The sequence below is a fragment of the Alosa pseudoharengus genome, unplaced genomic scaffold (assembly GCF_046254945.1).
Source record: "Alosa pseudoharengus isolate Yale_2024_CS ecotype anadromous, Long Island Sound unplaced genomic scaffold, YU_APseudo_1.1 YU_APseudo_1.1_scf_1, whole genome shotgun sequence".
Classification (NCBI taxonomy): domain Eukaryota; kingdom Metazoa; phylum Chordata; class Actinopteri; order Clupeiformes; family Clupeidae; genus Alosa; species Alosa pseudoharengus.
In genome coordinates, this window is record NW_027468564.1 from 23,471,493 (window position 1) to 23,543,581 (window position 72,089).

Consider the following 72,089-nt stretch of genomic DNA (forward strand, 5'->3'; position numbering starts at 1 on the left):
ATTTTGGAAGTGCAATCATCTTCATAATATTCACACGCCCTATTAAGGAAAGAGGGAGAAGTTTCCATTTGTCTATCATAGCTTTAAGTTTGTCTGTCAAATCATTATAGTTACATTTAAAGAGAAGTTTGGGGTTTTTGGTGATATTGATTCCCAAATATCTGAACTGATCAGTGGAAATTTGAAATGGTAGATCCTCAAGATATTTAGAGTCTAAGCCATCGGATAGAGGCATGAATAGACTTTTGTCCCAGTTAATAGTAAATCCAGAAAATTGACCAAATGTTCTTATCAAATCAAGTAAGGGGGGCAGGGATGTCCTAACATCTGACAGGGTCAGGATCACATCATCTGCATATAAGCCTATAGTACACTCAGATGTGCCACAAATTATCCCATGGATTTGGGGGCTGGCTCTAATAGCTATTGCCAGGGGCTCAAGAGCTAAGGCAAAAAGCATAGGGGAAAGGCAGCACCCCTGCCTGGTGCCACGGCCCAGCAGGAATGGGGTGGACCTGTCATAGTTAGTCAAAATGTAGGATTTTGGACATGCATATAGCATTCTTAACATTTTCATAAATCTACCACCAAAGCCAAATTTTTCAAGAGCGGCAAACATGTATCTCCATTCAACTTGGTCAAAGGCCTGCTGGGCATCTAACGATGGGCATGGGGTAAGTTATTAGAGTACATTGTACTTAACAGGCGGCGAGTGTTAGAGAAGGAGAATCTATCTGGAATAGGGTTAGGCACCGAAACACGGTTCTAATATGGCACCGGTGCCGACGCAAACGGTAGTAACTGCATCGAATAACAACGTGGATTTTGGTGCCTCATTTCAGTGCTTAAATAGCGTTTTTTTTTTGTGTATTTTTTTTATAAGAGGCATCACTGCATGTCATGCGCCGTCTCTACCGTCTTGCTCTGATAGCAACACATCCAGATACAATTAGCTAACATAAACACTGAATGTATAAACCAGAGGGGTGCACCACATGGGCGAGTGGACAGTGTTTGATAGCTTGCGTGAGCCCAAGTAGCTTACTTTAACACGATATTGCGAGCTCCTGTCAAAATCTAGCAGTGGGCCTGCCTAACTACACACAAGCAAAAGGCTATGAAACAACAGTAGCCTATATTACACAATATCCTTGCTAATGTGCTTGCTGAAAGCAGCACACTTATTGTTCTTCTTCAGTTTTCTTATTAAGTGTGCTTGCTGAAAGCAGCACACTTATTGTTCTTCTTAAGTTTTCTTATTCCTGTAAGCCCAATTTTTGGTCAGCTCCTGCTCCTACACCTTTTGAGATATCGCCACCGGTCCAACTCTGGAACGTCCGGCCGGAACCGGTGTAGTGTGGAAATTGAAAATGATGTCACTGACCCTTGTCATTCTTCCGCCAAATTAGATTGAATAGAAAGCGAAACTAAAGTTTCACAGGTCACAAATTTGGTCCGAACTTCACGAAACTTGACGTACATGATCCTTGGACCAAGCCTCACAAAAGTTACAGAAAGGATTTTTGATTTTCAGAAGCATTTGCCCGTCACAGCCAAACGAAATCGGCGGCGAAGCTCCGAAACAGGGAGTTGTCCATATCTCAGGAACACTGTCACATATCGATACCAAATTTTGTATATGAACTCGGGCCTCCAATGTGAGGGTGCATAAGCTAAAAAAAAGAGAAAAAACATTCCAAAAGTTTCCAGCATTTGGCAAACCACCCACCCGTATTTGGTAACTATCACTTTCCACATTTGTAGTTGTACATCTATCACAATGCCTTCCAAGTATGCACAATGTCTCTGGGCAGCCACAATGTCTCCGGGCAACCTTGCCCAATCATGAAATCCTTGCTCAGCCATGGGATAGTATGGACTTACGAACTGAAATGGTAAAGAGAACATTAGCTATTTATTGCTGACGTAGTACAGTTATTTTCACATTGACGGTATTCAAATTAAATTTTTCATTATTCTTAAATTACATTACATTACATTACATTTGGCTGACACATTTTTAGCCAAAGCGACTAACAACATGGTAAACAGTTTAAGTTTTAGAGCAATTCTCAACAATTTTAGGACAATTTAAAAAACATTAGAGTACAGTAAGAATAAGTGTATCAGTGAGTGCTGTTTTTAACAGTTACGTGTCAGTTTAAGACGGCTGGTGAGTGCTAGGATCAGCAAGACTTGTTGTAAGTGTTGCTATGAGAGGAGATGTTCTCTAAAGAGCTGGGTCTTCAGGAGTTTTTTGAAAATGGAGAGGGATGTCCCTGCCCTTGTAGGAACTGGCAGTGTGTTCCACCAACGAGGAACAACAGATGAGAAAAGTTTGGATTGGCCTGAGCGTCGTTCGTCTGAGGAGCGCAGCGGTCTGGAGGTAGCATATGTCTGTATGAGGGCATTCAAGTAGGTGGGAGCAGAACCGGAGACTACTTTGTAGGCAAGCGTTAGAGCCTTGAATTTGATGCGGGCCGCCATAGGTAGCTAGTGTAGCTGGATGAGCAGCGGGGTAACATGTGCCCTTTTGGGTTGCTTGTAGACCAGGCGCGCCGCCGCGTTCTGGATCATCTGAAGTGGTTTCACTGCGCAGGCTGGGAGACCTGTCAGGAGGGCGTTGCAGTAGTCGAGTCGTGAGATGACTATTGCCTGAACCAGAAGTTGGGTAGCATCTTGAGTCAAGTAAGTCCTGATTTTCCGTATGTTGTAGAGTGCGAAACGGCATGACCGGGCGACTGAGGCAACATGATCTCAGAAGTTTAGTTGGTTGTCAAGAACCACTCCTAGATTTCTTGCAGTCCTGGTAGGTGAAACAGACAGGGAGTCAAATTTGATGTTGATGTCGTGGTGTAGGGTAGGTTTAGCTGGGAGGACCAGCAGTTCAGTCTTTGAGAGGTTCAGCTGGAGGTGGTGTGCCTTCATCCATGTAGCCATGTCTGAGAGGCAATCCAAGATCCGTGCTGAAACCAAGGGGTCATCAGGTGGAAAGGACAGATAGAGCTGTGTGTCGTCTGCATAGCAGTGGTATGAGAAGCCATGCGAATGGATAATCTGTCCCAAGGAGGTGGTGTAGATAGCAAAGAGAATATCATGATGGGAGAGTATTATTAAAAATGTTACAAGTATGCAAATGCATATGTTTACGGGCATTTAGGCTTTACTGTGTTGTTTTGTTGTAAACACATGCAAGGCATTCTGGGCCATGCAATGAACAGTGGTCGGCAGCACTCCATACTATTAATATGAATAGGTGTTTCTGTAAACCTAGGGACAATAAACAGCTATCTCTGTTACAAAAACGAGCTGGTAATCGCTCATTGAGGGAACTATGATAAAAAGATTGTTTTCCTAAAAGCATGGAGTTGACGAAAGAATAAGCAGGAAATGTCACGTTAATGTTAAATAGCCTACATCTGAACGCTAGGTGGCAACGTTGTATTACATTTTTACTAAATACGTGTGAGCTTCACAAGTAAGGAAGGTGCAAATATTATGTAATTTATCATGGGAAATTATTGGAAATGTTATTTCTTGTTTATTCTAATTGCAAACCACACACATCGATTCGTAATCACACGTACACTTTTAATACCTTGAAAAGACTCTCATTTCGTTTATTTGATGTTGCCTAGCAACACAGCCTTCAGAGCAAAGATTCTAGAACAGAGCTTCAGAGAGACACGTTTTGAGTTCGTGGCCAAGTACCTAAAATATGGTTTCCATGTGTATGTGCTGGATGGTGTGCTTCCTTTATGAAAGTAAGTGTTTTATAGAGTTACAGACATAATGAGTCATGTTGTAGTGGTCAACATGTGCCCCTTCTGTTATTAGAATGCTAAGCGGAGAAGCATGCTAAGCAGAGATTTAGTATCATTAATTTCTTGTGTGGCTAGCTATATGGAGGAGATGTATGTTGCTAATTGGGATTTATGTTGTTTAGCGTAATGCCATGGTCATTTGATATGAGATGCTTGCACTCGTAACTTCGTCACTTGTAACTTTAGGACTGCTATTTTTTTACTAACAGTAATTCACGAAGCACTTTAGCCCTAAAAGTAGCACCTAAGTCTGTGACAGCTTAAAATAAGTGGCGAGGACTCCTAACTCCTAACGCGATGTTTTGAAATGTGTCTACTATTGTCTACTCTACAGGAGCTTCCAATCGCGAGGGAACTTGGCATTGTAGGCATAACTAAGGGATGCAATAACACCACCAACAACGAAAACTAGCCTACTCATTGTCAACATGTACATTAAATGTAACGTTTCATGTGAATCCAATTAAAATGTTTTCTTTGCAAACGTAGGCATAGGCATATGGTGACAGATTAATTTAATAATGCTGCTGTGTGAATCACGATAAGCGCGAATGACGTGGCCACTTCTTAATGGGACCCACTGTATGGAAGTGGGGTAAGTAAAATAGAGATGTTTCAAATAAGATAAGGTTAATCAGAATTCTACGATATGCCCGCTTGACAACGGCAGAGATAGAACTGGCCTTTGGCCATAGCAACCATCCATTTAGAATGATTGGCCTTCATAGCAACCGAAGATCTGAGCTGTGTTGCAATGTGAGGCAAAGTATGGAAAGGTGATGAAATATACAGAGACAGGTCAAGAAATATAGTGCAATGTAGACAGTAGTATACAGTTGATTTACAGACGGTGGTTTAGAGTAATATGAAGTATTCCTTTATTCTGAGATACATCTGAGATAGGCTACATCAATAGGCTCTCAAAACAACCCCAGGCTCACAAAACAATCCCAAACAGACATAAGGTCTTTATAGAGCAAATCCATATAGATTTTTTGTCAAATAAACCAGTAAAACATAATTTGTCGGATGGAATATATAAGATTCACACTCATAGCTCATATTTTTAAAAATAAATCAGTGAAAAAGTATCCTGACAAACAAGCAGCTTTTTAATGCCTTGGTCATATTTCAATTCCTCTGTAGGTTACCTGATAGCCCAGTTTGAGAGGCGCAAGACGTGTGACATTATTTATTTTTGCAGCCAATCACTGCTGTCATTTTATTTTATTGATTTGATCTCAGTCATAGAAGCTAAATTCGAAGGCAGGCCAAAGGTAAAATCCAATGAACTGCATTCAACCCGCAAGCCAATAGTTGAATAGCCCTCTCCTACAGCTTTTGAGATATTGCCACTGCTCCAACACTGAAAGGCACTGTTACAATGCCTGGATCAAGCCAGGTTCAGCATAGCGTATGCCACTGTCTGCTCACGTTGGTGACCGGACCAGGGCAAGCACACTTTCGCAGTTCCCGCCGGAATGCAGTCTAGTTTGAAATGTTATCAGCAAAGTTGTAAGGTGAAAACTTTATTTCACGGTGTGTTCTAAACAACATAATGGCATGATCTTAATCTTTCATGTGCATGAGGCCCATATAGCATCACAATGAATATGAAGATCATGTTAAACGTTCGCTGGCAAAAACATAAGGTTAGGCTACATACCTGATGTCACTGAGCTTTCAAAGAGGCTACAAAACCATCTCCGTACGTTATCGCTAATTAAACTCAGCTGACTGGTGTTAGCGCATAGCCATAGGTGCTGTTAAAATGCCTACTTGGCTAGCGCTGGGAATCTAAACACTTCAACACCGACATGTAGCCTAACATGTTCAAAACTATTGCGTGTTATGGGTTAAGACATGAAATTTCTTGAAGCATTTGACAACACACTGAATTAACTGTTAATCCCTGTGTTAGATTAGTTTGCTTGCAAATGCTGTTGTCCGTGACCTGTTCTATGGCAAGCGGTTTTAACATACCTTATGGCAAACCGCCTACAGGTAAACTTGAAAGCAGAGCTTACTATTGTGTGTGCATGCATGGTGTAGCGTTGTGAGGGTTTTTCTGAGTTCTGAGGCCGTGTTGGCAATATTAGGACAAGAACAAACTGGAGTTAACAAAAGATTGGAGCTTTTATTTTCCTACAATTCACTCTTTAGAGTAACTCAAAAAGTCAAACAAGGTACTCAACCAAAACTTTAACAGCTCCGTCATTTAAGTCCTCCAGATAAGTCCAAACTCAAAAGTCCAAGGTCCAAAATTCAAGTTCCAGCTTTCCAGCTTTTCAGTCCAAACGTATCTTCCTTGGAGCAGTGTTCCCCAGGCTTCCTCCGCGTCTCTCTTTGTCTTCCACCAAGCACACCTTTTGTTGGCCTCCCTTCTGCCTTGATGATTAATCCCAAACACCTGCACTCCTCCCATTGCATTATGGGAGATGTAGTTTCTACGAAGGCAGCCATCTTGGGACTTCCATGACCTCCTTCTACGGGAACGTACCGTCCGTCCACGACATGTCCCCTCGGGATGCCACAATGGGAAGCTGTTTTAACATCTAAATGTATTATTCGTAGGAGCAATGAGATATTGATAGTAAATTGAATAGTTGAACAGTTCAATTTCATGTTCAAATTTGTCTTATCAATAAAAAAAAGCAATTCATGCTTTAGACCATTTTAATTTAAAACATTTTAAAAACAAAGTACCGGTTCAGGCACCGTTTCGGCACCGGCACTGTTTTAAAAGTATCGATTTAGCACCGGTATCGGATAAAACCCAAACGATCCCTAACCCTAATCTGGAATGAAACCCGTTTGGTCCGGGTGGATTAGGGCACTGATATGTTTACTTAATCAGTTCGTAAGAACTTTTGCAATAATTTTTTGGTCGCTATTTAGCAAACTTTGAGGACGGTATGATGTGATATCAGTGTCATCCCTGTCTTTTTTCAGGAGAAGACACACATGAGCTTCATAAAGAGTGCTGGGAAAAATCCCCGCCTTCATAGAGCAGTTTATCATACGCAGAAGGAGTGGAGCAATGGTTTCTATATGTGCCTTGTAAAATTCTATGCCAAATCCATCAGGACCACAAGCCTTACCACTAGGAAAGGAGCGAATAGCTGTTTTGATTTCATCCAGTGTGATGTCAGAATCCAGCTCCTGTCTTATTACATCATCTACAACTGGAATGTCCAGTGTGTTGAGAAAGTCTGAGATCTCAACATCAGTGGCCCTTGACTTTGATTCATAAAGTTGACAGTAAAAGTAAAAAAACCTATCATTAATTTGTTTAGGATCAGTCAGCAACTGTCCAGTAGAAGATGAGACCTTATGGATCGCCCTATCTGCCTGCACCCCTTTTAACTGCCTAGCCAGCAGCCTGCCTGCTTTCTCACCCAGCTCAAAGTGCTTTTGTTTCAATTTACAAATATAATGCCTGACCTTCTCACCAAGAATATGGTTGTACTCATATTTTATCTTCAAGATGTTATTAAGAATATCGTCAGATTTTGACTCTCGGTAGGAATCCTCCAGCGCAATAAGTTCAGTTTCAATTTCAGAGAGACGCTTCTGTCTAACTTTTTTACTAGCTGACTGATAGGAGATAATGTGGCCTCTCATAACAACTTTAAAGGACTCCCAGAGGGTTGAATCAGAGACAGCACCATTGTCATTAATAAGTACAAAGTCTGACATCCTATTAGAAATGTATTCTTGAAAACAATTATCTGAGTTCAGTGTTGAGTTAAACTTCCAGTTGTACTGACGTGCATGGAGATTAAAATGAATCTTCATGGACAGAGGAGCATGGTCTGAAACTAAGGTATTATGATATGTGGAGCTGATGACTCTAGATATTAGTCTGGCATCAACTAAAAAATAATCGATTCTGGAAAAGCTACCATGTACAGAAGAAAAAAAAAAGAGTATTCTCGTCTTAAAGGGTGCTGATGTCTCCATATGTCAACTGTGTCACTTCAATTGTGGGGCTGCTTTAGAAGAAGAGCGGTCTGCCTGAGGATCTAAAAAGCAGTTGAAATCTCCTCCAATAATTATATTGTGAGTATTATGTTCCACAGCAAGATTGAAAACTTTGCTAAAAAAGTCAGGGCAGTCGAAGTTGGGGGCATAAATATTCAAAAGGACTAATGGAACAGAGTTAACTGTACCTGTGACAAGAAGATATCTCCCACCTGGGTCAGTAATCATGGATTTGAATATAAATGTAATTGTTTTACGAATAAGAATGGCGACCCCCCTAGCTTTAGAAGAGAAGGTGGATTGGTAAACTTGAGACAGCCATACAGCTCTCAGTCTCCTCTGTTCAGTTGGGCGAATGTGGGTAACGCAAATATCGGTCACACATAACGCAAGTGTAATAACATTGATTATGTAAGACACACAGACGGCTAATCTGCCTCTTTGTCAGTTATAATAGAGTTGGCAAACCGTTCTGCAGCTGCTGGTGAGTTAAAGATGTTCACAGTTTTGTTGTAGGTCACTTGAAGTTTAGCTGGATAGCGCATGGTGCACTTGGCTCCAGCATCAGCCAGCCTGTTCCGGACACTATTGAAGGATTGACGTTGCGCTACCACATCTGCACTGTAGTCGGGAAATATCGATACTTTCTTTTCCTTGTAACTGAGCGGTGCACGTTGTCGGCTTAGTCGTAGAATATTTCTCACGTCTCTGTCGTTATGAAGTTTGGCGATGATGACCCTTGGCGGCTCCTCTCCAGTTGGCTCTGGCTTTAGGCTGCGATGTGCTCTGTCTATTTTGACCGGTTTGCTGAAGTATCTCTGAAATCAGCTGAGACACAAACTCAGTTGGGCGACCATTTTCTTCTCCCTCTTTGATACCAACAATCCTAATGTTGAGCCTTCGGGAGCGCCCTTCTAGGTCATTTAGCTTGGCACTAAGACGACCGTTGGCTACTTGAAGCTCCTTACATGTAGTCTATAGTGCTGTGATGCAGTGGTTGGCATCTGTAAGAGCCTCATCCATGCTATCTATGCGACGTTCCACTTTGTGATGTTTGTTCTGAAGTGTGGCCAAGTTTGCATCAATTGAATCAAGACGTCCCTCTATTGACTTTTTCAGATCATCAACTAGCTTTGAAACATTAGTTAGTTGCTCTTCTCCTTGCTTAGTGATAGCAGCTAGTATTGCTTCGTTTTTCTGGTTTTGAGCTTTGTTCCTTTGCATTTTTGACGCAAAACTGAGCCCACTAGATTAAAGTACAACTTAAATGATAGACTATGACATAAAAAACGATGGATGCAGTATATTTTCAATAAAATAAGAGGAAATTGCACAGAGCTCCACAAAAGCGTGACCTACTCCATTACTGCACACTAGCGCCCCCCGTCTTACACCATATCTTTAAGCAAATACGGACCATAAGCCTCTATGCTTATAAATGACCTCACTAATGAGCTCCATTACCTTTGACATCAGATCCTGCTTATGTTTGCTGCCCATCATCAGCTGGATAAGTTTAGAGACATTGGACATAGCCTATGTCAGATAATTTTTCGGTGATCGAATTTAAAAGGAAAATTGATTTTAGAAAACAAATCAATTTTATTCAATTTTTTAATTTAGGGGCCGTATCATGACCGTCTAAAGCGCATCGTCACTCGTCAACAGCTTATTCAAATTTAGTAGGATGTCCAGTCCACAATGGGAGTGTTTTCATTATCAAACGTCGAACGCATGGCGCAACAAGGTGTTCCTAGGTTTTTTTTATCAGTCATGGGTGTGTTTGGGGCGTAACATCATTTAAATCAATGAGAATGACATCTGTCATTCCCTTTGACAGCGCAAAGCGCGATGTCAAATAAATGCATCAGTATTTTGACATTTAACAGCGCATTTGAAGGAAGCTGCTTGCGAGACCGTATGGAATTCCACTAAACCATGCTTTACTAAAACCTAGCATAGCCTTCACACATTTGCACTCCTCTATTATTTGAACTCATTGGCAAAGTGAAACTAACTTCACCACGGTGTCAGTCAACGACAAGACAGTCTGGAAAAAGCAACTCTTACCCTAATATTGCTCAAATGACTGAATAAAAAAACATTTATCCTGCAGAGGAGTTGCTTATATCTCGTGACAGTGCGTCTTCAGCTGTGCTCCATACATGTCTCTCGCCTCTCCCCTAATCACTTTTAACCGTCATTACCAATTTGCAAATGATGGTGAATAACTACTCATTATGAGATGTACAGTATTTCGTAATATCTTTATTCTAATTATGTTTCCCATTGTAATCGTGCAAGTTGCATGGACGTGCGCTGGTGTGCGTTCATGAATGATAGAAGGATGGTGTGTGCACCCGCCAATATGACTGTTGACAATGCGTTCTTAAAATAACATATAAGCAATTCACCATAGACTTCTGACCAGGTGTACAATAGCGATTTTTAGACAATGCGCTAAGCCACTCCCTAAGTTGTTAATTGCCACACCCCTGGGCGCATTGTTGAAAAAATAAACGTGCAAAATAAGGAATTATAGTTTGCGCCGGGTGGGAAACGAGTTTTACGCCATGCGCCAGGGTGCAAAATACAACCCTAAATCTATTTTTTGCCCAGCCCTATGTTGTCCTTGTATTTTTCTGTCTTACACACCATTGTCACCCTCTGGCATAAATTACTGACTATCCGTGGGTCAATATTTTTAAGTATGAGCTTAATAACCTCATCTTTATGGATGGAGGGCATTTACATAAGGAGTGAAACCTGTACACCAAATGTGAAATGAATCTGATGAAACTTCTAGCAATGGTAAGACCAGTGAAATAGCCATTATATCTGTATGCCAGGCATGCATTTTAGGCATGGCAATATCACTATTACCATAATAATCAATTACGAAGTTTTAGACAAATCAGCCAAGCATGCAGGTTTGAAGCATGAGAGGCAGTGCATGGCGAATTTGTGACACATTTCCTGTTTATGTGGCGAGGTATGCAAATTCATCATAACACCATTTCAGCATATTACAACATATAAAACAAAATCAGATCAATCGTCTAGAAGAAATGGCAACCACGAGACTAAGTGACATAAGGGAGCGCATAGTCCATAGGCCACACCGGGATACAAGCCTTTGTCCATGACCGCTTTATTGGACACCTGTTGTGTGTGCCAAATTTTATGAGTTTTTGCCCATGGAAGCCACCAGGGCTGGACTGGGACCAAAAAATGGCCCTGGCATTTTTGGCCATGGCGGCCCACCATGATTATTTGTACGATATGCTGAGGCACACGACATACCAGAGGAGATATATATATATATATATATATATATATATATATATATATATATATACATATACATTGTTTCAAAAAGTAAAAATAAAGCACAGTAGCCTACATGGAAGAGCTGTTAAGAGTTTAACATGTTTTTCCACAAAAATAAGTCACGCTGAAAGGCATATATGATTCTAACTGTCTCACTGAATTGCATTATATGCACACTCAATTCGCACTGGTATCTGCTAGACAACAAGTACCAAAACATGATTAGTTCATAGATTTCACATGTAAAATACATTTTATACAACCCCACCCCCATCTTGCCTGTTCATAATTCTGAGAAATTCTTGAATTGTGTGCATGTGTGCATGTACATGTTTATGTTATGTGTGTGAGTGTGTGTGTGTGTGTGTGTGTGTGTGTGTGTGTGTGTGTGTGTATATGCGTGCTTGTGTGTGTGCCTGCGTATGTGCCTGTGCATGCAAGCGTACATATGTCTACTGTGTGAGTATGTGTCATACGTATGATTACTGTGAATGTATATGTGTGTGTGTATCTGCACATGTGTGCACATGAAATGGATTAACATGACCCCTGGAGGCAAACATATGGAAAAAAATGGTCATCCTAGTCCCTACAGTTCTCAAGATATTCACAGAGAACTGTGTCTGCCCTACCCTCCTTTCGGGGGGTCCAGTCCAGCGGGGGGGCTACAGATCAAAACGAAAAACGACGGTTCCATGCTATCCATGTGGGGTTACATGCCCACCAAGTTTTGTGTACCCCGGTCTTTCAGTGTCCCGGGAATCCTTGTTGGTGTACGTCACTAAATGTACACATACATTATTTTATTGTAAGGCCCCCCATGAACGAAAGTACACAAAACTTGGCATGCATTCGGAGGGTGTCATAATGATCCTACACTTCCAATTTCGTGCAGTTTTGACTATGTTAGGTCACAGATACCTGGGATTACAACACCTTATTTTTACTTTTTTGTGTTTAACTAGGTGGCGCTATACATGAAATGAGTGGTTATGGAATGGGTTGACATGCCCCTTGAGATCAACATACAAAAAAAAATGGTCCTCCTAAACACTACGGTTCTCGAGATATTCACAGAAAACTGTGTCTGCCCTACCCTCCTTTCGGGGGGTCCAGTCCAGCGGGGGGGCTACAGATCAAAACGAAAAATGATGGTTCCATGCTAGCCATGTGGGGTTACATGCCCACCAAGATTCGTGTACCCCGGTCTTTCAGTGTCCCGGGAATCCTTGACGGAAATTTGGGCATGCGAAAAAGAAAAAAAAAAAGAAAAAAAAAAATCTGACTAAACCTATATGACCGCCGCTTCGCTGCGCCCTGTCGGGACTTATTTTCCCAATAATGACCTGCGTTCTATTCCTTATCCTTTACACACTGTATTTTGTCTATTTGTATTGTCATTGTATGTAACAATATTCTTCCCTCATTTTAAACTCATGTTGAAACACTTTTGATTGGTTGGGCCACCTGTCAACCTGGCTGGCACTGGCCCACCCAGGCCCTTATGTACATGGAGGTCAGTGTGTTCCCTATTATCTATTCTGCAGCGGCACAGCATTGCTCCTAGGATTGAAAAAAAAATAAAAAATTGCCTAATTAAAAAAAAACACGCAAGTGAGCTTCAGGAACAGCTGCCGTTAGTTCCTCTCCAAGTTTGATGTCAACAATTAAGACTAACGTTGAAGGCGCAGTCAGGGATTTCACAGGAAATCACGTTTGTGTTTATGTTTATTAGCAGAAGCAATTTTGTACAAAAAACGTAGCCTACATTATATTTTAACCAAGGAACCACATTAAACACGCCAGCGAGGTAGCTCGCCCCTACCTTCAGTATTTCTTATCTCCTATAATCCAAGATAGATTTTCTTAGCTTCCTACGACTAACAGCTCCGCTGCTGGAAAAATTTCTAGGAGAAACACTGGAGGTATTATATATAACAAGGGAGAGGGACCCGCCCCCATTCATTTCAATGGCCCATACTAAGCTAGCTACTTCAGCTAAAATTGTTTGAAATTGACCGGAGCTCATTTCCGGTACGGTGTCGTTGATGCTGATTGTATATTCTCTCAGAGGAAAATAAGTTGTTCGGGAACGCGCTTCACCTACCCTCGTAATAGGTGCAAATGCATTTCATTGGTTGGGATAACATTTTAGGGATGGTGGTGTAGACGTTTCGCACTTGTCTTGAAATTATATAATGTGATGTTCATATGTGATAATATAATAAAAATGGCGAATCAATATTGAGTAAGGATTCACTTTAGGCTACACATGATGATAATCCCTAAATGCTTTGCACTGGCTGTATTAGGCTATTAAGTGCACAATATGTAGGCTATCCGATGAAAATGACTATAATTAAGTAGACATGGGACGTAAGAAACGTGTGCATAGGATTTTTGCTGCACCCAGTGTGAAAACCTACATTATCAGGCAGACGAAGATAAGTATAATTGCAGATAGAAGCACACACCCCTAGGCATATTGTGGTTCGAGCATCCAGGCATTTCAAGAGTCTGCAACTGCTGTCACTATCAGAAACTTTCCTTTGCTATCTAGGCTAAAGGGGACAGACAGGGTTGTTGGATATTTGGCTTCTGCCTGGACTTGCACCCTGAGCAATTTAATCAATAAATAACCTAATCATATCAATATTGCAGGAAAGCAAACTAATAAAAATGTATTTTGTTTTAAAACATGGGAATAGGTTATGTCTACATGATCCCAAAGCTATGTTGTCATTGACTACAGGTAGGCTACAAGCGTTTTCAAATAGTGACACAGTGAGTAGGCTATAATTGGATTTAGGTCATTGCTACACATCTGATCAAATGTATTGTCACAGTCAGTTACCTTGCCAACCCACAAATAACGCAAATAGTAGGCCTAATAATGGTAAGATTTCCTCCATCACTTCAGGTGTGCCCCAGAGCTCTGTCCTGGGGCCCCTACTCTTCATCATCTACCTCCTTCCCCTCGGCAATATCTTTTGCAAATTCAACATTAATTTCCACTGTTATGCAGATGACACCCAGCTCTACCTCTCCAGCAAACCTTCGTCCACTCTCCCACCCACCTCCCTTACTGATTGCATCTCTGAAATAAAAACCTGGTTCACCCAAAACTTCCTTAAACTAAAAAGTAACAAAACCGAGGTCCTCCTCATTGGTACTAAGTCCACTCTATCCAAAACCGACAGCTTTTCTCTTTCTATTGATAACTCCACTGTTTCACCCTCCCCTCAGGTTAAGAGTCTGGGTGTCATCCTTGACGGCACACTATCCTTTCAATCCCACATCAATAATATCACTCGGTCTGCTTACTTCCACCTACGTAATATCAATCGCCTCCGCCCCTCCCTAACCCCCCACACTGCTGCCATTCTTGTCCACAGTCTCGTCACTTCCCGTCTTTATTACTGCAACTCTCTCCTTTTCGGCCTCCCCCACAAATCCCTCCATAAACTTCAACTAGTCCAACTTCAACTAGTTCAGCTGCCCGCATCATAACTCGAACCCCCTCCATTCACCACATCACTCCCGTCCTCCATCAGCTCCACTGGCTCCCGGTTCAGTTCCGCATCCAATTTAAAGTCCTCCTGTTTACTTTCAAGACCATTCACAACCTCGCCTCTCCATATTTGTCTGATCTCCTCCATATTCCCACTCCCTCCCGCTCTCTAAGATCCTCTTCCTCCATACACCTGTCTGTCCCCACTGCCCGTCTTACCACCATGGGGAGCAGAGCATTCAGCCGCTCTGCTCCCCGTCTCTGGAATTCACTACCACCCCAACTCAGAAACATTGATTCATTCCCCCATTTCAAATCACAACTCAAAACACATCTTTTTAAAATTGCTTATTCCATATTATGTTATTTTGTTTGTTTGTTTTGTTTCTGTTTTTGTCTTTTCTTGCTTGTTTTTTTTAAATATTTTATATTTGTATGTACGGTGTCCTTGAGTGCCAAGAAAGGCGCCTTTAAATAAAATGTATTATTATTATTATTATTCAAATGTACCTTTCTCTTTTATTTACCACAAAGCCTAAATCATGCAGGAAGTAAGCCAAGAATCTGTATCTCAATCCAAGAAGCCAGTCATTTTATTTGTCGTCTGCCAGAAATGCTTTACAAACATGGACACGTAAGGACACCCGTGCCTAAACACTAAACTCGTGCATGAGCTGTCATCTATCAATCAGCATGTAAAAACTGGTGCTGGAAGTTGCAACCATGGAACGCCATGTTTTTAAAAATGTCAGTGGCCAAATGCCATGCTAATTGGCTGAAGCCAACCCGTCAAATCCTGACCCTCTGCTTATGTAACCTCAGCACTGGTTTAAACTCTCACTCACTCACTTGGGTTCAGAGGGTGGTGATTTCCTGCTATTCTTTCCTCATTTTAAAGTCATGTTAAAACACTTGTGATGGGCTGGGCCACTTGTCAATCTGGCTGGCATTGGCCCACCCATGCCCTTCTGTAGCCTCGCCACTGGTTTACACACACACACTCTCACTCACTTGGGTTCAGAATGTGGGGGTTCACTGCTGAAGTTGGCAAGACCACTCAGGGATTCCTCACTCTGCATAGACGCACAGCTGACCACTGGAGATGGAGGTCTGTGTATCTTCAATCTGGTAATGGAAGATAGAAAACAAAATCATTACAACCCAGTGTTTCCTCTAGATTCTAAATGTTGAAAAAAGTTCATGTTTAAATAGGCTACATCCATTCAATATATAATATGTGAAGTGAAACTGGATGGGCCATAATAACCTCTGACTAGTTTTAGGCTACTTATTGTTAAATTGCAATGTGAGCGGCAGCCAGCAGGGGAGGTTACGTCAGCAGGATTATTTAAAAAGCAACTGCAACTACATTGTGCGTCTGCCCTGATTCTGATACCGTGGCGGTATTAATTTAAACCGTGGCGGGCCGCCATGCTAAAATAAACATAGAGGAAACACTGCAACCTTTCATTATTTCCTCAGCATGAATGAAACAAATCATTCTAACTCAGCTCAATCCCTCATCAAGTTCCCTCCAGAATTGATTATTTTCTCTCATCAAGGGAGGTTTTAAACAGAGCAGAGGATTGTACAATTGGCATTCAGTCTTTGTCTGACCACTCCCCTGTAGCCATAACCATCTCTCCACCTTATAGGGACCCCTCATGTCGACACTGGCGATTGTCTCCAGTGCTGCTTAACAGCCAGCGTTTTGTCGACTTTATTACCATACAATGTGATTTTTTTTTTTGCTGAAAATACTACTCCTGACATAAATCCCTCTATCTTGTGGGAATCTGCTAAAGCCTACATACGTGGTGCCATTATATCTTACACTTCAGCACAGAAAAAGGAGGCTTTAAAGAGACAGTAATTGAACTTGAGACTCAATTCCAGATTTTTATCAAACTTTCAGCAAAATTCTAGTGGGCCCCCTAACAAATATGTACTTAGACTGCTTTGATAAGGGTTGTCTCCCTCCTACCTTAAACCTTGCACACATCTCTGTTATTCTGAAGAAAGGCAAGCCCCCTGATGTTTGCGGATCTTACAGGCCAATCAGTCGGATATCTGTTGATATATATAACGCCTTGACAACCTGCTTCCAATTCTTATAAACCCAGACCAAACAGGATTTATTCATGGACGCTACTCTTCCAGCAATGTTAGGAGGCTTTTGAATATTGTACAATCTACATTACAGTACAAACTGAAAGCTCTAACTGTCTCCCTTGATGCTGAAAAGGCCTTCGACAGAGTCGAATGGCTCTATTTGTTTGACATTATGGAGAGATTTGGGCTGGGGGGAGACTTCTTAAAATGGACGCAAACTACGTAGTGCTTCGACTTGGCCAGCTTCCCTCGCGGTCCGCGCGCGGTATCACACGACTTTAATTTGTATTTTTCCAGTGACGCTGCAACGACACTGCAACAACCCAAACAACCGGCAGATGTCTCAAGTGAGCAGGGTGTCTCGTAAAAAGAAATGGCGCCTGGAAAACCCTACACAGACTTCACTACAGACTTTAACAGACTGGTTTAGAAATAATTTAATAGCCAGAAATATGCCTGCCCTGCCCTAATAAAGAAATATTTGGTTAACTGCGAGTGAATCCCGTTTGCAGCCGTAGAAGAAACGCAGGACAAATTAAACATTCTGGTTTTCTCCGAGTGCAACGATGATAGACAGACATCATTTGGACAAAATATAGAGCATATTAAGCTCCGTTGCTCAGCCAAATGCCTTCCTGTTACGTCCTGTTATCACGGAGTTACAGGCGATAAACGATTTTTGATGGTCAGAAGTTTACTTCATTAGCGTTTATTTTTTTGATTATTAAAGTGTGTTTTTCATTTAAAAGCTTGACTTTGTGCTTATTCAGTAGAGCATTTAGTGCTCTCCCCAATCCCAGACGTTCACATTGCATGTTTGTTTGTAATGGATGCATGATACGCTTGTCATAGGCGGCGATACCGTGGGTGCTCCGACGCTCGAGCACCCACGGAAAACATCAAGCACCCACGTGTGCCAGCTTACAGTCCCGGCTAAATTTACATTAATTTAAAATCAAACATCGCAGTTAATGTTAAATTCAGCATCTCTCATAATGTGATTGGCTATGTTGCTGTCAATCCCCTACTCCATATACTAACCACCAATGAGAGCGTCTCTCGTATGAAAATTCCTGACACTTCCCACCTGAAGAATTTACGCAAGGCTTTGTCGGGTCTTCAGCCCTGAATATCATTTATAACATCAAAAGTAGTCTGATAAAGCTTATTGTTTTGTGACACAGCTAAACACTGGTACCTCATAGAACGTCTATAACATAGCCTAGGTGGTCGCAACTCACAAAGGTAAAGCAGATAGAAAGAACTCACGCAAATCTAGCCTACAACACGCAGACAGCTTCATGCGCAGGGGAGAGAGAGCGCGCACACAGGTGCTTTATGATTGTTGGCTTCTGATGGTATCTTGCTAATTCACTGAACTGCATTAGGTGACACAAATGGTATTGCCTTTATCTTATAACTCCTTGTCTGAGCGACAACCAGGCCTATGGTTTTAAAAAGTCATGTTCCCTGACAAAGACATTCGAAAATTAAGAATGTTTATTGACTTGAAAAATACGCTAATTTTTGCAAACTCCCTTCATTCAGCCCTTGAAGATATCGTGGTCTGGTGCGCTATGTAGATCGTTTCCCAGCTAACACATGACGTTGCAGCAACGTCGCCATAAAGTTGTCATTTGGTCACAGCGACATTACCTTCTGGCTACGTTGTTGCAACGTCACCGCTACTTTGCAAGACAATGTTGTCACTTGGTACCATTAGTGACATTGCAGCGACGTTGTGACCTGGTCAGCTGATGATGTTGCAATTTGGTACCGTTAAGAACGGTGCCACAACATTGTGATTAGGTCAGCTGGTGACATTGCCATTTGGTGCCGTGGGAAACGTTTCCGCGACGTCTGCCAATGACGTTGCCATGTAGTATTGTGAGTGATGTTGCCACAACATCATGATCAGGTCAGCTGATGACGTTGCCATTTAGTATCAGGAAATGTCCCCGCGACGTCAGCCAATGACGTTGACATGTAGTATTTGGAGTGATGTTGCCACAACGTTGTAAACGGGTCAGCTGATGATGTTGACATTTGGTGCCGTGGGATACGTCCCCGCGACGTCAGCCGATGATGTTGCCATGTAGTATTGTGAGTGATGTTGCCACAACATCATGATCAGGTCAGCTGATGACGTTGCCATTTAGTATCAGGAAATGTCCCCGCGACGTCAGCCAATGATGTTGACATGTAGTATTTGGAGTGATGTTGCCACAACGTTGTAAACGGGTCAGCTGATGATGTTGACATTTGGTGCCGTGGGATACGTCCCCGCGACGTCAGCCGATGATGTTGCCATGTAGTATTTGGAGTGATGTTGCCACAACATCGTGATTAGGTCAGCCGATGACGTTGCCATTTGGTGCTGTGGGAAATGTACCGGTGACGTCAGCCGATGATGTTGCCATGTAGTATTTGGAGTGATGTTGCCACAACATTGTGATTAGGTCAGCCGATGACGTTGCCATTTGGTGCTGTGGGAAATGTACCGGCGACGTCAGCCGATGATGTTGCCATGTAGTATTTGGATTGATGTTACCACAACATCGTGATTAGGTCAGCCGATGACGTTGCCATTTGGTGCTGTGGGAAATGTACCGGCAACGTCAGCCGATGATGTTGCCATGTAGTATTTGGATTGATGTTACCACAACATCGTGATTAGGTCAGCCGATGACGTTGCCATTTGGTGCTGTGGGAAATGTACCGGCGACGTCAGCCGATGATGTTGCCATGTAGTATTTGGAGTGATGTTGCCACAACATCGTGATTAGGTCAGCCGATGACGTTGCCATTTGGTGCTGTGGGAAATGTACCGGTGACGTCAGCCGATGATGTTGCCATGTAGTATTTGGAGTGATGTTGCCACAACATCGTGATTAGGTCAGCCGATGACGTTGCCATTTGGTGCTGTGGGAAATGTACCGGCGACGTCAGCCGATGATGTTGCCATGTAGTATTTGGAGTGATGTTGCCACAATGTTGTAAACGGGTCAACTGATGACGTTGCCATTTGGTGCCATGGGAACCGTCCCCGCGACGTCAGCCGATGACATTGCCATAGTATTGTGAGTGATGTTGCCACAACATTGTGAACTGGTCAGCTGATGATGTTGCCATTTGCTACCATGAAGAATGGTGCCACATCATGATCAGGTCAGCATTTTACCTATTGGTCGGGGATCGAACCAGCAACCCTTCGGTTTCAAGTCCTGACCAGTAGGCCATGACTGCCCCAAATTAGTTAGAAATATCCACCATAATGTATTCAGATGTATATGGGGAAATGTATTGGTAATATTTGTAAAGATATATGTATATGCACAATATATGTACATATATGAGACCATGCACATACAATGTATGCACAATACATATGTGGTGATACAATACAGTATATGTACAGTACATGTAACATCTAAAATATATGAGTACTTACAGTTTTTCTCAGTTGCTAAAACACTAAAACCCATTGGCTGAAGAAAGTTCTCAGTTGCTTGAACTCATTAAGCTAATTATTCAGTCTGTTGTCAATACCTTAAACCATTTCACATGGTAAAACACAATTTTTAGAAAAACTTTAAACACTCATTCTCAAAACACATTCTGCACTAATGCTTATGTACTGTATCCATACTGGTAAACACAAGTGGCAAAAATGAAATACAAATAGACATACACATGTCATCGATTAAACACAAGCACTGAAAATTGATTTCACTTGTTTCAAATGATGTGACAAAACCAATATACGCCAGTTCAGAGAGCAAACAGGTTGTTGAAGGTGGGAATGAAAATGGATAGAAGAAACTATGTAAGAAGACGAGTGCATATGCAAAGTGGGGGATGAGGAGGAAGGGGAGGATGGCAAGAAAGAGGATTTTTATTGGACACTGTACTACAGTGCATTGTAGGCTGTATACTGTACAATACTGTAAACAATTCGTATGGCCCTGAACATTGTGCTATCCATTTGTTTACAGTACTGACTGCTCAATAGATTTTGACTGGTGCAAGTTCATATCAACAAAGAACAAGAATCAAAGGACAAGTTTGTGAGATGCAGGATACTGTAAAAATAGAGGTACAAGGAGGAGGAAGAACAAAAAAAATGCAAAGAGCAAAGCAAAGTAGTAATTTCTACTTGATGTTTCCTGTTTTGAGGCGAAAGTTTGATTTTGCAAGAGGAGTCAGAGGTTTTGTAAATAGTGCTTGTAAATAGGGTTTTGTGTTTAATGCTTTAAGAAAATGGAGCAAGGTTTCAGAAATTGTGTTTTAGCAATTCAAAAAAACTGTAATTGTTGTCACTTGTGTTTACCAGTATGGATGACATGTGCATTAGAGTTCAGAATGTGTTTTGAGAATGCGAATGTGTTTAGAGTTTTGCTGAAAAGTGTAAGTGGGATCTGCAAATTGTGTTTTACCATGTGAAATGGTTTAAGGTATTGACAACAGACTGAACAATTAGCTAAATGAGTTCAGGCAACTGAGAACTTTCTTCAGCCAATGGGTTTTAGTGTTTTAGCAACTGAGAAGAACGGTGAAAAACTGTAAAAAGTATTTCATAATGAGGGGGGAACTAATGTAGCCTAAGGTGTCTCTTATTTCATGTTGAGGTTTGCTTCCCAGCATGCATTGCAAGTAAGTTGCCTCGTTTATAGGCTATTATTGTTATTGATTTTGAAACAATATGGTTGAAACAGTTTAGCTTAGGCTCAACTCTAACTGATGTTTTGAACAATAAATTGAATAGTTTATTTAAAAAAAAAGAAACCGTGGACGTGAAACTACTAGTTCTAACCCAGTATAAAAGTCCAGCTGACAAATCCATCATGTATCTTGTTGGAGGACATAAGCCTGAATGGTTGAAAATCAGCTACACACATAAGGTAAGTTCATACATAGACTGTATGTAATTAATAGCAAAATGGATAACCATGAAGATGTGATCTGATGTTACATAGGTTGTCTCTCTCCCACAGTAACAGTAATATCACCTGGATCAAAGCATTCGCTGTGCCTACAGGTATTAATTGGCCTATGTACAAGTGCTGTAAGAAGGGTAGTTGTCATGTAAGGCACATACTATAATTTTATTATTGTTGCGGTTACGGATTGGCAAGTTACGTTGCGGTTACGTAATGAAACCTTCCACTTGCGACGTTGCCGCAATGTTGCCTGAAGTTGTTGTTAAGGACTGGCGACGTCGGTAACTTACGTTACGGTTACGAAACGGCACCTTTCAATTCCATGTTGCTACAACGTAACCTGATGTTGCAGATACGGATTGGCAACGTTGGGGAGTTACGTTGCGGTTACGAATTGTCACCTTTCACTTTGCATGTTGTGGCAACGTTGCTAAACAGGACTGGTGGCGTCGGTAACTTACGTTACGGTTACGGAACGGCAACTTTCAACTCCACGTTGCTGCAACGTCACCTGATGTTGCGGTTACGGAGTGGCGACGTTGGGGAGTTACGTTGCGGTTACGAATTGTCACCTTTCACTTTGCATGTTGTGGCAACGTTGCTAAACAGGACTGGTGGCGTCGGTAACTTACGTTACGGTTACGGAACGGCAACTTTCAACTCCACGTTGCTGCAACGTCACCTGATGTTGCGGTTACGGAATGGCGACGTTGGGGAGTTACGTTGCGGTTACAAATTGTCACCTTTCACTTTGCATGTTGTGGCAACGTTGCTGAACAGGACTGGTGGCGTCAGTAACTTACGTTACGGTTACGAAACGGCACCTTTCAATTCCACGTTGCTGCAACGTAACTTAATGTTGCAGTTACGGATTGGCAACGTTGGGGAGTGACGTTGCGGTTACGAATTCTCACCTTTCACTTTGCATGTTGTGGCAACGTTGGATACGACGTTGTGTCAATGTATTTTGGGTCATTCAGTTACATTGCAGCAACGTACTGGCAACGTAACTGTGCTAGCTGGGTTCTCGTACCATTTAATTTCTCAGAATTTAGGTCTACTAGGCCTACAATAACATCATCACCAAATACATCTTTTATTTTTAGTTGATCAACCACAAAGAGTAGCATAGGCCTACTGTGCACAGTGCACTGACGACTGTAGCAGCCCAAGATAACCAGTTGTTGTAGATGAAGGGCAACCACTTGTTTCAGATAGCCTGGACAACATGTTACCTGGGTGTTGCCTATGTTATTAATTGATGGTAGCCTACAATAGTTAATTGTATCGTGTAACATATTAGTTGGCTCAAAGAGTAGGGAATCAGGCTGGAGAGAGTCACGCGTGTGTTGCTTTTGCGGGATCGAATCCAGTTTAATGCTAGTTTTCAAAACATATATTTTTTTACATGTCTTTTGTCCGAGTGGCTGTAATGTAGCCGAGCGCTCATGGCGTATGAAAAGCGACTTCAAACCGCCTAAAACAACTTGTTTGTGAATGTCTGACAACTGCTGCGGCGCATGCACGCGCAAGGAAACCAGTAGGTGGAGAAACCAGAAGGCACATAACACCGGAACGATTTTAAGGCTATTTCGCATAGGCTACTCAATGGTGCTATTTCACACACATTATAGCGACCCCCACTCACCGGGGTTCGGTGGAAGGTGTTAATAGACGATTGGCGTAGCCTACAGTGGACTAGGGCTGTCAAAATTGCTCAAAAATGACGTTCGAAAATCCCCTCTAAAATAAACACATGTATTCAAATATATTGGAATATCTAGGCTATATTATTTTCGCATTATGTCAGTGACGCGCATCATGTCATCCGTTTTTAACTTTTTGTATGGTTATTGCTTGACAGGGGGGATCCCAAGCAGCTTTCAGCCATAAGGCTACTTTGAGAACATTTCCTAATTCACCTGACACTGATATTCAAAATGTCGGCATAGCCTATAAGCAGTTTAATTAAATGTAATGTTAGTTGTAAACAAATAGGCTACTTGGTGAGGCTTGGCCTCATAGATGCGCTCGTGCCTTAAATGGCAATAAAAATCTTCACGATATAGGCCTATTAACTGACACGTTGGCTGGGGGGCAGGGGGGGCCATCAGACAGGGCCGGTTCTCCCTATACGCACACTACGCAAGTTGCGTAGGGCCCCGCAAGTTAATGAAGGCCCCCTCCCCCGTCTCCTCTTGAGTCAAGCTAGTGACAGGCAAGTTAGTAGGCCCTATACAGTTATAGCGACAGTGCCTCATACATTAAGAAGATGAACATGAAACCGAATTACCATTCAGGGCATGAAAAACGGAAGAAATGCCATGAGAATGACAGCGGGAACAGCAGTCGGGTAAACTTGCGTTCGTTCTATGGTTTGATGTCAACATGCGTCTCTCCAGCGCGTGTTGCTGGTCTAGCATAGGCCTACCTAACAGGGAAGTGAATCCCCTGATTTGTCTGCGGCTTGCTTGCCAGCCTTTCCCAGTCACAGTACTTCGCAAAGTTGTGAAATATAATCGCATATTCCGTTTGTTTGAATGCGGGCGACTGGCTACATTTAAAAAAAAAAAAGACCGCATCTTTAAATGCGTTCATAACGTGCAGGTCGGGATGAAACTAGCAGTTTTTTCAGCAGAAACATGCGATGATCCGTCGTAACTAATAGTTGATTTCACTCTTCCCATACATTTTTAAAATAACTAATTGTTTTACAATGTTTCAGGCAAGCTTTATAGCCTACAACTGAACGTATGCAAAATGGAAAGTAGGCCTAGCCTAATGTATTAACTTTGATTCGCTGTGCTGCATGGACAATAGATGCACATCGTAAATTAGGCCTATATGAAGTATTAAAATGATTGTTTAAAATAGTCTACGTTTGAAAAAAATATTGAAATAATAAGAGAATCAGGGGAGCCAGTTCATAGCCTATGTCTTTGGCAAGTAGCCTACTACAGACACACAGGTGAAGAACAGTCAGCCAGTAGGCTACTAGCACAACCAGACCCTTACAAAAAAAACCTGCATTACTTCAAGTGGCAAACAGCAGATTTCTGAGTATGAAAACCGCAGTTTTGGAGAAAATATTTGCTGTTCTTATGCAGGGAATGCAGTATTTAGACACAAAAAACTGCATTGTACTGCATAGTACTGTACTTTACTACAGAAATGCAGTATTTTGGACATGAAAATACTATACTGCACTGTAGCCTACTGTGGTATAACTGAACTGTACTTGAAAAAACTGCAGTTATTTTTTGCAAGGGGATATGTACAGCAAGCATCAAAAGCAAACAGCCCAGACACTGAAACTGGGCATTTATTGATGTGTGAAGGTGATTCACACACAATTATGTTTCTTTCTCCTAGTCCTTTATAGGGAAAAACACTATATTTGGTAACTTCCATAGACGTCCAAAATGGGGTGGGATGATTGTATTGGGAGCACTGAGGTGTCAGACGATACTGTAAAAAAATGGTTACATTTTCACGCTCAGAGTTCAGGTAGGAGGGCCCCTTAGCAGGATTTTGCTTAGGGCCCCATGGAGGTCTGAACCGGCACTGCCATCAGACATTTGTTCCCAAGGGTCTATGAATTGTTAATCCGGCCCTGCCCCCAACGAATGCAACTTTCCATCTCTGAAACAGCTTAAAAGAAGTCGAGAGGACTCCTAACTCACTAAGACCTACTTACTGTAGGCTGCGCAAACCACAGGACTTTTTTTTGGGCAAGCCTGCATTCAAGCCAGGCCTTCTGTTGAAGAATTTTATATAAATCCTACGCTAACAGTAATCATCCTACCCCCGCTACCACAGCTGTGGATAGTGTGGCATGCTCACGCTTTATGTCTCCTTCTTGCAAACTATATAGCCCAACCATTTACGTCTTCAAAAAATAACAAATTGCCAGATATGCCTTCATATCTTTGGGCTTCATTCAGCATTTTGTTCTTCCACTGGAAATTACTCTTCTACATTTGCTGCCTGCTGCATCCTTTCTGTTTGTATTGTTTAGAAAACGTTTGACGTCTTGAGTTAATGCATTAAACATTGTTTGCTGGTAACCAGCCACAAATAGCCTACAGAACAAGGCAAAAAACCCAGGCTGAGGTTTAAGATACTTCAGCTCCCAACAGATATGGGTGGTCGAGCATTACCCAATTTGATTTTTTATAACTGGGCCTGTCATGCCCGCCACGTTTGGTCCTGGTTACAATCTTTTTTTGAGGGCAAAGCTTGTGTTGACTCCTGGGCTTGCGATCCACTCCACCCATGGAGCCTGGCTACCTGTGATGCGAGTAAAATTAACCCTGAGGCTAAACACAACCCCATAATTTATAATACCATTAAAATCTGGCGTGACATCTCTAAATACCTTGGGATAGGGGGCAGGAAATCCTGATTTCCCAGCAGGTATTAGTTCATCTGTTTTTACCACATGGAGAGATAAGGGAATTATGGTTTTTGGCCACTTGTTTAAAGACAACACCCTTATGTCCTTTCAGCACCTACAGGATGTATTTGATATTCCCAAATCAAACTTCTTTGGCTACTTGCAGATAAGACATTTTATTTCCTCCCTTACAAATTTCCCCCCTTCCACTTCTCATTTTAATGATCCAGAAACATTTTTTCAGAACCGTAAACATATCAAACAGTTTATCTCAGCTTTCTATTCCCAGCTGCTTTCCAGTGATACATATGATACCCAACATTTCTCGCAAACGGGAGATTGATTTAGGCACTGAATTTATTGAGGATGATTGGAAGGAGGCGATTGATGCCATCAGATCAACATCTACCTGCAATAGACTAAGAGAGACTCAATATAAGATATTACATAGGTTACATATCACTCCAGTTATATTGCATAAAATAGATCGATCATGTTCGTTGCCATGGCGCCGCCGCGTTCGGACGCCTATCTGCGGGCTCCTACCATACTGTGCTATTATTTAATATTTTCCATTATTTTATTTATTTTATTTACACCAACTGCACTGGGCCGTGTAACGTATAGTCGTCAGGCACTGATTGACATTGGTTTTCTGGAAAACAATGGACTTTTTGAAAACTTTTCCCCGGAATCAATCTGCCCGAGCGAAATTCTCAGGAATGCCGATGAGCGCACCAACTTCAAAAGATGCAAGCGGAGAAAACATCGCGGAAAGCGGGCCGGAGTCCGAAATAGGCTCAGAGCTCGGGCTCACCGCCCGTCGTTGCCAAGTGTCCTATTAGCCAATGTCCAATCTCTGGATAATAAGCTGGATGACATAAGGGCACGATTGAAATACCAAAGAGACATACGTGACTGTAACATCTTCTGCCTAACTGAGACGTGGTTAACACCGTCAGTGCCGGACCATGCAATTCAGCCTGCTGAATCTCTCTCTGTACATCGTATGGACAGAACGACGGATTCTGGCAAAACTAGAGGAGGGGGGGTATGCATTTTTGTGAACAACAGCTGGTGTGATAGCCGGAATGTCAAGGTACTAGCAAAATACTGCTCACCTGATTTGGAGCTCATCACTGTGAAATGCAGGCCATTTTACCTTCCCCGGGAGTTCACATCAGTCATCGTCACCACCATCTATATACCACCTCAAGCGGACACTGATACAGCACTGAAGGAGTTGTCCGGGACTCTCAGAAAACAACAAAATGACAACCTGGATGCAGCTGTGATTGTGGCTGGTGACTTCAATAAGGCCCGTCTCAAGAAGGTCATGCCGGATTTTTATCAGCACGTCAAATGTAACACCAGAGGGGAGAGGACACTGGATCACTGCTACACTTTGTTCAAAGATGGATACAAAGCTAAGTCTCTTCCTCCTTTCGGCAAATCAGATCATGCTGCAATATTCCTCATGCCCAGGTACCAGCAAAAACTGAAACGCGAGCCTCCAGCCATGCGTGAGGTGACGCTCTGGTCAGAGGAGTCTGAGAACATGCTCCAAGATGCGCTGAGCATTGTGGACTGGGATGTGTTCAGATCTGAAGAGAACATCGATGAGTTTACAGAAGCAGTAGTAGGGTTCATAGGGAAGCTTGTGGATGACACTGTTCCCAAAGCCATCATGAAGACATACCCTAACCAAAAGCCATGGGTAAACCACTCCATCCGCGAAGCTCTGAATGAACGAACTGCAGCTTATAACTCAGGACTTCTATCTGGAAACATGGAGGAATACAAAGCTGCCGCATACAATCTACGGAGAATGGTGAAAGAAGCCAAGAGACGGTATGGGGAAAAGATCCGGTCCCAGTTTGAACAGTCAGATTCCAGGTGTATGTGGCAAGGGCTACGGGCGATGTCGGACTACAAATCACCAACTTCCACCATTGTGAACGCTGACCCCTCGCTGGCAGATTAACTCAACACATTCTATGCGCGATTTGACCAAAACGCGGAGGACATCACCCAGGCGCATGTTGTATGCGCGTCAGTCCTGCCAGGCCCAGTGGAGACTGCGTTCATGACGCTCTCAGAGCATGACGTGCGGAGAGCATTTAGGAGCGTGAACACCAGGAAAGCGGCAGGTCCAGATGGCATTCCTGGACGAGTATTTAAAACCTGCGCAGATCAACTTGCTCCTGTATTCACCGAAATATTCAACCTCTCTTTGGCTCAGTCAACTGTACCAACATGTTTTAAAAGATCAACAATTGTTCCTGTTCCAAAGAATTCACATCCTGCTGGCCTGAATGACTACCGTCCAGTTGCTCTGACGTCTATAGCCATGAAGTGCTTTGAGAGGTTGGTCAAAAATTACATCTGCTCATCATTGCCCCTAAATCTAGATCCCTTGCAGTTTGCATATCGGACTAATAGATCTACTGATGATGCCATCAATTGTATACTGCATACTGCATTAGCCCACCTTGATAACAGGGCAGGGAATTATGTGAGAATGCTGTTTATAGATTTTAGCTCAGCATTTAATACAATCAAACCTGTATTACTACTCACTAAGTTGGAAGATCTTGGACTGAATTCATCTCTGTGTAAATGGATTTTTAACTTCCTGACTGGTAGACCCCAGGCCGTGCGGGTGGGTAGTCACATCTCTTCATCCCTTACTCTCAATACAGGAGCGCCACAGGGATGTGTTTTAAGTCCATTGTTGTATTCCCTCTACACATATGATTGTACAGCAGTACATGATTCTAACATCATTGTCAAGTTTGCTGATGACACAGCAGTAGTTGGCCTCATTTCAAAGAACAATGAGCAGGCTTACTTGAGTGAAGTAGACATGTTATCTAACTGGTGCCAGGAAAACAACCTCCTCCTGAATGTTACGAAGACCAAGGAGATGTTTATAGATTTCAGGCGTGATCAGCATAAGATGTATCAACCACTTATGATCAATGACTGTCAAGTGGAAAGGGTAGAGAGTTTTAAATATCTTGGAGTCCATATTACTGAAGACCTGACTTGGACCAAGCACATTAATTCACTGGTGAAAAAGGGTCATCAGCGTCTTTTCCACCTCAGACGCCTCAAGTACTTCAAGCTACCGCAACAACTACTGAAGAACTTTTACAGAACCACCATTGAAAGTGTTATCACTGGGAGTATAACAGCTTGGTATGGAAATAGCACTGAGCTAGACCGTAAAGCTCTGAAGAGAGTAGTGAGATCAGCTGAACGTACCACTAGAAGTGCCCTACCCAACCTACAGGAAATTTACATAAGGAGATGTCAGTCGAGAACAAGAAAAATTATCAGGGATCCCAGTCACCCCAACAACTGCCTCTTCTCTATCCTACGGTCTGGGAAACGTTACCGCTGCCTGAAGTCCAACACGGAGAGAATGCGGAAAAGTTTTTACCCCCAGGCTATCAGGATTCTAAATGAGGATTGTAGCAGGAGCACCAGCATAGCCTAAACACTTTGCACTTTTCTTTCTTTATTCTTCTCCCTTTTATATATATATATATATATATATATATATATATATATATATATATATATATATCCTTTGCACAGTCTTGGAGTCAGTGGAACAAGCATTTCACTGCATTTATAGGCTACCTGTATAATGTATGTGACAAATAAACATTTGAATTTGAATTTGAATTTTCTCCTCCCTTCACAAAGTGCAATTCAGAAAGAGCAGGGCTCTACAGTGCGCCCATTTCACTCGCACATGCGAGTAAAAATGATGCCTTGTGAGTGCAAAAAAATATTTAGGCGCACTGGTGCGAATGACTTCTAACCATGTCAATGTTTGTCTACAAAATACACCGCAGCATCGACAAACATTACTGGTGCAAACCACAGAATCACGTTGAATGCAGCATAAAAACTACACCTCCCATCAACGTTAGCAGTTTTGCGTTGTGACTCGCTAGTAGTCGCTTCTATCAAATCCAAGAGCGCGCAGAAAAAGCGGAAAGTTAGACTAGCCAGCCAAGATGCAAAGATTGAAGAAATTAGTTCTTCTATCTACCGAATTCATTGGACATAGGAGGAACAGGATGAGATTCTGAGAATGCAGTGAGAGAAGGAAAGGTAACTTAACATGCCTTTTAGCCCAGTTGATGTATTGGCTGCAATATGCAAAATATAGCTGTAGCGGACCGGCACAAAAGTAGCCTCCCGTAATACTCCCATTTTATTCAAAGGTAGAACGCTACTGACAACTCCAGGCTTCCACGCACCGAGTACAAGCTGAAGTGCACAACGAAAGTAGGCCTAACGTTTGCCTACTGCCCCCATCAATGCAGATATTTCAAATAAAAACTAATTATAAAACATAACTAAGTATAAAACATATCCTTGATTAGCCTATGTTGGGTTTTGTGGAAGAGAAAATGTAGTAGTATTAGGCAGTATGCTGTCAGATAGGTCCCCATGGGCATATTTGGATTAGCTATAGATGGATTCACAAATAAATAATTTAGCCTACATTTGGCAGGATACTTAATAAACAGGCTAAATGCAAATATGGCAATGTATTATATTATTTTACATTAACAAAATGTAGGAAAATAGAACAGACTGAAAATAAAGTAGGCACTGATCTTTAAAATCCTTTTTCCTGTAGCCTAAATGTTGTCAGTCATTCTTAATATTCGCAATTGGTGCACTGGCATGTTTAACTGTTAGCTGCAGTATAATGTTATGTGTAAGTTAAGTACAGAACTGACTGTGCGCCCAAATTTTTGTCTGTGCTCCTAATTTTTTTAACTTGGGCTTGGTGCTCCTGAAAAAAAATGTTAGTGTAGAGCCCTGAAGAGGGACCTATTTTCATTATTTTTGGGAGTGCAAGTTTATTTCAAGATACTGGACACAGATTGCCAAAATTATTAGTGAAATACTTGGAATTGAGATTAAAAAAGACCCTGGTTGGGATCCCATCTAAGGTGTTACAGCTCCCTGCAAGATATGTGCTGCTGGAGAAGCTTTTACTAGCAGCACGAAAGTGCATCTTACTAAACTGGATTAAAGTGCACCCACCTACTGTTACCGCATGGTACAAAGAAATCTTTAATATTCTCCCACATGAAAAATTGATGGTTATGGCAAAAGGAAAGGAAGGTATGTTTTGCCAGTCCCCGTTCATAGACTATCTGCCACAAGATCTGAGTTCCCTTCTCCTTAGAGGGGGATTGAGCAATTTTTGGTCTCAGACTAGGTCTTCTCCATAGCCCCATCTGACCCAAGTTACTTCCCTTTTTTTATTATTGACTTAGTTATTTAGTATTTTTTTATATATTTGCTTATTTGTGTTTTCTATGTATCCTTTTGTAACTGCTGTCCTGTGGGTGGGGGTGGGTAGGGATGTTGTGTATTGTGTATGTTGTCTGCTTGTTTTGCTGTTTATTGGTAAACACAATAAATAGTATGTAAAAAAAAAAAAATGTCAATGGCCAAATGCCATGCTAATTGGCTGAAGCCAACCCTCCAAATCCTGACCCTCTGCTTATGTAGCATCAGCACTGGTTTAAACTCTCACTCACTCACTTGGGTTCAGAGGGTGGTGATTTCCTGCTATTCTTCCCTAATTTTAAGATAGATAGTGTGGCATCCCGAGGGGACATGTCGTGGACGGACGGTACGTTCCCGTAGAAGGAGGTCATGGAAGTCCCAAGATGGCCGCCTTCGTAGAAACTACATCTCCCATAATGCAATGGGAGGAGTGCAGGTGTTTGGGATTAATCATCAAGGCAGAAGGGAGGCCAACAAAAGGTGTGCTTGGTGGAAGACAAAGAGAGACGCGGAGGAAGCCTGGGGAACACTGCTCCAAGGAAGATACGTTTGGACTGAAAAGCTGGAAAGTAGGGATGTGCCGAGCGAGGCTTTTGAAACAGAGGCGCTTCTACAGCCAAACTGGTTTGATGCTTCGAAGCTTTTGACACACTACTCCACAACGCCATCTGGTGGTCAATAAAAATCCCTACATCAACATTACAGACATGCATGAATTTGCAGAAATGCACGAATACTCAAATACAAATGTTTTTATTTCAGAATATGATTTATTCTGGTGTGCTGGCGTTTAATCGGCTCTTTTTACTGAAGACATCCCCAGAAAACGTACGTTTAAAAATATGATCTTTAGTATCTGCCTGCACCCGTCGGGCTTGAACCCGCGAACAATAGGCTACTATCTCGGATCGGGAGTCGAGCGTGCAGTCAACCGAGCTAAAGGCTCCTTCATAGGCACTATTCTTAACGTTGTTTAGGCTACTAATGTAGGCTACATATAGCCTAGCATACTGGCTAAAGTTACATTCATGTGGAACAGATGTGCCCGTAAGAGCCTGATATATACTGGCCAGAGCATGAAGATGGGGGATACACAGACTTATTTTAGACATTATGTATATAATTATTTAATGCATTAACACAGCGTTTCTCAAACTGTGGGTCGCGACCCACTACTGGGTCGCGGAGACATGCCAGGTGGGGCGCTAACTGACGTGAAAAACAGGAGTTTTTTTTTTTTTTAATCTGTAGCCTAGGCCCAGGTAGCACCCGATGCGCAATGGACGCACTGTGTTATTCATAGGGAAGCGCTCATGTCAAGGCAGTTTAGTCCCGACCTACATGAGATTTTGAACGTTCAAACATCAAAACCCGGCCCATAAAAGCGCGTCTATTCTCCGCACTTTGCGAAGAGATGGTAGCAGACCAAAAGGCTGAGCTGTTTCACAGCAAGGCAAGGTGGCTTTCCCGAGGTAAAGTGCTGTCACGCGTGTTTGAGCTCCGAGTTGTCTCTTCTTGGAGGAAGAGCGCATGTTTGAATCTGCAAGCACATTTCTTGACGAAGCTGGCCTATCTTAAGCTGGCCTATCTTATGCAGTTAGAGATTGTAGTACTCTGCAGAGAGTAGTGCGCTCAGCTGAACGTACTATAAGAACTCAACTCCCTGCTCTACAAGAAATCTATTCCAGAAGAGTACTCCTAAGAGCCCAAAAGATTCTGAAGGACTCTTCTCATCCTAACAATGGATTATTCCTACCGCTGAAATCAAGAAGACGCCTATGTAGTCACAAAGCCAGAACTGAGAGACTCAGGAGAAGTTTTTATCCCCAGGCCATCCGAACTCTGAACTCACACTATACTGACTTTGCACACATTCACTCCTCAGCACTCTCAAACATTTCCCAACTCTGAACTCACACTATACTGACTTTGCACTCATCCACTCCTCAGCACTCATGACCCCCCCCCCCCACACACACACACACACCTACATGACTTTTAGCACTTTTACATCCCTCTCCCTATGCTGCAGACCTTTTATTTATTTTCTTATTCATCACACGTCAAAACACACACACACACACACACACACACACACACATATCTGACTTTCTCCAACTTTTGCACATCTCTATAGAACTTTTTATTTATTATTTTTGATTTCTCCTCCATCTATCTACCCATGTCCTTGATTGCCTAGCCTTTCTGTCCCCCCCCCCCCCATCCCCAACACACACACACAAAAAAAACACACATTCTTACATCATCACTGTCATCACCTCACATACATACAGCACACTGCTTGCTACAGTAAGCCTCCTCTACATACTTGCTGCACACTGCCCCCCCCCCCTCCCTACATACACAGCACATTGTCTTCAGGATCTTCAACACACATCCTCTACTTACTTACAGCATACTGCCCCCACCTACCCACACACACACTATACACACACACACACACAGTCACTGCTCCACTCCCCTCCCGCCCACACACACATCTTCACTGTCATCACTCACATACATCATACTTGCAGTACACTGCCCCCCCCCCCCCCCCTCTCCCCTACATACACAGCACATTATTTCATCAGGAAGCTTCTCCAACACACATCCCCAACATACTTACAGCACACTGCCCCCGACCCCCAAATACACAGCACATTGTCTCATGAGGAAGCTTCTCCAACACACATATTGCACACTGCCCTCTCCCCACATACACAGCACACTATCCCATCTCCCTTGTCATCCCCCCAACACACACACCAAGACCCTTGGCAGTTGGGTTAGCCCCTTGAGCCGTGGATATGCCCAAGGTTTCTTCCTTGGTAAGGGAGTTTTTCCTTGCCCCTGTTGCTCTTGGGTGCTCCTTGTTGGTGCCCCCCCCCAATCGCAATCCTCCCCCACCTTTCTTATGCAGCCCTTGCCACTTAATCTACTAAACCCCTCTTCTACTGCACTTTTTACCCCCCCATAAATGCACAAATAGGCTGACACCATACTTAATTTCACTGCATTTCTTACTTCCAGTAACTATATGCATGTGACAATAAGCTTCCTTGTATCCTTGTATCCTTGTATCTTAGCGATATATTTGATATATCTTATCGATAAATTTGAGTTAAATGTCCAGTTAAGGCAAAGACAAGCACCTACCTCACCTAGCAAATAAGATTACTGCATTCACCAAAAAAACTTGAGGTATGGGACAGGCGCCTCGATCGCGACAGTATTATGCCTTTGAGATTTCTGAGCGAAATCGCTGAAACGTCTGATTCGGGAGCCACTCTTGTGATCCCATGTGTTAAACAGTAGGCCTACATCACATCTCTGCAAAGTTTATTTCAAAAATATTTCCCAACCAGCAGTGCTCAGTATGACTGGATTATGGATCCATTTAATGCAGCATGTTGGTATTCCATTGAATATATTGTACAATGCTGTAAAATGGCCTATGCTTAATATGTTGCTGGAAAACAGAAATATGTGTGTTATTATGTATTTATTTATTTATTATTATATCTGCAGCACCAGCTGATTTTAACTCTGTTGAAGAGGATATATGTAGAACTTGTCATTATTTCAATAAATTTGACAATTTTTAGCATAGTGACAATTTATGTTGTGTAGGGCCTAATACCCCTAGTGTATACCTTATATAGCTTAGGAAAGCTATCAGCTTTCTATTAGGATCTAGTTTGTTAACTACCACAGTCATGAGTTGGGTCGCGATAGTCATTGTCATTTTTAAAAAGTGGGTCCCCAGAAAAAAAGTTTGAGAAACACTGCATTAACAGTTTACCTATTTGGGTGAGTCTGTGCTGTGTTGAGACCTGCATGACGTGTCAGTGAGGTAACGAAGCTTCGTTTCAATAGGTCACGTGACAACCTCATTTCAAGATAGGCTCCGAAGCGGTGTTTCGAAGCACTAGTGTTTCGCAAGCTCGAGACGTGTGTCGGGACTGTGTGTCGAGCGACCCATCCCTAGTGGAAAGCTGGAACTTCAATTTTGGACCTTGGACTTTTGAGTTTGGACTTATCTGGAGGACTTAAATGACGGAGCTGTTAAAGTTTTGGTTGAGTACCTTGTTTGACTTTTTGAGTTACTCTAAAGAGTGAATTGTAGGAAAATAAAAGCTCCAATCTTTTGTTAACTCAGTTTGTTCTTGTCCTAATATTGCCAACACGGCCTCAGAACTCAGAAAACCCCTCACAACGCTACATATGGTGGAGAATGCGGGCACCTCGAGGTCAAGGGTTTTTTTTTTGGATATAATTGTTGAACTTTTTTTGGATTTTGGAAGTTGTGACTGCACTCTACAAGATGGAACAACTGCTTAAAGTGTTGGTGGAAACGCAGAGGGCAGCTCAAGAAACCAATGCTCAGTTGCTGAAGGAGCAAGTCAGAGCCAACCAATTAAAGGAACGGGAACTCGTGCAAGCAGCCAAATACAAACCCAAGGTCGGTGATTTCATTCCTAAACTCGGAACATATGATGATGTTGAAGCCTACCTACATGCATTTGAAGTAACGGCCACTCGAGAAGCATGGCCAAAGGCACAGTGGGTAGGGCTGCTAGCTCCATTTCTATCGGGTGATGCACTTCAAGCCTTCCAGGATGTAGAAGGGAGCATTAACAATGACTACGATAAGTTAAAGAGTGAGATCCTGAGCCGGTACGGTTTTTCACGGGTTAGTCAGGCCCAACGCTATCATAATTGGGTTTTCCAAAATGGGGTCTCGCCTCGTGCACAAATGTATGAGTTAATTCGCATCACTAGGAAGTGGTTAGAACCTGACAGGAGTAGCCCTGCGGATATTATGGAAGCCATAGTAATGGATAAATACACCAGGGCCTTGCCTTACGGAATGAAAAAGGTGGTTAGCCACCAGAAGATTAAAACTGCAACCTTACGACTTTTCTGTTGTTCACAGGCCGGGAAGGAAACACGGGAATGCAGATGCCCTGTCCCGCCGGGATGCGTTGTGGTCCTCTTCCACCCTGCCGAGGGCGTCAGGGTCAGGGGGAGGGATATGTGGCATCCCGAGGGGACATGTTGTGGACGGACGGTACGTTCCCGTAGAAGGAGGTCATGGAAGTCCCAAGATGGCCGCCTTCGTAGAAACTACATCTCCCATAATGCAATGGGAGGAGTGCAGGTGTTTTATCATTAATCATCAAGGCAGAAGGGAGGCCAACAAAAGGTGTGCTTGGTGGAAGACAAAGAGAGACGCGGAGGAAGCCTGGGGAACACTGCTCCAAGGAAGATACGTTTGGACTGAAAAGCTGGAAAGCTGGAACTTGAATTTTGGACCTTGGACTTTTGAGTTTGGACTTATCTGGAGGACTTAAATGACGGAGCTGTTAAAGTTTTGGTTGAGTACCTTGTTTGACTTTTTGAGTTACTCTAAAGAGTGAATTGTAGGAAAATAAAAGCTCCAATCTTTTTTTAACTCAGTTTGTTCTTGTCCTAATATTGCCAACACGGCCTCAGAACTCAGAAAAACCCTCACAACGCTACAATAGATAGATAGATAGATACTTTATTGATCCCCAAGGGGAAATTCAAGATATTTGAATTTAAAGTCATGTTGAAACACTTGTGAGATTGACACTTGTCAATCTGGCTGGCATTGGCCCACCCTGTAGCCTCGCCACTGGTTTACACACACACATACACTCTCACTCACTTGGGTTCAGAATGTGGGGGTTCACTGCTGAAGTTGGCAAGACCACTCAGGGATTCCTCCAGGGATACAGATCTGACCACAGGTCTCTGTATCTTCAATCTGGTAATGGAAAAATATAGAAAACAAAATCATTACAACTTAGTGTTTCCTCTAGATTTTTTTTTAAACAGTGGCAGCCTTGATATTCTTATGAAACTTTACTAGTTGATTATTTATGTAGAGACAATATTTTTTTGCATTACAAGTTTTCTGAAAATATATGTTTATGGATATAATTGAACAATATCTCATTAATTTTGCACTAATTTGCATTCATGTCAATTACAGACATCTGAATATTGGATAGTTAACATTGAATGTAGTCACGTTCAGGTTTGCCTTCAGAACTTTTTCTGGATTCAGTGCCTTGGCAGTTCTGTCACAGGAGAAGAATGGGTTACTGCGACTAATAGCCTTTGCTAGCCGGGGCTTGCAGCCTAGTGAGAGGAACATGTCAAGTTTCTCAGCTTGCCCTCTTCCTTAAAACATGAAATATCATCCTGGGACAGCTAATCGCAATGCTGATACCCTTTCTAGGCTTCCCACAAGCCCCACTAACACTTTGCGATCTGTGTCACACAGCCTGGACGTCCCCCTGCCGCATGCCATAGCCAACATGCAAGCCTCGAGTGCACCTATCCAAGACTCTTGGATGACAGAATCTTGTATGGTGGACACCATCCCTGGTCAAACAAAAAGAGACCTGAAAGTCCTGCAAGGGACCTATCCCTGTATTTCCAGATACCTGTGGTTTTGGTGACAGGGACGACCACCTACCCGTTAAAACAAGTGAAGTGAACAAAGGGAAGTCCGCAGTTGATAAAGCAGTGGTCCCAGATACAGGAAGTGGATGGATAATTCTAATTAGAGTGCATGAAAATGCACTCTACTGTTATCCGATTTATTTTTAATATTATTATTACAGTTCATGAAAATGCACTGTAGGCCCCAGCTGTGGCGCAACTGGCTGGGACACCTGCACCGTATGCCGGCGACCCGGGTTTGATTCCCACCCCTGCTCTCTCTCCCATTCGCTTCCTGTCACTGTCCACTGTCCTATCATTAAAGGCATAAAGCCCAAAAAAATATACTTTAAAAAAAATGCACTGTACTGTTCTTCCAAGGCTTTTTACAGTGCATGAAAATGCACTGTACTGTTCTTCCTAGGCTTCTTTTTATTACAGTGCATGAAAATGCACTGTACTGTTCTTCCTAGGCATTTTATTACAGTGCATGAAAATGCACTGTACTGTTCTTCCAAAAGTTGTCTTATTACAGTGCATGAAAATGCACTGTACTGTTCTTCCAAAAGTCTTCTTATTACACTGTACTGTTCTTCCTAGGCTTCTTATTCTTATGCTTATTACAGTGCATGAAAATGCACTGTACTATTAAAAGGCTTTTTTTTCTTCTTCTGATTATTCTTCTTCTTCTAACGCATTTAATGCAGCTTCAACCGTTTAACGTAGAAACTTCATTCAAACTGCATTGCGTAGGTCTTACTTAGGACATGGGGGCTTTGCATTTTTCATCTTTGTAACTTTTGTACTTTTTAAACTATTAATTAAAAACTATTAAAATTTCCCCATTGACTTAGCATGGGCCTTTATGACATCACAGCAATTAGAATCTTCTGCCAGGTGGCCAGGCCACCTGTATCAACTGTCAGTTTCTCAGGCTTTAAAGGTGCGATTTGTAGGATTGTTACCGAACGTTCTGCAGGCCAAAATCAAAACACTGGTGAACGTTCTCAAGACTACCAGACGCGAGCCTCTTCTGGGTTGCCAGATGTAATTAAGACTTAGCTAACATTAGTTGACCTGCAGCTGCTTTAACGTTTCTCCAACCATGACCCAGCTACACATTACGGAAACAGTGAAAACAAAAAATACCTCTCTAACCAACGTAACATATTTAGCTGAAGTTAGCGATGCAGATGAAGTTTAGCCTAGGCTACCTGTTGTGGAGAAATATGGCCAGCTCTGCGTCAGACTTGATATTCTTCGTTTGACGAAGACGTCACCATCTCGGGAAGCTCCTCCGATGTCCACTTAATTTGTTTCTTGTTTAAATTTTGGAAATTTGCCTGCCTCTCGTAGGCGTTCATGACTACAACTGACAGCTGTTGACAGTTGGCCTTTGCTAATTTGGCAACCCAAATAGGAGGACGCGCTAGCCCATTATTAATACGCTATTCTAGAATGAATCGTTCAAAACATAAACGAAAATTCTAAGACATTCCGCCCCGTAATTCGTTTTTTTTTTCATGGGTTTTACGGGGTTTTACGGGTTAGAGTAATGTTGTCAAATAAGCCATTACTTCAATTCATCGTGTTTCCTTACTCTCTGACAACATATGGTGATCATTTTTGGAATGGTTACAGTTTATTTTCCATTATTTCCTACATACTGGACCTTTAAGCATACAGTCTCATTCTCTTAAGACTACACATCATGTTCAACTGTTTCCTCTGTCCACAACTGTTTCAAAATAAAAGTCCTCACTACAATAATTCCCTATTGAATAATTTAACCATTTAAACTATCCACCTATTTAACTGTTCAGTCAATCCAACTATATTAAACCTCATCTACCTAGCAAATAATTTAACCATTTAGGGTATCCACCTATTTAACTGTTCAGTCATTCTAACTATATTAAACCTCATCTACCGAGTTCAGTCATTCCAACTATATTAAACCTCATCATGTTGGTTGCCAATTAGCACATCATCTGTTTTAACAATATATTTCACACCATATGTTTTGCATTTTCATGCACTGGTAATTCCCTGGAATTGTGTTTTCTCAATATCCTGTTAATTTTTTACTTTTGTTTTCTTCCTCTGGCCTACTAAAAGTGAATTCATGATGTTGTGGGTTTTGGAGCCACAACAAGGGTGGGTTGTGTGTTATATGTATTTTTTGTCCTTTTTTCTTTTTTTTTTCTTTTCTAAGACAATCTACAAATACAGTGACAGTATATTTTGACCATTTAGACACATTCACAGATAATACTAATAAGACGTTTCAACCATCATGGCAGACTTCATCATAAACTCATGGAATGTCAAAGGCCTGGGCAATCCCATTATAAGGGCGAAAAAAATGTCTGCTCTTAAAAAAAGTTTCAGGTGGCTTTCTTACAAGAAACCTTTTTGTCAGAAATACAACATCTAAGACTACAAAGTGATTGGGTTGGTCTTCATACAAAAGTCACAGTAGGGGAACCGTGATTCTAATTAACAAAAACACACCATTTAAACTAGAACTAGAACTACTTTTCTAAATGTATACACCCCTAATACTGATGAGCCTGCATTTATGACAGATATGGTCTTGCTGTTCAATGAAAATTGTAATGGTTTTGGGGTGATAGGTGGAGACTTTAACTGTGCATTGAATCAGAAACTGGACAAATCAACACAGACTAAGAGTAACAATCCAAAGACCATAAGAGTACTCCAAGGTTTATGTTTAGAAAGTGGTCTAGTTGATGTGTGGCGTGAATTGAACCCCAAAGTTAAAGATTATACTTACTTTTCAAATGCTAACGCCTCATACTCTAGAATTGACTATTTTTTCATTTACTCCAAGCATATGCATATGGTAAAAAAATGTGGTATCAACCCAATCACCTTGTCAGACCACGCCAGAATTGATTTGACTGTTCAGTTAAAAAAAGAGGATCCTATTCTCAAACAATGGAGATTCAATAACTCCCTGTTAGGAGATGAAATATTTAGATCAAAGATTAAAGTGTGGATTAAAAATTATATAGATGAAAACAATGACCCTAACATGGACCCAAACATAATCTGGGAAGCCACCAAAGCGACTTTAAGAGGGAATATTATCTCTTATACCTCATTTAGGAAAAGAGAAGATATCGCACAAACAAAAGAGCTAGAAAAAGAAATTGAAAGATGTGAAGTACTCCACAAAGCTGCAACAACAGAAGATAACTGGAAACAACTAGTTACTGCCAGAGCCAAATTAAACCTTAAAACCACAAATGAAATCATGCAAAAAATTAACCATGTTAGACAAAAACACTATGCATTTGGTAACAAACCTAGCAAACTACTAGCTCACCAATTAAAGAAAGAACAAGCAGAAAGGACTATTAAAGCAATCCGATCCAAGGGAAATATCACATATGACCCAAAAGAAATGTATCAATCATTTCAAGAATATTACAACAAACTATACAAATCTCAAAGTCATTACACACAGGATGAATTAGATCAGTACTTAGAGAATATTAAAATGCCAAAGCTATCAGAATCAGATCAACAGGTTCTCAATGCCCCATTTACGGAACAGGAAATGCTAGCAGTTATTAACTCCATTCCTATAAACAAAAGTCCAGGACCAGATGGCATTCCAACACAACTATACAATGAATTCTGGAACGATCTCAAACCTATTTTTATGACGATGATTAACAACTTCGATCGCAACAAGGCACTTCCCCAAACAATGAACTTGGTAAACATCACTGTAATACATAAAAGCGGCAAAGACCCCTTGGACTGCTCATCTTATAGACCCATAAGTCTTTTAGATCACGATTACAAGATTATTACCAAAGCATTAGCAAAAAGACTCGAAAATATCATGCCCAAAGTTATCAACCCAGATCAAGCAGGATTTATTAAGGGAAGATACTCCACGGACAACATTAGAAGGTTCCTGAACATTACTAATTACTTAAAGGTGAATCAAAGGCCTTCTCTGCTTCTATCTTTGGAGTTGAGTGGAACTTCCTCTTTAGTGTATTGCATAAGTTAAATATGGGAGATGACTTTATTGAATGGATCAAGGCAATCTACCAAGCTCCAAAAGCAGCAGTTATAACTAATGGTTTGACATCTGTTCCGTTCAACTTGATGAGAGGTACGAGACAATGTATGTATTTGAGAAAATCTGAGTTAGGCAAATGAAATTCTGAACTTAGTTCTTGAAATGTTTTGAATTTCCAGTTTTTATGAAACATGTCTTTAAGTTGATTTATCCCCAATTGTCTCCATCTATCAGTTAAATGCAAGTATTTTCTTAAATCAGGATTTTGATGGATAGGTGAGTATACAGAAATGAATTTAGCCGTGCTAAACTTTCTTAAACAGTCTCGCCAGACAGATAATGTGTTTACAACAGTAAAATATTGCCCCATGTTTTTTATCTTTTTAAAATGTTTGATAAATATGAGAGAGTGTAAAGGTATTGGGTCAACATATCCTGCTTCTATTTGTACCCAATGAGAGTCTGGTCTTCCCAATGACCATGATAGTATGTTTTGCACATTGCAATTTTGCACATTGGTATCTGCACATTGCAATTTTGCACAGAGGTATTTGCACATTGCATTTTTGCACAGTAGTATTTGCACATTGCATTTTTAGACTTTGATAGACGAGTATTTTTGAAGTTGAACCCACTCTTACATTAAGTCTTGAAATTGAACATTGAGAAAGTTAACCTTGGAAGTGATATGTGAACAAGGATATGTATAACAATGTAAAATTCTAACTGTGTATGTGCTCGAGTTTTGGGCATTGTCGTAGGTGGTGTGTGAACTATGGATGTACTGTAATGTATATGAACTTATACGGGAACCCAAATTGTTAATTGGGTGGCATCTTGCACCAATTGGTGTGGTCATGTGACCTGGGTAATCACCTATATCACCTGTCGGTGGCATGTGGAGATGAAAAGTGAACCTGACGAAGCATAGGCGAAACGCGTTGTTCACTAAAAATAAAAAAGCAAAGAAATCCCACCAGTGTGCGGTGATACTTTATTTTCCTTTTTTTCATTTAAACTATGTTACGTAGGTTTTACTTGGGACATCTGGGCTTTGTATTTTTCATCTTTGTAACTTTTATACTTTTTAAACTATTAATTAAAAACTACTCAAAATTTTCCCATAGACTTAACATTGGGCTGATGACATCACAATCGGGCCATTAAGCAGTTAGAATCCTAGGCCAGGTGGCCAGGCCACCTGCACCAACTGTCAGTTTCTCACTCTTTAAGCATACAGTCTCATTCTCTTAAGACTACACATCCTGTTCAACTGTTTCCTCTGTCCACAACATAATTTTACCATTTAAACCAGGGGTCTCAAACACCCGGCCCGCGGGCCAAATCCGGCCCGCGTCCTGCCCAATTCCGGCCCGCGACGTATGACAAAATAATAATGTAATCCGGCCCTTGAGTCTATTAATTGCGACAAACAACGATACTGATTAAAATAGACGATAGATCCAGGTACGGTGACAAATCTCATTTGTAGACCTACTCTGCTCCACTATGTGCAAGACATCCAGAGCTTGATTCAAACCCAAAATCGCTGCGCAAAGTTTTCAGGAAATACTTGTATTACAAAATGTTGCAGAAGAGAAAACTCACGTTGGCTATTGCTTTTGGTATGTTATGGTAAAGTTGTGAAGTCATGTCAAACAATTCCCTATGCTCAGACACTAAAACGAGTCTCTCAACCGGTGTTCTGTCACCGTCTCCATTTTTTACTTGGTTGTCATGGGAAACCACAGGTTTCGGTAATCTGCTTGTGATTGGTTATCCTTAAAAAAGACAGCATGACGTATGGCGTTTTTCCGCTAGAAGTTGAACATTTCTCAACTTCTGAGCTGCAGAAAAAGACGGTTGCAGTCGCGTTTAAAAAGCCGACGACTTTTTTGAAAACACGGTCTACTCCATAGGGTTATAATGTAAAACGGACGCCGGCAGCTGAGAAAAAGACGCTTAGTCTGAACGTACCCTCAGGCTTTAACCCTCTATAACTCGTAGCGGCCGTCGACGGCCGTTCTATATTCTCCTGTAAAGGCCGCGGCCGGCCGCAATTCTTAAAGAGACATCTGCTACAGTATAACCTTCATACATGAAATAATACAGCGTTAGTGGATACATAAACACCAGACTTTTATTTTGACACACTTAAATGGTTAGGTCGCTATTGACATTTCTCCAGTATTTTTGAGTTTAGCCTGTTGACTGACCGGCTGAGGACTTATGGTGCCTCTGGAGTTATGGCTTCTAACAAGCGTCCGCGTCTTTTCTCATTAGATGAGATAGTATTGATGTGCATCCATCATGTTTTGATGTAAGTGACGATCATATTGATGTAAGAAAATGACAAAATAAAAACATGAAAGTGTAATATATTTAACGTTAGCATCCTCCCGTTTGTCATGACTGACTTAGCTGCCTCTCTGGCATAAAAAAAAATTGTATGGCTGTCACTGTGAAAGTCAGTTTGAGTTTAGCTAGCACCAGCAAAATATAGGCATAATTCAGTGATGTGTCATGGCCTAATTAACAATAAAGTTTATGATAAACCCATGCCAGGTTTATTTGCAGTTATAGCTAACATTATCGTTATCCCACTTACAGATAGTTATTGCAAACTACTACTTATGTATGTCTCTCTCAATGAGTTTTTATGTTGACTAATAACCAAAGCTTTTGCTACCTTCACTGATGTAACGTTAGTCTGAGACTCGTAATGTTAGCACAGGATAGGTTGAAGGTTAGTGAACGAGTGCAACAGGTTCATTATCATCAACTGATCAACTTTAGATAAATTATATAACATGATGTCCATGTAAAACAAAACGTAAATCCATGTCAGGTTTAACAGTCCCTGTTCTTGGTGACATGCTTATCAAATGAGTCACGATTTCATGCACTATGCTTCTGGCCTACGTTAGTTCATATCCTCATCATTTTTAGCTGTAAGGCTTACTGTCCAGCTAAATCCCAAATAAGTGCAAGATATGCCAGTCTATTTCAATGAAATATCTTGTTTCCCAGCTTCTAATACAGAAATATGTGAACCATATTTATAACTTTTTGTTAGTGAAAGACTTTGAGACTGTAAGTGAGTAGGCCTATGGCCGTCTATGGGAAACATGAATATATAATTCTTAATGGATCGTATATCATTTGAAAGAGCAATTTCTAATCTTTAAACTGAAAGAAACTTACAATTGACACTTTTCATTAGATTTTTAGTTATTCTTGGTTATTTGAAATGTTTCTCAAATTGCCCTTTTCTCTTAGAATTCCCAGGAATCTGGGACATTGTTGTAGAATTCCACTGGGGTATAGAGGGTTAAGTAAGGGATAATGCCCGACGAGGTGTCCATTATCAGAAATATAATGATAATGGACGCATCGAAGGGAATTATCCCGTTTATACCATGGTCACTTACAAAATAAATAAATATGAAATCAATTATTAATACTAAATGAGTTTTAAAGCTAAAATCGTTAGTTTGTTGCAAAGCCTGCCTCCAGGCTCAACCGTCGTCCTACTATCGTTATTATAGTTACCATTCATAAGCATTGATATTGAACATATTTAAACTTTTTTTTTACCAGATCTACTTCATAGGTGTAGTATATTACTTTTTAAACGACACCCTTTTCAACCTAGACCATGGCATACAATATGGCTCTATTAAGACTACAGATCCTGTTCAACTGCTTCCTCTGCCCACAACTGTTTCAAAATAAAAGTCCCTTTAAACTATCCAACTTTTTAACTCTTCAACTATTTTCAACTGTTGTAACTCTGAGTCAACTATGACTCCCATCAACTGTATCCTCTGCCTTCAACTGTTTCAAAATAAAAGTCCTCACTAGCTAGTTAGCATGTTGCATTGTTAAAATAATTAGCAATTTTGCATAACTGCTAAAAATGATTAGCTAAGTTAGCTGATTCACATGGTTAACATGGTTAGCATAGTTAGCATTGTTAACATTTTTTAGCCTGGCTAGCGCCACCACTTCTCAATGAGACGTGGTCTGGAAACCAAACGTTCATTTTCTCGTATTTGAAAAAAATGCCCAGATCCGTTTATTGGGTGCCACGGATGTCTATCAAATGCGTCTGTGCATAGCTCATCATCGTCTTGCTTTCCCCCTTGTTCTGTGATTGGTCCCCTATCTCAGGCGAAAATTTGCTCCATGGTCTCCAGGCTGCCTTAGCAGCGTGAATCAAATCGCGCGCAAGGCAGCATGGGAACACCCAGGCTAAACATTTTTAGCAAAACTGCTAAAAATGATTAGCTAAGTTACTATGCTAACATGGTTAGCATAGTAAACATGTTAGCATAGTCAACATGGTTAGCATAGTTTACATTTTAGCATAACTGCTAAAAATGATTAGCTAAGTTAGCTAAGTCCAATGGTTAGCATAGTTAGCATAGCTAGCATTTTTTGCAAAACTGCTAGAAAACATTAGCTAAGTTAGCTAAGTAACTTGATTAGCATAATTCATTTTGTTAGCATAGTTAACATAACTGCTAGCAAACAGAGCCATTCCAACTGCCAGTTATCGTCAACTATCTACCTATATAGAGCCTTTTTAACTATTTGTCTTCAACACGCATTAAACTTTCAGTCTATCAACAACTATCTACATTTAACTTTTAAACTTTCAACAATCATTAAACTATGTGTATCAACATCCATTAAACTATATGTCTATTAAACTATCTGTATATTAACAACTTTTAAACTATCTACATTCAACTTTTAAACTGTCTACTTTTAAACTATCAACTTTTATTAAGCTATGCAACCACCATGTCTGTCCTAGCGTCATTGTCTTAGCGTCACTTCTTCTCTGGCTCTCAACGAAGGCAGTCGCATTTTCTCTCCCTCCCCTCCCCTTATCTTCCCTGCTGTGCTCCTTTGTCTCGTGTAGGCTACTGTCTCATACTCAGTGTTGGGGAGTAACGGAATACATGTACCGGCGTTACGTATTCAGAATACAAATTATGAGTAACTGTATTCCGATACAGTTACAAGTTAAATAGTTGGTATTTAGAATACAGTTACATTGTTGAAATCAATGGATTACATGACGATACTTCTCTGTTTCATAAGTTTGTTCACTCTCTAAATAAATTAAAGCAACTCCATTATCCAGAAGCTCCTGAAATCAATCTATGATGAAATTGTTTACATGTTTAAATCCAAGCCCCGCCGTCTTGCACTAGCCTCAAAACGCAGCCAGCGCGCATTATGGACGCGTCATCGGAGACCCTGAAATGACTGTTTGCACAGCAAATTAGGAGTAAAGTAAGTGGAGGTAACTTCTGTTCCTCACTGATCATGGTTCCTGATGTCTGTTCAAAGGATATTTTCCCAAGTCTTAATAGCTCAGGCTACTTCGACCAATCGGTTTGCTAAGCAATAGGCCTAAGCAAAGCCTAGTTCAGACCTACAATAAAACCAATCTCTAAAATAGGCACTGCAGTCTATGTTTTTTATTCTAACTTAAAATAGCTTTATGGATTATTATTTTTTCTAATTAGATCTACATTTACGTTTTAAAATGAATTATGCCTATATGGTGCAGCCTTATTCTTGCGAGTAGGCCTAGCATATTTTAACGTGCGGTTTTTGATTGTCATTATTACGCGATCACGTTCATTTTGAGAGCACTGATATACAGTAGCCCATGTTTACATTTACAGGTCATTTGCGTTCCACCTGTCATATGCGCCCCTCACTTACTGGGTTGATGCCACCGAAAAATCTCACAGGCACACCTTAATTATAATTTCTGGCTACGCCCTTAAAGTAGCCTATTTATTTTGTTTGTTTTAATTAGCCTAGTTGCCTGCTGTAGTTTTAGTGGTCACCTTGCTATTTTAAAGTTGTATCAATTAGCTTTGTTGACTTTACATTCTCCTATATGGGCCTAACACTTCAGCCATTTGGAACAGAAGAACACACCAGAATAGGCCTGTTTAGTAGGCCTAAGCAGGATTTGATGGCTGCATTCATACACTTATAAAATGCAATTCAATGCAGAAGTAATTTAAGTATTCAGAATACGTTACTCAGATTGAGTAACGTAACGGAATACGTTACAGATTACATTTTTGGGCATGTATTCTGTATTCTGTAACGGAATACGTTTTGAAAGTAACCCTCCCAACACTGCTCATACTTTGAGAGACTCTCTCTGCACTGCTCTCCAAACTAAAAATCATGGATTTGATCAACTGGTCTCTCAACGCAATTGACACCATCTTCTCAACGAGAAACTTGGGTGGGGGGAACCTGGCTGCCCTGCCGGAACGTTCGCAGCTGGCTACTCGATGGACGCGTGGGAGAATTGGTGGGTCGTGTGCATGGTGGCTCTTTCCGTGGAGGACATTGAAGATATCTACTTATTCGGAACCATGATAACAGGTCTTATGCTGATTGGATTAGGCATTACCCTGGTTTATCGAGGAACTCAAAAAACGGTGACAGCTGTTCAAAGCCCCGTAAGGCTGCCCGTTATGATTGAAGCAGTGGGCAGACCTGTCAGCACCCAGACTGGGACTATCAAGCATTTGATGGATACCAGGATGGATCTGACGGATGCTAGGTTGGATAACATCATGGAGAAGCTCACTGCTTTACAAAGGCAATTGGACCAGAATGGACTAAGAGGGTAGTCCTGTAAAATTGGAATGCGGCTACCCGCCCCAAGACCAAACAACTACAATCTTATCTGCTTTTGGCCCCCCTCAACCAGCACGGGCCTCGGCCAAGGCAGCTGCTGGAAAAACAACTCCCCCGGAAGAGCACTGCAGCGAGACGCTCTTGCGTTCCTTCCCCCACTTCCTACAGACACCTGCTGATTGTGGACTCTGTCTGGGACATGACCAAGGCTGTCTCCATAGCAACTTGCTGTGTTATCGCTTTGACAATCCTGCGGACTGAGGCACTAAGATTGTGGTACCAGGCGGAGCGACTCACCAGGTCTACACATACATCTAACATACTGCAAATGGCTGCAGGACCGGATGGCTGCTTGCCTGCACTGGTATCCCTCCACCCCCCACTCCCTCCCCCTGTTGCAAGCCGTGCGTCTTTCATGTTGTTGTAAAGTGTATGTGCTAATGTTGCTGAGGTGTTTTTTCCTGTTCCCACACTGTACTCCCCACAGGAGCATAGTCTGGGGGTTGCTTTTTTTTCTCCTCCCCTCACCTCATGTTGTGCTGTATTCTTCCTCAATGCCGTGTCTTCCTGTCCTGTCTACCCCCCTTGTCATATTATATGTATGTTTGTGTAATGTATGGATAGGTTGATGGTTAATTTCGCTGGTTACTTGTGACTATGTGACAATAAAGGCCTACTACTACATTTTCATGCACTCGTAATTCCATGGAATTACATTCTCTAGTTTTGAATTTGGGGTTTTCATAAGGTGTAAGCCAGGGGTCGGAAAGGGGCAGCCCGTGGGCCAAAACTGGCCCGCCAGCAATATTTCTTGGCCCGCTAAATTATTTTGGAAGTCCGTTTTTTTTTTTAAGTTATTTTTTATTTAACAACAATGGTTTACAAATAGGCCCATATCCCCCAATCATACTGCAGCGCAAACAGACAAAGAAACACCAGAACAACCGTTCTTCTTGCAATGTTTAAATTTGTCTTTTGTCTTTAAGTCGGAAATAAAAAAACAATGTTGCTTGACTGACAAAAGATCAGATAACCTTACCTATACAGTGGGCAGTGCTTCGACTTGGCCAGCTTCACTCGCGGTCCGCGCGGTATCACGCAACTTTAATTTGTATTTTTCCAGTGAGACGCTGCAACAACCCAAACAACCGGTAGATGGCTCAAGCAGGGTGTCTCGTAAAAAGAAATGGAGCCTGGAAAACCCTACACAGACTTCACTACAGACTTTAGCAGACTGGTTTAGAAATAATTTAATAGCCAGAAATATGCCTGCCCTGCCCTAATAAAGAAATATTTGGTTAACTGCGAGTGAATCCCGTTTGCAGCTGTAGAAGAAATGCAGGACAAATTAAACATTCTGGTGCAACGATGATAGACAGACATCATTTGGACAAAATATAGAGCATATTAAGCTCCGTTGCTCAGCCAAATGCCTTCCTGTTACGTCCTGTTATCACGGAGTTACAGGCGATAAACGATTTTTGATGGTCACAAGTTTACTTCATTAGCGGTTTATTTTTTTATTATTAAAGAGTGTTTTTCATTTAAAGGTTTGACTTTGTGCTTATTCAGTAGAGCATTTAGTGCTCTCCCCAATCCCAGACGTTCACATTGCATGTTTGTTTGTAATGGATGCAACCGCGAGATAGGCTATGCGTTTGACGGCAATGAGTTGTTAACAGACATGAACCAAGACATATAGCTGAGCAGCAATCTAGGGACTGTTCGTTATTTATTGAAGGGGCCACCGGAGGAATTTTGAGTGCTTCAGTCAAAAGTTGCATGACCCTCTCTTGCCTGCTAGAAATTGTTCAATGACCCTCCGACAGAATTGTTAAAAAAGACATGACCCTCCCCTGCCAATTATCGCTGTCTTCCGCCCGCGCCACAGCCACACACTGTGATAACGTTCTTAAATCAATCTTTCCCGTGAGCTTGCATGCTACCAGTCCTTCCTTTTCAAATGTGTTGCGCCTGTTTGCACAATTCTTCAAATAATCATATGTGATTAATAATATGACAAATAATCCCTGTGCACGGGGACCGAAACAATGCATGCCAACTTTGTCCGTGTTTATCACGTATTTTAACTTACCCCCGCTGTCTTGCCGTTTTAATGTTTTCCCGTAGAATATCCCATATTTTAATACTCTCATAACAGCCCTGACATCGGGCCTGTCTCTGTGTTGCCCTGTTGCTACCCCTTGCCCTTCCAACGAAACAGATGTCCTCAAATCATCGTTTTCCTTGCTTGAAGGCGAACTTAAGAGTGATGTTAACCAATTTAAGTTTAACGGCGTGATTGTCGTGAGAGCATGATTCATTGGCGCTTGCATGTTCGGCCTTATGTCTACGTGCGCACCTGAGGCTACTCAGCTACAAGAGAAATAATTTCCCCTGTTTGTATGTTCACTGCAAGTTGGCCTACCATAACTTACCAACTCTGCACTGTAGACCCTAACTGGCTATTTATATTTTTCTGTGAAATAAGCAAATAAGCAAAACTTTTGACTCTGAAGAAGACGCATGGGCGTCGAAACGTTAGTCAGTTTGCACCAATAATAAAAAAAACGTTAAAGCATTGAGTGCTCCGGTCCTGCTCCTTGGCTCCTGTTAGACCTTGGATCTCCCTTCTTAAGCAAATGTATTTGTTCAACTTTATGAAGCAGAATTACGCATAGGCTACTTGGAACATAATACATTTGACAAAGGACAGATGTATGTTGCTAGTGACAAAATATTAACTTTCAGTGTTTTACAATGTCTTTGTCATGGGGAAGTGTTTTTCCCCATGTATCTATTCTAGGTTACTGTCAGTGACTGCCGTGAGAGAAGCGGGTTCTGTGTTTCGTTCATGTCAGTGACTGGTGCGAGAGAAGCGTTAATTTATTTTCATTGGGCATGCCGTGCGGTGCCGTCCACAGCTCTTCAGTTCTGACAAAGCCGAAATTACTCCTTTTGAAACAATGAGTGCAGGAAGTGCGTTTGTATGGTTATATTCAGAGGCGGACAGAGTACACAGCTTCATTACTTGAGTAAAAGTACAGATACCCTTTGCTAAATTTTACTCAAGTACAAGTAAAAGTACAACAGTCAGATGTCTACTTAAGTAAAAGTACTTAAGTACTTGTTTTTATAGGCCTACTTGAGTATCAAGAGTACAAGAGTATATTTTCTAAATATTGCATTACTACTGCAACGGTGCTTACATTTATGTACAGAAACATCCTACATGGAGTTAGAAAAATGTTAATGTTAATACCTTGGAGAATGTAAAAGGAATTGAAAGTAAAATCAGTGGCGCCTGCACAATCCAATCACGTTTGAGAGGGAAACAACAAATTGAGGGTTTTTCTGAGATTTTTCTTTTTTTTTAGAAGTAACGGGTACTCACGGTTATGGATAGAAATGTAGTGGAGTAAAGAGTATAATATTTGCCTCTCAAATGTACTTGAGTAAAGTCATGAGTACTCCCCAAAAATTATACTCGAGTAAAGTACAGATCCCTCAAAACTGTACTCAAGTACTGTACTCAAGTAAATGTACTCCGTTACTGTCCGGCTCTGGTTATATTGCTTGACGGGGTGATCCCAAGCAGCTTTCAGCCATAAGGCTACTTTGAGAACATTTCAATTCACCCGACACTAATATTCAAAATGTTGAAAACTATTTTGGCATAGCCTATAAAGCAGTTTAATTAAATGGAATGTTAGTTGTAAACAAACGAGCTACTTGGTGAGGCTTGGCCTCACAGATGTACTCGTGCCTTAGATGGCAGGAAAAATCTTCACGATAGGCCTATTAACTAACCACTCGATTCACGTTGGCTGGGGGGAAGGGGGGTCATCAGACATTTGTGCCCAGTTAATCCGGCCCTGCCCCCAACAAATCACACCTTCCCACCTCCCACCTGACTGCTTAAAAGAAGTCAAGAGGACTCCTTACTCACAGACCTATTCACAAACCTGTGGCATTTTGCCGTGTTTTGAAATCCTATGCAGCTACAGGAGCTTCCAAACGTGAGGAAGCAATTTTGCATTGTAGGCATAACTAACATGCAATAACGCCGCCAACAACAACCAAAACTAGGCTAATCATTGTCAACATGTAAATTAAAGGTAACATTATTGTGAATCAAATTAAAATGTTCTCTTTTGCAAACGTAGGCATAGTAACAGAATAATTTAATAATGTTACAAAGATACTACATCAATCCGTATGTTTCATTAGGCTACTAGGTATTTGTTTTGCCTTGATTCATTTAGGCTAATAGCACAATCCAATGTGTGTCTCAATTGTCCCCCGCTGACCACCTCACACATTTCTCTAGATTTTGCAACGAACTTACATGACACAATGCCATAAAATATGCCAGTTTTAGGACACAGAATAATGTTTGTAATGATACCAGGTAGGCCTACGTTTAACAGTAACAAGTGTAATGAGCTATTCATTGTCGAAGGTGCATGGTGAAGTGAAATTCTTACTTTGGAAAACAAACATTTGCCGATATCATCGCCGATCATCAGAATATTGCAACATATTTTGTGTTCTGGACTGCAGGTAACTTGTTAAGCCAGTGGTTCTCAAACTTTTATTTCATTCCCCACTTTGATCAAGGGGCATGACTGATGATAGTGGAGATAACGTGTTATCCCGAGGCTTTTGCAAGTCAGCACCTTCGACGGTAGTCTATTGAAAATATAACTTTTCGATGTCCCAAACGGAGAGCCATACTTTATTGTTTTTAACGATCTCTATGCTACTCAAAAAAATGTAGGCATGGGGGCATGATGAAGTAGGCTATCCAACTGTCGTGTGTTAAATTATTGTGATTACAAGCCAGTGGTTTTCAAACATTATGCGTGACTCGGACATCTAACTAAATGCAACAGGCTCATGTCGTCCTCGCATTTGCAAAATGAGGACCAGTGTTTTGTTAAATTGCAAATAGCTATTCGTTTTAACAATTTTTTTATGATAGTATGAAGTGCTTTTTGTATAGGCTACTATCTTAATCTTGGAATATGGGGAGGGAAGTGGCGCGTCTGCAGTCAGCCAAATATGAATGTAATTATGCGGCATAAAGCAGATGTATTTGTTTATTGTACAGAAAAATAAAAATTACATGTCAAGCAGTCAATTGACTACATTGCAGTCAAGAAGTAGGGCAAATTAAGACACTGTTTTGATTTGCGTAGTTGCGTTACCCCCAACACTGACAATAACATAGCCAGCAAATTAAGATATTTTTTCGTTTTGTGGAGCGGCACCGGTAGGCTATCAAAAGCAGATTTCGATTTTCGCTACCACCGTGTAGTCAAGCCTTAAGCCATACCCAAGTAGCCTTAATCGAGGTAATGTTTAATTACGATTTATTTTGTTATTGAATTCGTAGGCTGGGATTCCTCTCGGTAACAATTACGTTTAAAGGTAGCCTAGCCTCCTGCTTTTTCAGAAGGGGCGGCAGTCTGACAGAGCTTTGTACAGTGGCAGAGCGACGCACAGTGGCTGAAAGTGGTACTAAAGCTTCACACAGCTTCACGCAGCTTCATGCCTCGTAATGCGCGACTGAAGTGGCCATTTGAAAGCGATGCCCACTGTATAACCTATATTAGGCCAATTCAAAAGAGGGGGTAGACCTGGAAGAACTATGACATGAAAGTGTGGCAACAGCAACCTTAGCCCATATTTTGGCCACGGTGCGACACACATAAACAACAAAACTAATTCAGACAAAAGCGGCTTAAAAAAACGGAACATTAGCCATATCACGGACACACAAGGGCGCAGGAGGCACGGGGGACGTGGGGGATGTGTCCCACGCAGTTCTGAAGAGACGGACGTCGTCCCCCTCACTTTTGATAAGGAAAAAAAGCCTTATATACGCTAAATAAATAATAACCTATAGGGTTTGCGCTAACTATGTAAAACTCCCCATTAACAGCATCACATCACTAACCACAGCCATCTACAGTTTAAGACTGCACAATCTCATATTCACTCTTCGATATCTGAAGCCAATTTGTCTACTAACAACCACCATAAAATAATCCAGGCTACTTGCTTAGTGTAAATCCTCAAATTATGGCTGGGGTCTTTTGCAAAGCACAGCATCTTTATTTAAGGCAAGCTGGTAGGCTATTAGAGGCAGGCTTTTTTAATTTCTAACCTGCATTTAGACATGCGTTTAGTTTGGAGCGGCATACCGGTAGTGTAGTAGCGTTTAAGCAATTTTGTCTACCACTTGTGGCTGAGTGGATCCTAGTCTTGACGCGTGTTAAATGATGAGGAGTAGTGGTTTTGTTCCAAGTCGGTCCCTTCTGACCATTTATTGTTGACAGTTTGTGGTAAAGTAAAACAAGTAAATACACTATAAGGCTTTCTATTAAGTCCAAGCTTTAGTAAGCACAGCAGCACGGTCAAAAGACTGTATGCCCCTTCTCAGCCACGCCCACATGCTGCGGCCTACAGCTCTTAAGGTCATCCCCCTGGGGCCCCACCTTCAGCAACCTCCTCCAGGATCCTGTAGGTGGGACAGACAGACCTGTGCCCGTACTCAATCCAATCAACCACTCTCACATACATACGCACACAGACATGCACACACATACTTATAAACAAAGAAAATATAAGAATTAACATAAAGCTCAATTTGGCTCCTACAGGTAGGCTATCAAAAGCATAACATTTTCGGTTTGGTTTGGGATTTAATTTACTTCTGGAATGTTTGATTATATTGCTAAATGTTTAGACTGATGGGCACTGAAATCTGGGAGATATTTGATGGTTCACGGTTATGTTTCATGCAGTTGAAAAAATGTCGGGATTGTGACATTGAAGTGAAACAAGCGCCGCTGTTTATTGCGAGACAAGGCAGCCATTCATTGTATGGGGTTGTGCTGTAGCCTAATAGGAAAATATCTGCGTAGCCAAGTAGCCTAAATTGAGTTATTATTTAATTATGCATGATTTAGTACTTTTTTATTAAATTCGTAGGCTGGAATGCCTTGAGTCGCGAAACAATTGTGTTTAAATGTAGTAGGCTACATAGGCTTCAGCCGGCAATTAGCCTACCTCGAAAGGAGCGGCAAGAGAGTGAGCTTGAGAATGTGTGTTGGAGACCCATGGTAGGAAAACGATTTTTCTTTGCCAGCCGTAGGCTATTAATCCAACCAACAATATAATAAAATATTTAGAAGAGGTGTTATTTCATTGACTTAAATCGAAACAATGTCTTCTAGTGCTGGTGGACTGATGGCAATTGTTGGTATATAGGCAATTGTTACCCCGTCTTGTAGGCCTATATGGGAACCTGCCATTATTTGTCCGACTATAAATAGAATCAATCCCGGGCATAATTTGAGGATTTATGGTAGCCTAGTCTCCTGCTCAACATGACATTAGCTGTTATGTTTATTGATAACAAACTCAACTAGCCTACTGATCAACTCGTTTTACTACCCTAACTAGCCTATAAATACAAGTCTATACCCAACGTTTTTGTTCTAAGACATTTATTTCAAACATAATTTCAAGACACAAATTGGATATGTCAGTTACCTTGGTGCATACATCCAGAGCAGGCTACACCCCAGAGTGATGGACCTAGCGTTCTTACGCGTTCAGTGTGTATAAACAAGATGAGAATTTAGTGGCATTACGTCTGCCTGTCACAGACGTGGGGAGCTCTTTGAAGCTTGGGATAATGTGGTACAGTTACTACAGTAACAGTATTTATTTTTTAATTTTATAAATGCTTTGTTTAAATGCTGTTGGAACAAATAGTAGTTGATTATAAAGTCAACTTTCTGTTGCAATTTTGCAATTCTGTGTGTTCTGGACTGGTAACTTGTTAAGCCAACATGTTCTAACGTTGCATAAATATTAACTGCAAACACATAGTGGAGAGTTGATTTGGTTTATACCAGACAATTTAAGTATAGGCCTAACTAGGCTATTTGATCATGTAGTCTATGTTTGGATAGGCATGATGATTCATTCATGGCTTAATAAAATATCAACATCCCATGTTGCTTTTAGAGTTTTCTACCATTGGCCCAAATAGTGTGAAATAAATCTAAAATAAATAAATAAAAGTAGAATTGCACATAGCAAGAAGCTGGTCTGAGGGCAGATCTGGCGTTGTGCTCATCTCACAGTTTTGACCATTTTTTCAAAAAATATTTTGAAAACAATCAATGGTATTATCTTAATATTCTGGCAAGTTTATGGTCGAAAGTGGACCAGAGGTAGCGATCCGATATCTGGAAATCTGATCTCACTATGGGTTTGTGTTCACAATTTGGTCCCCCTCACTTTCAAATTATCTCCTGCGCCCCTGCGGACACACAACTGGAGGTGGTGGTGCAGAGGTCTATCCTCCTGAACAATTTTAGTGACATTCAAAACACAATCGATATATTGGTAGTGTTACTACTCAATGTGTGAACTGGCATCTGTCATTCGCCACAATGCTTCGGATGTTGGGTGTTACAGTTGTCACTGAAATCCGCAGGCAGTCCTCAAGATTTTTGTGCGTCAATCGATTCCTCTCATGGGTTTTTATTGCATTCATGGATGAGAAGGCAGACTCGCATGTATAAGTGGAAGGGAACATTGTCAAAACATAAAACGACAGTGTCCACTAAGCTTACCATGCTTATTTCGACCCGCTGCCCAACATAGCTGGAGGTGCCAGTGGCAATAGTGATGATAGTGTCTGTGATGGATGTGGTATAGACAGCAGGGGTTGTAAAAATAGGGCTCTGAAGAACTACAAAGTCACCCGCGATAGGAACTGATTTGACCAGGCTACTTTATTGTATCGTAGCATAGGGTTTGTGATTACAGTAATAGTTTACTATTGTTGGTTTACATGTGACTGTTTTCCTGTTCATTTGTTATGTGGGTGAAATGACAAAAAAAGAAAGTAAAACTGCTCAAATATGTTCAACATCTAGTATTTACTGAAATGTGCATAATTCACGGTGGTTACCATCCAGTGATGTCATGATATGCAAATTAGATGAGTAAATTTACCCCCTTCATAAACTTTTGTTCATACTCAATGAACAACCACTTGCATGCCATGGCCTTTTGAAATTTTAATGTAAAAATCAAATTAATTTTTTTAAACCCTGGCGGCTAAAGGGTTAAGATTGTCTAAATGGCCAAATATGTCAGCTAAAAATGCAACATTGGACAATAACTTTTCGTCCTCTATAAAGACAAGGTGATCTGCTGCTGACTTACTCTTGCTAGACATAAGGAGTGCCTTCACCTCACCCAGTAGCACACAGAAGCGGTCCAAGACTTTACCTTTGCTTAGCCAGCGCACGTCGTTGTGCAGCAGCAGGTCATCATGGGTGGCATCCTCTGAATCTGCCACAAGCTGTCGGAAAAGTCGATGCTGGGTGCTTGATGTACCCCTGACGAAAATTGATGATACACATCACTCTATCCATAACCCCCTTCACCACTGAGCTTTGCGCAAAGGACACTCTGGTGGATGAGACAATGCAGCCCATGCATTTCAGGGGCGAGCTCCTTCAACCTGCTAACTAAACCTCTGTGCCTTCCCACCATATCAGGGGCCCCATCTGTCACGAGTAGGTTGATTTTCTCAAATGACAGTGAAAGCCGTTCAAACACTTTTGACAGTTCAGTGAATATAATGTCTCCAGTGGTGTGTCCCTCCAAAGGAATAAGAGCCAGCAGATCTTCCCTAAACAGCTTCCCATCAAAATATCTGACAAAGACACACATCTGCGCAACATCTGTGTTGTCAGTGCTCTCGTCTATCACTAAGGAGAAGTAATTAGCCCGAGTGAGATCACTGATAACAACTCCCTGCATCAGACAACGCTTCTATGCGGCGGGTAGCGGACCTTGCAGAAAGGGGCACCTATTTGACAGAGGCAATGATTCCATCCATGGACTTGTCAACAGCCAATTCCTCCAACACTGAAACCATGACTTCTTTTAAAAGCTCTGAATCGGTGAAAGGCCTGTTGTTTCGTGCGAGCAACCATGACGCTTTTAGAGACGCACTTGTCGCTCTCTGTTGCGAGGTGACCTAATAATAATAGTAATAGGATCCTGCTGCTCTGTGCATAGCCTTGTGCCAGTGCTTCAATTTTGGACTTTCGTGCCTCTGTTTGCAGTGGATAGGCAACCTTGAAATTGCCATGCTTTGTCTCGTGGTGCCGTCTGATGTTATATTCTTTGCAAACAGCGACAGCTTCTTTGCAAATCAGACACACCGGTTTTGCATTTTTGAAGCCAGGTAAAATTAACGCAAAACTCTCTTTCCATTCCTCTTTAAAGACTCTATTTTCGTCGTCAACTTTCCTCTGAAGACCTTTGGACAAAGACATTTTATCCCAGCGAACTCTTAGCTAACTTCACTCTGCACTCTAATTAGCCTACTTGAAAGACAAATATTGTAACATTGTATCTATCATTTGTGATGAGGTGTGACATGGAATTAAAGGCCCCGTGTTGAAAAGAAGCTGATCACTGCCAAAAATATTGTAAGCTACACATTTATTATTCACAACATTGAAATGGGAGGTGAGACAGAGTTCATTAAGAGTATTTAATTCATAGCCTATCCATAGGCCTACTACTCTTGAATTTCCCCTGGGGATCAATAAAGTATCTATCTATCTATCTATCTATCTATCTACTATGTGTAGCTACGTTAGGATTCCGGAGCGGCATTTAATTAGCCTTTGGTCCGCCATCTACTGGTTAAAAAAAAAATGGCCCGCGGCCTAAGCTACTTGCCGACCCCTGCTGTAAGCCATAATCATCAAAATTATAACAAATGAAGGCTTGAAATATCTCATTTTGTTTATAATGAGTCTACCGGTATAATTAAGCAATATAACACGAGTGAGAGTGGGATTGGTCATGGATATTCCCACAGGCCGAGTGGCACAGGCAACAACAGCCGTGGGAATATCCATGACCAATCCCACGATCACGAGTGCTATAATGCTTTTATACAACAATTCTAACACAAACTAAATAATCTGAAAACACCCCATTATTGTTTAAAAATGTAATTTCATCGTTCTTACGCATCAAAAAATAGTTCCCTTTTCAATAGACAGTGTCTTGATTGCTAGGTAACCAACATTCCAGATCCCTCGTTACGGGTCTTTGTGGTTTTTCGTGTCTTTGTTGAAAGAAATTGTAGTAAAAAATATTCGTAAGAACATACTGTATACAAATGTGACTAACTTCATCAGTCTGTCTGCCTCATATTTGCATTAACTGACGATTGTGCTTGGTGAAGACATGCCTCGACCATTTGCAAATCAAGTCTTTTGTCATGTACGACCACCCAGCTTTTGTCTTATGGCAGACTTTGTGTCGAATCTTTGCATTGTATCAGGGAGTGATTTATCATTAGCTGTGCAAAGTCCGAGTTGAAATGTCCAGGGGTATTCCAACTCATGGAACGTCTCTCGGCCAATCAGAAACAAATAAATTGTTCCATAGAACCCAATTGTTGTATAATATATTAATTTCACCTTTTAAGCTGAATTACTGACATAAATGAACTTTTGCACAATATTCATATCATATTTTTCGAGTTTCACCAGCATACCCAATGCTTCTCTAGCTATGTCGGAACCCACACTAGCCCGTGGCAGGACACAGAATTGATGAGTGTGGCAAAGCATGGAAGGGACAATGCACAGGAGTGATGCGTATTATAATTTTGGTCACTTTCATCGTCATGTTAAATTTATTTTCACACTGTTACATCTTTATCAGTGGAGAATGTGGCTTTATTCAGACAGCACAGTAAATAGAGACTAAAAATGTGTGGGAGATGGGGTCTGGAATCAAGAAACTCACCCTTCATCAGAGTCTGTTGCTGACACAGCCATGTCTTTCTTCATGGTCCTATAGCTGTGCGCTGCGGAATCTGGTCTGAATATCTCACTGTGACCTGCCGCCTCCTCTTTCTCCTGAGAGACATCCATCCTAACCACAGTGGTAGAGTCCCTCTAGAGGAGGAAAGGCTTACAGGTCATTAGTGCCATACACACATGCTATATATTATTTCTTTCAGCAGAGTCTAGGCTACCCAAATCTGCCACAATTGCATGTATTAATACTTGCATTGATTTAATTTTGATTTTTAAATAATAAAAAATTAGTGCTGTCAAACGATTAAAAATTGTAATCACGATTAATCGCTGAATTCCTATAGTTAATCACGATTAATCACATATTTTATCGCATGATTAAAATTCTATTATTTTGCATTTCTGAACTTTCCAGGAGTCCATGTTAACAATATAAAGCAATTATTGTGTATACTATCTTGATTAGGATTCAAATGAAAGCAAAGCAAGTTACTTCATTAACTTAACTTTAAGACGTAGGTCTATTTGATTATTTCAAATCAAATTTCAAAAGATGTGCAGCAGACCTGAGGCAACACAATATATTCTTCAGAAATATAGCTAATAAAGGGCATAACAAACATAAAATACTATATTCATTATCTTTGAGTTCAGTTGAAAATAAGGAACTTTTCGACATGAGTACACTGCCATTTTATAGGCCTACAGTCTATGGTGCGCTGTCACTTGCCACACACATCAGCGCCGAAGTTTTTAATACGCAAACACTGGATGAAGAATGGATTTTATGGAGCGGCGTCGACCAAATATAACTGAATCGTGATTTACACGGCGGCAAAGTGCGATGCTGGTGTGCAGAGTTGTATTGAAAAGAATGGAATCTAATGTACAGTAAATGAATGTCGAAAGCAGAGTGCATTTCACTCATGTCGGCATCGGTGTCCACAGCAATTTAAAACACCATTCAGCTGACCGGGAGTTCAGAACTGCGTTGGTGTTTATTGTACAAATCTACTCTTTGGCCGGCTCGTAAGCCCAAACAAGTGTGTGCAGCATGCCTTTACTTAGCCTACTAAAGGCACATCATCATAAAGATAGGCTAGCCTACATTTCTGCATCACTCCCCATTTTAGCGGAAAACAAGTTAACATACATATATCATTGATTCTAATGGGAAAGTCAGATAGCCTAATCACACCTTGACGTTACAACCGCCGTCATGCTATCCGGCAAAAGATTCTTTGGACGCCGCTATTTATGGATTTCCGGCTCCCATTGACTTACATTGAACACATGTAAACAAAACGTCAATTATGTGCTCAAACTAACGCCGCTGACTTATGAAAACAACCATTCCACTTTGATACGAAACTACATAATTGTACAACATTTATACAACAAAAATCACAGAATTTGGATCAAGTAATGTGGAGAAATCTTATGCAAAGTGTCAACCCCTAACAATGTGCCCATTGCCCAAATTTTTGGTCGACTAATGTAGAATGTCAGAGTAATGACATTGAAAAAGGTACCTTAATGATACACAATGGTACGAAGTATAAAAAGAAAAACACAATTTATCAGATAGATTACCCAAATAATTTGTAACAAAGTACAACATTTATTCGAGGGCACATCTATTCCCAGAACCATAATGGGTGTTAAATATTCCACAACCGCTAGATAGCAGCATGACACAGCACATAAAGTTCACCTACGTGTCGCTGCGACCTGAAGGATGGCGTGGTTGAATATCCACTTCTCCTGCACTTCGGGTCTAATAGCGGGTGAATTGTATGACCACCAGATGACGCCATTTCACTGCACCTCGGGCCTAATAGCTGCTGTAACTTCGTTTAAGTAATAATCCTCGAGGAGCCGACGGTTACCTAGCGTTCATAAGCTTCGGAAAAACCTTTCTCCGAGTGAAAACATCATCATTCCGCGTCATTCACGTCACGTAATGTGTGAGTCAGAGGTCGGAAACTGGGGCTAGATTTTGCTAACAGAGTTGCCCAGTTAGGGGCTCGTCATCACTTTTGTCGTCACGTTGTAGTTCGTTTGTAGTCCATGTGGCCTTTCATGTCCAACAGTTTTAATGTGAACTTGGGAATTTGCCGTTTTTGTCACTTGAAAGCTGCATATCTTTCTTTCACGAGTGTCTGTCTTACACTATATTTTAAGCAAATACAGTTGTTTGTTTAGGATTAGTGAGTGTATGTTTTAACCTTTGTTGTGGCATCCGTGTTTGTCACACATTTCGACGGCAAAGCACATGAACACTTGCTGTCGGAAAAACAAAGTAGCCATGGGGGCGGTCCTTGTCATTCCGAGGTGCTCTGAATGCACCCTTACACTTGTTTTAGGGGCGTTGTTAGCCACGCTGCGCAAGCCTGGTAGGCTACAGGAGAAGCCCATAGGCTACAGTCACGTGTGTTTGTGGTGATTTATTTCATGTATTAACAAAATAATAATGTAACATTAAAGAAATAGCCTACATAGATAAAAAAAAAAAAACTAAATAATTACACCAAAAAAGTAAAGAAGTAAAGAATCATTGATATAAGCTTACTGAAAATCAAATATAGGCCTAGCCTACAATTGTGTTCCACAGACAATATGTCCTACAGATAATAACAACAGTAAGAACATAGGCTAACCTAAGTCATGACGACACGAGGGCTTAAGTCTCATGTTGGCCTATGACTACGTAGCCTAGGCTACCAAGCACGTCTGTGTCTGCGACAGTGAAATAGCTCCAATATTAATTGTGTCGCCAATAAATATATGCTAACATGAATCTCATCAGTCACCTATAGATAAGGGTTAGGCTATAACATATGTAGGCTATAATGTAAAAATAGGGTCATATCATATAATGTTGACTTATTAAGATGGGGGAGAGAGCTGGACATATTACACTGAACTAACTGTTCATTGTTGAAAATCAATCAAAAGTTTGTAGTTGATCCGGATGTCATTGGTCGCAAGGACTGTTAATGGGTGTATCCACAATTGGGACCTTGTTACAAGTTGGTCTTTCAGCTGCTAATGCAATCAGTGGCCGTCAGAAAACATGTTAGACAACTGAGGAATGAGATGCCACACATAAAATGTACAGTCAAACAGAACCCACAAACATCAATGGGAATCAACCAAACACTGCAGGGAACCATGTTATTGTCAATCAGCACTCTGCCACGCTAAATCAGACCCTGCTTATGTTTGTGCAGAGCAGAACGATGTAATAGCATAGTGCTGCTGCTTCTGATGTGCAAGACAAGACAGGGTATATATTCATAATGTGACAGGCAGCATGTATTTATCATTATGTTACAACCTCTGCACAACTACTATTGATGTTAGAAGAACAAAACATTACATCTTCAAATGTTCATTGCTTATTACATGTGTTATAAAAACAAAATCCTTGTCTGCTTTCTGTGTTTTTGCATGCACCTGTCTACAGGGGTGTAAAGACATATTTGTTCACCATGCACTTAGGCTGTTCTGAGTCATTGTTTGTATGTTATAGTATTTGTTGATTTCCATTTATTGCCCATTGATATTGCATTCACATTATTGTTTATTATTGCTATTCTCCTTATTAATGTAGTGTCACCAACATTTAAAATAATATCAACTGACATTGTTATTCATAGCCATATTTATTCTGCTCTATACTGTAGGCTACTTACACCACCTTGCTTACAACACTTTGAAGAGCCAAAAACAAAGCTCAGCACACCTGTTCTGTGCATCAGCAAAGTTGGAGGGTTAATTTATGAACCATCACTTCTAGCTGAAACATCACTTCTAGTAGGCTACATGTGACGTGTAGGCTAGAATAGAAGTCTTTATTGTCCACTACTGGGGAAATTCATCAGCAACACTTTATTTTAATGTGTCGCTGTTACAGTGTACCTACATGTACCTAATTAGGTACAGTGGTACAACCTGTGTAATAACATGTACTATCAGGTACTGTACTATCATTGTACTTGCATTATGTATTTGTGGGTACCTACATAGGCTATAGTTGTTACATTGTGATACTGAGTGCTTTTACCAAACTTTGCCAATTTGCCTACATTTTCATCAGAGGCAAAGAGCTGACCTGAGACCTGCTGGATGGGGTAAATCTGGTCATGATAGATTTGATATACAAACCATTCTTAGCTCCAGTCAAGGCCTCATTGTCTTCAGTGTACATGTAACAGCTGTGCTGCTACAACCTTGTTACTCTTTGATACAGTGGAATAAACCTATTAAGTGTACCAGTTAATTACTTACATGCACATATGACATGTATGTTGTGTCTTCGATGTCTTGGAACAGGTCTATTAATTCACATGTACTGTGTGGTGTAACAGCAGACACGTTTCAACACATCAATTACAGGATGCATGACATCATTGACAGGATGTATATAATATGTACATGTATATGTACAAGTACTTAACTTCTCAGACAACGACTCTACTTCCTTCGTCAGCTAAGGAAATTCAAAGTTTCTACATCCATCATGAAGGCCTTCTACACTTCAGCGGTTGAGAGTGTTCTAACTGGTAGCATCATCACCTGGTATGGGAACTCCACAGTTAGAGATTGTAGTACTCTGCAGAGAGTAGTGCGCTCAGCTGAACGTACTATAAGAACTCAACTCCCTGCTCTACAAGAAATCTATTCCAGAAGAGTACTCCTAAGAGCCCAAAAGATTCTGAAGGACTCTTCTCATCCTAACAATGGATTATTCCTACCGCTGAAATCAAGAAGACGCCTATGTAGTCACAAAGCCAGAACTGAGAGACTCAGGAGAAGTTTTTATCCCCAGGCCATCCGAACTCTGAACTCACACTATACTGACTTTGCACACATTCACTCCTCAGCACTCTCAAACATTTCCCATCTCTGAACTCACACTATACTGACTTTGCACTCATCCACTCCTCAGCACTCATGACCCCCCCCCCCCCCCACACACACACACACACCTACATGACTTTTAGCACTTTTACATCCCTCTCCCTATGCTGCAGACCTTTTATTTATTTTATTATTCATCACACGTCAAAACCCACACACACACACACACACACACACACACACATATCTGACTTTCTCCAACTTTTGCACATCTCTATAGAACTTTTTATTTATTATTTTTGATTTCTCCTCCATCTATCTACCCATGTCCTTGATTGTCTAGCCTTTCTGTCCCCCCCCCCCCCCCCCCCCCCCATCCCCAACACACACACACACAAAAAAAACACACACTCTTACATCATCACTGTCATCACCTCACATACATACAGCACACTGCTTGCTACAGTAAGCCTCCTCTACATACTTGCTGCACACTGCCCCCCCCCCCCTCCCTACATACACAGCACATTGTCTTCAGGATCTTCTCCAACACACATCCTCTACTTACTTACAGCATACTGCCCCCACCTACCCACACACACACTATACATACACACACACACAGTCACTGCTTCACTCCCCTCCCGCCCACACACACATCTTCACTGTCATCACTCACATACATCATACTTGCAGTACACTGCCCCCCCCTCTCCCCTACATACACAGCACATTATTTCATCAGGAAGCTTCTCCAACACACATCCCCAACATACTTACAGCACACTGCCCCCCCCCCCCCCCTACATACACAGCACATTGTCTTCAGGATCTTCTCCAATACACATCCTCTACATACTTACAGCATACTGCCCCCACCTACCCACACACACACTACACACACACACACACACACAGTCACTGCTCCACTCCCCTCCCGCCCACACACACATCTTCACTGTCATCACTCACATACATCATACTTGCAGTACACTGCCCCCCCCCCCCCTCTCCCCTACATACAAAGCACATTATTTCATCAGGAAGCTTCTCCAACACACATCCTCAACATACTTACAGCACACTGCCCCCGCCCCCCAATACACAGCACATTGTCTCATGAGGAAGCTTCTCCAACACACATATTGCACACTGCCCTCTCCCCACATACACAGCACACTATCCCATCTCCCTTGTCATCCCCCCAACACACACACCAAGACCCTTGGCAGTTGGGTTAGCCCCTTGAGCCGTGGATATGCCCAAGGTTTCTTCCTTGGTAAGGGAGTTTTTCCTTGCCCCTGTTGCTCTTGGGTGCTCCTTGTTGGTGCCCCCCCCCCCCCAATCGCAATCCTCCCCCACCTTTCTTATGCAGCCCTTGCCACTTAATCTACTAAACCCCTCTTCTACTGCACTTTTTACCCCCCCCCCCCCCCCATAAATGCACAAATAGGCTGACACCATACTTAATTTCACTGCATTTCTTACTTCCAGTAACTATATGCATGTGACAATAAACTTCCTTGTATCCTTGTATCCTTAACTGGTACACTTTATTTGAATGGGTTCATTCCACTGTATCAAAAGAGTAATAACTAACACAGTTGATACATGTACTACAGTATGTAGGGTAATGGCAGACATGTTCCAAGACACCAATGACACAACATGTAATGTAATATGTAATTGTAAGTGGGCAATTCCACGGAAAATTGACTTTTTGTCACATCCATAACGCCAGTGAAATGCCTTGGCATTTGTATGATGTGAATGTTACTATTCATTTTTTGTGCATTTTTCTCATGTACATTCTTCAGCCAGAAATAGCAAATGCTCAAATTTCATGTAATCATTCACATCATACCATACCATCACATTTTATTGGCGTTATGGATGTTAGAAAAAACGTAATTTTCCATGGAATTGCCCAAGTACTTAGTACTTATGCCACTGTATCAAAGAGCAATAAGTGTGTACCAACACAGTTGATGTAGTGAATTAGTAGACCTGTTCCAAGACATCGAAGACACAACATACATGTCATATGTACATGTAAGTAATTAACTGGTACACTTAATAGGTTTATTCCACTGTATCAAAGAGTAACAAGGTTGTAGCAGCACAGCTGTTACAAGGATACAAGGATACAAGGAAGTTTATTGTCACATGCATATAGTTACTGGAAGTAAGAAATGCAGTGAAATTATGTCTGGTGTCAGCCTATTTGTGCATTTATGGGGGGGGGGAGAAGTGCAGTAGAAGAGGGGTTTAGTAGATTAAGTGGCAAGGGCTGCATAAGAAAGGTGGGGGAGGATTGGGATTTGGGGGGGGGCACCAACAAGGAGCACCCAAGAGCAAAAAAACATGTACACTGAAGACAATGAGGCCTTGACTGGAGCTAAGAATGGCTTGTATATCAAATCTATCATGACCAGATTTACCCCATCCAGCAGGTCTCAGGTCAGCTCTGCCTCTGATGAAAATGTAGGCCAATTGGCAAAGTTTTGTAAAAGCACTCAGTATTACAATGTAACAACTAAGCTTATATGTAGGTACCCACAAATACATAATGCAAGTACAATGATAGTATATGTTGTTACACAGGTTATACCACCATACCTAATTAGATAGGTACACTGTGACACATTAAAATAAAGTGTTACCTATATATATATATATATATATATATATACATACACACACACATTACATACATACACATATAAATGTAGCATGACAAGTGTGTTTACATACAGCAAAAACTTCTGTATTGCCCTCTCTCTCTGTGTATATATATATATATATATATATATATATATATATATATATATATATATATATACACATACATACATACACATATAAATGTAGCGTGACAAGTGTGTTTACATGCAGCACTAACTGTTTACAAGCAATAACTTCAGTTCAGTAAAACCGACGACCTGTCCTGTATTGCTCTCTCTCTCTCTCTCTCTCTCTGTATATATATATATATATATATATATATATATATATATGCACACACACACACATTACATACATACACATATAAATGTAGCGTGACAAGTGTGTTTACATATATCTCTGTGTATATATATATATATATATACATATACATACATACACATATAAATGTAGCATGACAAGTGTGTTTACATGCAGCACTAACTGTTTACAAGCAATAACTTCAGTTCAGTAAAACCGACAACCTGTTCTGTATTGCTCTTTCTCTCTCTCTCTCTGTATATATATATATATATATATATATATATATATATATATGCACACACACACACACACACACACACACACACACATTACATACATACACATAAATGTAGCGTGACAAGTGTGTGTTTACATGCAGCACTAACTTCAGTTCAGACCGACAACCTGTTCTGTATTGCTCTCTCTCTCTCTCAAATTCAAATTCAAATTCAAAGTTGCTTTATTAGCATGACTGCATGGGAACAGTGTTGCCAAAGCTGTTGTTACATACAACATAACAAACAAGAACATAAGACCATAGGACAAAAAACAAAAACAGAAAATACTCTCTCTCTCTCTCTGTATGTATATGCAGGGTGCGATTTGTAGGGGGGGATGGTGAGGATTTCCCCCCCTCTGGTTTTCCTATCCCTACCTCTGCTAAATTATTTTTATCGTCGGGGGGGACAACATTTATCCCCCTCTGCCCCTCATATTGATTAATGCTACGTAAAGCGCTGTAACGTGAGAACAGTCTAGTAGGCTAGCCTACATAATAATCTGACATCAGAAACGCACCGTCACCGTCAGCACTGATGCTGCTGACACAGTGGCTGCGTGATAACTTAATTTGGCCTTGATCGCGCAGGACATTTCAGAATGTCGAGTGTGTAATCCATCATAAATGGCTAGGTTCAATGGAAAAGTTAGCTGGACAAATGAAAGAAAACGAGAAGGATTCAGTGAAGCATAATAATGTTTTAGAACCTTCAAAATTAGAAAACTGATGCAACTGAGATGGAGGACAACTGCACGTAGAGTAGAACGTAGGCCTATTGTCCGAAGGAACTTACATTAAATGAGGAGATATTTGCTGAATGTCACAAAAAGTGTTACAGAAATTGCTTGGCATCGCTTATTCAATGGCTCTCTACCGAAACACCTGTAGTTCGCGGAGGACGAACGAGAAAGCACTCGTTTGATAAATCAGCCAGTAGACAAATAACTTTTAGAAATAATCTGTAGCCTACTGCAAAAACGAATGTTGGTGGGTATTTAAACTATCTAGCGGGTGTTTTAACAGCTGCAAGAAATAGAAGCTTCATGGTCTTTATGTTCTGGTTCGTAAATTATTTTTATAAAACTTCAAGTTGCGTTGCCCTATAACTTTACTCTCCAAACTCTTCACTGCACTGTAGGCAATTAACTGACAGTATGATAGGCTATTTATTTTCTGTAGGCTACAATAAACACATTTCTTTTTTCAACTTTTGCAATATTACGCACTTGGCTACTGAACGCAAATCAGCAGGAGAGAGAATGCAGTAGCCTACGCAGCGTGTAGCGCAATATGTAGGCTATTTGGTTACCAACTAACACTGTTAGCCAATTCACTAACTTAAGACTTCAGTGCCATCATATACAACGTTTTTTTACACAACAAACACAGAAAGGATGGAGGCAGCACAAGTAGAGAAGTCATTTCAGATGGGGCAAGAACAAGGTGAATTTGTATGCTTGTCAAAACGTAGTACTACCCTGCATTAGAGGAGCTGATCATCATACCAAGCACACTCGCTGTTTAAAGTCATACACCACGGTAAACTAAAACTAAAATGTTACAAAGTTGGCAAAAATAATATAGGGTATTATTAGCCATGACATCACTAGGCTATGAATCGTTCGTTCATTTTTTTTTTTTTTTAATGGGGGGGGGGGGGGGGTTTACAAACTTATTCAAAATCATCCCCCCCTCTGGTTTTTACACAAATCGCACCCTGTGTATATGTATATATATATATATATATATATATATATATATGCACACACACACATTACATACGTACACATATAAATGTAGCGTGACAAGTGTGTGTTTACATGCAGCACTAACTTCAGTTCAGACCGACAACCTGTTCTGTATTGCTCTCTCTCTCTCTCTGTATATATGGAGTGGGTCTACTTCACAATTCTATGGAGTAGGTCTACTTCACAATTCAGATTTTCAGATGGTGCGTTGTGGCTGACAACGGCCCTAAAATCTCGAGTGTCGTCTAGGTTTATTGTTGGTTCCTGGTTGCTGTAGTGCAATGATGTAATCTGCTGGCCGTGCCGCGCAATAGCGCCACAACATATGTAATTTCACTGGACATTACGGTAAAAATCTTGTTTTTCCTTACTAATATTCGTGTCATCCAGCAAACATATTGCTTAATTATTTTGACATTTCGTTCCTTTATAAATTGTAATGACACGTTTTTGGTACGTTTACATGGTACATGGTTACATGGTACGTTTTTGAATGTCATTACTCTGACATGTGAGGGATAACGGCCACCGACGTGACCTGTTATACGTGACTCATGGACAAGGGGAAATGCCATTAACTCGGCGTCACGCAGCGGCAATTTTCTTAATATCGATATTTCTCCACATTACTTAATCCAAATTCTGTAATTTTTGCTGGATAAATGTTGTACAAAAATGTAGTTTCGTATCAAAGTGGAATGGTTTTTGTCATAAGTCAGCGGCGTTAGTTTGAGCACATAATTGACGTTTTGTTTACATGTGTTCAATGTAAGTCAATGGGCGCCGGTATTCGGCCAATGGCGGCGTCCAAATAATCTTTTGCCGGTGTTATACGGTAACTGGCTTTCATGTTAACTGGCTGGACTGTTCACTTTGCCTCTGGAGTTAACGTAACCGCCCCCTTCTTTTGCAGATGTGTTCAGCTGATGATTTAGCCTCCGATACCTGGCAGCAGATTCGTCTGTTTAACTGAAGTTCAAATAGACATGTTTGTGATGCTCCACTTTGTTGTTTAATAAAGCTTTACAACACGATGTGTCGGCGTTGGAAGTGTCAGGTTGTCTGTAGTAGGCTAGGCTACATGCGCTGGACCATGAATATGCCACCAAATAAATAAAACTAAATAAACTCCACGGGTCTCGAACCACTACTAAATTAAACTGCTTGCATGATAACCTGACACCAAGCTGCTTGCGTCACTAACCAGTTGACACTTCCCATTGAAATTGGTGATATGTAGCCTACTAGGCTTACTAGTAAATGAGGTCAACTAGTATGTTATTGTGTTTAGCAGGTTAACACAGCGGATTATGGTGACTGGATACTACTGTGTTATCTTACAATGTTCAGTTTCAGTTCAGTTTACAAACGTTTCACTGATTGCTGCCAGGCTGTGGCCGCCTCTACGTGAAGTGTTTTATTATGAACGCCAGCAAACAAATAAAATAAATAAAAAAGATTCGAACTCGAATGACAAAACTAGAACTATAATCTGCATATTAACCTGATGCATATCACAACGAACGTGAAACACGCACACGCATTGAAACACACAATGTGCAGGAGAAGTCTAATGTGTAGTAATCACAAAAGAGATGTTATATCAAATATCACAAGATACACGTAGGCCTAGGCTATTTACGTTCGTGTTTTGACATGTTAACATA